At 41.8% G+C, this 60,027-nt stretch overlaps 4 protein-coding genes across 4 annotated transcripts; 2 read left to right on the top strand and 2 right to left on the bottom strand.

Annotated features, from left to right (window-relative positions):
- The first annotated feature begins 560 nt into the window (after nt 1–560).
- Nucleotides 561–8,884, top strand: txlna (taxilin alpha). Its single transcript, XM_084380373.1, has 11 exons — nt 561–1,114; nt 1,923–2,117; nt 2,721–2,969; nt 3,238–3,329; nt 4,886–5,056; nt 5,388–5,582; nt 5,697–5,816; nt 5,929–6,003; nt 6,108–6,200; nt 6,305–6,400; nt 6,508–8,884. The coding sequence occupies exons 2-11, from the start codon at nt 1,934–1,936 to the stop codon at nt 6,835–6,837; spliced, it is 1,605 nt and encodes a 534-aa protein (XP_084236499.1). The 5' UTR covers nt 561–1,114; nt 1,923–1,933; the 3' UTR covers nt 6,838–8,884.
- A 499-nt stretch (nt 8,885–9,383) lies between these two features.
- Nucleotides 9,384–13,156, top strand: eif3i (eukaryotic translation initiation factor 3, subunit I). The gene is made up of 11 exons (XM_084379276.1): nt 9,384–9,510; nt 9,929–10,021; nt 10,139–10,226; nt 10,365–10,430; nt 10,546–10,695; nt 11,148–11,275; nt 11,560–11,670; nt 11,868–11,957; nt 12,102–12,175; nt 12,395–12,487; nt 12,602–13,156. Exons 1-11 carry the CDS (start codon nt 9,508–9,510, stop codon nt 12,681–12,683), a joined length of 978 nt encoding a protein of 325 aa, XP_084235402.1. The 5' UTR covers nt 9,384–9,507; the 3' UTR covers nt 12,684–13,156.
- Nucleotides 13,157–13,438: 282 nt separating this feature from the next.
- LOC311272279 (putative histone deacetylase 1-B) lies at nt 13,439–20,076 on the bottom strand. The gene is made up of 12 exons (XM_084378609.1): nt 19,933–20,076; nt 18,829–18,941; nt 18,149–18,266; nt 17,982–18,056; nt 17,446–17,584; nt 16,194–16,335; nt 16,008–16,100; nt 15,811–15,919; nt 15,343–15,723; nt 15,077–15,232; nt 14,949–14,994; nt 13,439–14,344 (listed from the first exon to the last, which is right to left on the bottom strand). The coding sequence occupies exons 1-12, from the start codon at nt 19,979–19,981 to the stop codon at nt 14,317–14,319; spliced, it is 1,449 nt and encodes a 482-aa protein (XP_084234735.1). The 5' UTR covers nt 19,982–20,076; the 3' UTR covers nt 13,439–14,316.
- Nucleotides 20,077–23,324: 3,248 nt separating this feature from the next.
- Nucleotides 23,325–26,066, bottom strand: marcksl1b (MARCKS-like 1b). The gene is made up of 2 exons (XM_084379767.1): nt 25,755–26,066; nt 23,325–24,774 (listed from the first exon to the last, which is right to left on the bottom strand). The coding sequence occupies exons 1-2, from the start codon at nt 25,839–25,841 to the stop codon at nt 24,199–24,201; spliced, it is 663 nt and encodes a 220-aa protein (XP_084235893.1). The 5' UTR covers nt 25,842–26,066; the 3' UTR covers nt 23,325–24,198.
- Between the last annotated feature and the right edge of the window lie 33,961 nt (nt 26,067–60,027).

Raw genomic sequence — 60,027 nt, 5'->3', positions numbered from 1 at the left:
AGTGAGCTGTCAATTATAAAGAATACGTATGTAATGTTGCAAGTTTGAGGAGGATTTTTGAGGCACAATGTAGAAAATGTTTCCATTTAATAAGCAATTCCTCATTACTTTTATGCAACTTTATGTAAAAACTACTACTAATACTACTCTGTGTGTTCCATTACTTTCTGGAGGCATTTCTTCATCAGAAATCATACGATGTAGATTCTGCTTTAAAATAAACAATTTCTTAATAAATGGTTTGTGAAGCCTTTTACTGTTTGTTATTGACAGCGAAATAACTATTAACTAAAGTTTGATTAACTATAAATAACCCATTTCCTAATGAAGGTTATATTAGTGTCAGCATGGTTTGTTACTACAGAGCAGCTCTACTGTAATGACAGGAAAACAAACAGCTGCAAAGAAATCACTAAGAAAAAAACATTTAAATTTAAATATATGAAACAAAAAAATATTAAATATAATGTCTCACTCACGTACATCACCAGCTGTCATGGAAACAGAATGATGGTCTGTATATAAAGGGCTGCAGACCTGTATTCTTCCCCTTTTACACTTGGACTTTGGCACGAGTTGACCTGCTGCAAACCCAAACTGTGGAAGGATTACTCTCTTGAGAACTGAACCGCTTGAAATAAATCTGCCGGATAACTGCTGGATCATTGGATTTACTGTGAGAAACTACTGAGAGGTTCAAGGTGACCATTGGTGGACCGGAGATCAACGAGAGACTCCTGCTGTTGAGAGGCGAAGATCTTTCACTTCTCATGAAACATTTTCCCCCAAAACTACATAGAGCACCTTTAACTGCTTTAATTTATCCAATCTGAGACAGTGGCTTTTAGTAGATTAGTTTTGTTTTCAAATTGAATCATGAATTTTTCATTTAGTTTACTGAGTTTGGATTTTCAGTTTCTGAAAAACACAGGTAGTAATTTATGAATCCTGTAGATGGCGGCAAAGCCTCAACCTGGGAAGCAAACCACCGATTAATAAATAATGAAGAAGAAGAATCCAAAGTTATGACCGGAAGTCGTTTTTTTCTGCTTCACGCTGTTGAGGAAACCTGCAGTTCTCAGTCACATCAGCTATTTCCTCATTGAGTCTGAAGGTAAACAACTCCCTAATATCTGATAAGGCGGGATAGCATTTAGAAACGAGTACGTGTGTAGTCTGTCAAGGTTTTTAGATGTTTGTGTCCTTTATACACGAGCTAAAATGGGCTAACTGTTAGTCGTGCAAGCTAATTTAGCTGCATCTGGCTGCTAGCAGGTGTTAGCATGTGCTAGCAAACGCAATGTAAATGCTCGATAGCAAGTGGTGAAACGAAAGCTAGTGGGGACAGGGCACACTTGATAGAAAATGGTGCTAAAATTTTCTGTGTTTTTGTCAGTCGACGTGCCACATATCATCTGGTATCATTAACATGTAGGTTAGTGCTTTTGTAACAAGTAGCTGCTGGTTAACTAACTTACAGGAGGGTGTCAGTTTCTCCTGTCAGTTAGCTGCTCTTCTGGCGGTTAAAAGTTTCCATACGCATTATCAAAAACACATAGTTATGACCAGAAGTAATATATATTTTGAATATATATAACTTTCAGCTTTCACCAAACGAAAAAAGCAGCATTAGCTCTGACTGTAACGTTAACATTTCAGCCTTTCAAAACTGTCTCGTCATAAGCTAATGCGACGTTATGCGACGTCACTTCAGCTAGAAACATAAATTTAAGATTTTCTTTTTAAGAGTCGGTTAAAGGTCTTATTTAGGTCTTTTTTGCTGTTTTAAGTGAGAGTCTGTCTCCTTACAGTTGAGTCTGTGTTGGGCTCAGAACATTAAAAAAACATGCTCATGATCTTTAATGGTACCCGTGTGTCATTGCCAGTGAGCCAAGTCTTACAGGTTTTTCTCCTCTTTTAAGAGATACCAGAGATGAAAAAACAAGACACAGAAGAGTCCCCGACCCAGGTCAGTGAGGATGCTCCACCTACAGCAGGAGGGACGGAGTCACCTGCAGCTGCTAAGGACAGCTTGGACAGCAACAGCCCCAAAGAGTCTGAACCACAGACGCCACAGACAGACACACCTCCACAGAGCGATGAGGCAGGAAGCGAAGGTAGAGTTTGAATTATTTACAAGGTTAATAATATGTTGATGACATGACTGTCTCTGTGTCTTTGAAACACGAGAACCATTTTATAACAAGGTCAGGTTGGAGCAGACTTTGTTGTCCGCCTGTCACTGTTGTTGCAATATTCTGAAGGAATATACTGATGAGATGTTTTGTAGTAGATCACTATGTAACAACAGCAATGACATATGTATATCGTGTCTTGCAATCTTATATATTGAAAATTGTACACCAAATCCCACTTAAAAACCTGCCATTTTAGTGTGATACTTATTAGCGACCACTGGCTCTACAAAGACACTGGTACATAATGCCTGTGCTTCTGCTTTCAAACAATTTCAATAGTTTGCCAGAGTTGGGTTCTTAAATTATTTAATAGCTTACTGTGTCTTAATCATTTCAAGATTGTTACAGAAATATTAATAAATGATTTCACTACTGTTTCAGGGTTAGGGTTTAATTGTTTGTTTGGAGAAAAAAAAAATCCACTAAATTATGTCTTGTAGGTTATGTTTCTAGAGTTCAACAAGTCACAAAAAATGATTTCCCTCTTCTTAATATTGTCTTTTTTCCCTCTGTTGTGTTTAGTTGCAGAGGCAGCACGGTCTCAGTGTGACATGGCTGAGGAGCTGAGCCGACAGCTGGAGGACATCCTCAGCACCTACTGCCGGGAGAGCATTTCAGACGATGCCAGCACCCTGCCCAACGGCCAGTCACACAGCCTAGAGCTTAATGGTCTGACCAGGGAGGATGACAAGCCAGAGGAGGGCAAAGTAAGCGACGGAGTGGCGAAGGAGCAGAAGAAGACTCAGGATAAGAAGAAAGTGAAGGGTCTGGGTGAGGAGTGATTTACTCTTTTTGTAAGAATCTCTGGAGAGTCATTGTTTCCAGTTTGCTGACAAGAACAAAATGCTTCACATTACACACTGCTCACCTGAGAGACTACCTGTACTTTTATAGATTGGTGACACTTTATACAGATGCCAAAAGAATGGCATCATTTACATATTAAAGTTTAGTTTGCTAAAGAAACTAATCCGCAGTGTGATAGTGTTTTCCAACAGCCTCTCTGATCCTCTGCTGTCTGTTTTCATTGTTTATGCAGGCAAAGAGATCACTCTTCTCATGCAGACTCTGAACACATTGAGCACCCCAGAGGAAAAGCTTGCAGGCCTCTGTAAGAAGTATGCTGAACTGGTGAGTGTTTCCCACAGAATGGGATTCTATTCTAAAGTCTGGCGTGTGGACTACACATGATCTTGATCTATTTTAATTTAAATATAAAAACATTAAGGAAAAGGGCTGGGCAATAAATTATATTATTTATATCACTGGGATATGAGACTATATTATGTCTTAGATTTTGAATATCGTGATATCATTATATGATATAGCTGTTGTCTTTTCCTGGTTTTAAAGGCTGCATTACAGTAAAGTGATGTCTGTTCTGTTTGTTCTAATACTTGTCTTTACCCACTTTCATTATATTCACATTACTGATGATTATTTGTTAAAACAAATAAATTGTGTTGATATTTTGTCAAAGTAGAAATAGTCATCCCGACAATATTGTTGTAATAAAATATTGTAATATATGAGTTTTTTCACCCAGACCTAGCATTTGTGAAGTGCTTTTAACACGATTTAAAAACATTGAAATATATATATGTAGTCTAAATGATTGATCATGATTTTATCTTAAGGTTATATCGCCCACACCTATTTCATTCCCCTCAGATCTATTTTGTTTATTAAGGAATTTTTTTCTCTGGAATAATCTTTACAAAATAACAGATCTTATGTATACTCACAGACATTACTGTGGAAGAATGACCACATGGTGAGGGACTAAGCTCATCAGACTTCACAAGTGAAATATGGTGGTTTCTGCAAAGGGTTGAATTAAACCAGAAAAACAGCCCAGGGAACCTGCAGTCTATGCTGCCAAATGTTTTACAGGTGTATGAATAACCCTTGAAATTACCAAGACACCATTTTGTTAATTGACATACATTCTGTAAATATTCTCATATATTCTAAAATGGGTGCCCTGAAGACACAGAGTGTCTCGGGTACGTGGATGGATGTGCCTGGTTTGTTTACTGGCTTAATTTCTGGGCTAAAAAGGGTTCATGTTTTTCTAGATGTGACACCAGAAGCAAACATTAAGTGTTCTTCAAGGTGATGCAGCGATCGCGATGTCAAACAGACACAGACTGGTGCAATGCAGAGCTCTGTCCTATGACCTCAATACAAGCCAGGGTATTTTGTTGCATTTTGCAGCACTAATGATGGACTTGGATGACCTACTGGGGCTGTATACGCTATAGGAAATTTCTATGTGCACTGTGTGAACTGGAGAGAGCTGATGTGTGTCATTTGGCAGTGTGTCAGAACTGATAGAGGAAGATTGTTCTGCAGTGTTGTTATTGACTGAAGGAAGAAGCAAAGTCTCTGAAATATCATGGCAGCTGAAAGAAGTTATTACAGTGTCATATCTGCGTGAGCTATTGTCACATTGCACAACAATTTTTAACAGATTAACAAAGCAGTTTATTACATACAATATTAATATTGTTTTAATTGAATAATAGCCTGGATTGACAGTTATTTCTGACCCCCAAAAGATCAGTAAACTTCAACCTTAACACAAACATGTAATCAACAGATCAGTTATCGGCTGCTGCTGTAAGTCTGATCCATCTCACTTCTAAGTCTGAACCCCTCAAACAGTATGTGTGTGTTTGTGACAGCTGGAGGAGCACCGTAACACCCAGAAGCAGATGCGAGTGCTGCAGAAAAAGCAGAACCAGCTGGTCCAGGAGAAAGACAACCTGAGGAATGAACACAGCAAGGCCATCCTGGCTCGCAGCAAGCTGGAGAGTCTCTGCAGGGAGCTGCAGAGGCACAACCGCACACTCAAGGTACAAAACACGCTCCAATGTCATCAATATAAACACCTCACTTCTGCATTGATTTGATAAATGACGTCCTGTAACCATAGCTTCTCTGAGGTCCAGCTTCTTCATATTTCTGATTTTATTTAAATGTGGTCTTGACTCTCTGACTCTTCGGATTAGCTGCCCTCATCTCTTCTTTAGAGAGCACTGTAATTTTTGTCAGGATCAATTATAACACAATATGCGTAGAGCATTTGCTGTGAATTACTGGCCAGATTGTGGAAGCAAGCAACATCAATAAGAACGCTCCTTTGGTACACGTTACATTATTATGTTCCTTTCTTTCCCTCTGCAGGAAGAAGGGATGCAAAGAACACGTCTGGAGGAGGAGAAAAGGAAGGAAGTGACCTCCCATTTCCAGGTGACACTGAACGACATCCAGGCTCAGATGGAGCAGCACAACGAGAGGAATGCCAGTCTGCGACAAGAGAACACAGAGCTGGCTGAGAAACTGAAGAAGCTCTATGAACAGTACAAACTACGTGAAGAGGTATGAGGGCAGTTTTTTCTTTCCATAAGTCACAATCATGTCAATTTACCAGATTTTTTTTACAGGATGTCTAACAGGTGTTTTATTTCTCTATCCTCTGTGAACCCCCACCAGCACATAGACAAAGTGGTAAAGCACAAAGACCTGCAGCAGCAGCTGGTGGACGCCAAGCTTCACCAGGCTCAGGAGCTGCTGAAGGAGTCAGAGGAGCGCCACGACAGAGAGAAAGAATTTGTAATTATACACTGAAGAGGCACTTGTACATGTACGGAATACAAGCATTGTGTTTGGTTCTGTTGTTCTGCATAAATGTTTAGTTATTTTTCCTTTTCCTTCATCTCCTCAGCTGCTGAAAGAAGCAGTGGAGTCTCAGAGGATGTGTGAGCTGATGAAGCAGCAGGAAGTTCACCTCAAACAGCAGGTCTCCCATCACTCTTTACTCTTCATCTTTTATAACGCAGCTGTGAAAATGTTGTTGCAACAAACACCTTTATATGATCCAACTTGTGTTGTGCTGTTTTCCAGCTGTCACTGTACACAGAGAAGTTTGAAGAGTTTCAGACTACTTTGTCCAAGAGCAACGAGGTCTTCACCACGTTCAAACAGGAGATGGAGAAGGTGAAGTGTCTATTACTGTGAGGCTGTAAGATAAAGAGAAGGAAGGAGGAGGAATAGATTTACCTTGTGATGGATGTGACAGTCTTGTGTCCTTTGTGTTACAGATGACTAAAAAGATCAAAAAGCTTGAGAAGGAGACGGCCATGTATCGGTCCAGGTGGGAGAGCAGCAACAAGGCCCTTCTGGAGATGGCAGAGGAGGTGAAGCAGATTCATGTTTTTATTGTGGACTGTCCTTACTAACATTAAATTATCTCTGATCTCTCATTAAAACTAACATTTGTATCGTGTGTGCGTTTTGTCTCCAGAAATCTGTGCGTGACCGTGACTTTGAGGCACTTCAGGGTAAAGTTCAGCGGCTGGAGAAGCTGCGGCGGGCACTTAAAGTCGAGCGCAACGAGCTCAACAAGAAAGTTCAGAACCTCAGTGATCCCCACAGTGGCACCACAGGAGCCCCCACCTCTGACCCAGGGACTGACTCCCCCTCTCCACCACCTACAGACTCTGTGCTGGAGCCCAGCAGCCACCCTGTCCCAGACCCCACCCCCTGCTCCCAGTCCTGCCACTGTGACCCTGAACTGGACACAGACCCCATACTAGAAGGGGCACCGGCTCAGCCCATCGCTGCACAGGAATGAAGCAATGCTGCTCACCACCTCCTCTCTCCCCTCCAGTATCAAGCCACCAAACAATAAGCCACCAGCCTGCAAGCCACTACTCCTCTGCTGGATGAAGCTGATGTTAAACACTGGTCCAGATAGCAAGTTCACTCGTGTCCTCCCAGCAAGCTCTTTAAAAGGAAGATTGTGCCCCGCCTGTCAGTACATTTACTAGCACACAATAACTCAGTTACTGTGAATAACCTGATTGAGCGAAAAGTTTAATTAAATGGTTTGTTATAACCTAATTTCCCCAGTAATCACATTTTCACGATTCATCTATTAGCCTGGGTAATTTCCACAGGCAGCCTGCAGAAAACATCTGTCGGCATCACTTAGTAGAGAAGGACAATTATGAGTTTCTGTAGGGATGTTAAATTTCCAAGTTTATATATAATTACATGTATAATTCTTAGTCAGTAGTCAATTAGTCAGTTTGTGGTGACACTCCAGAAATCATGCTACACATGCTGCTTTCAGTCCACAATCTCACCGGCATGTGCCCGGAATTAAAATCCAGCTGTTACGCTTGCTTTAACTTAACAGTAACGACCTTTAATAATGTCGTCATGTGTGCGTGTAAATGTGCAGACTGCCTCTGTGTTGTTTTACTACACATCCAACACAGAACTGCACGGCAGGATAAATAACAGTGCTGCTTGGGACGACACAAGACAAACAGGTGTATGGCAAGAGGAGTCATCAGAGATTGAATGATGTGTGTGCGTGTGTGTGTGTCTCCACTCAGTCCGTCTAACGTGCGTCTTCGATTCATAGCTCGCAGTATCCAGAAGGCCACTTCCAGTAATTTAATGTTTTCTTCAGGTGTCTTTACAGAAATATCAAACATATTTTTTTTAGCTCTTAATAACATAAAAATAATATAGAATTCAGCATAATTATTGAAGGAAATGTTACGATTTGACATTTTTTTTCTTGTTTTTGTACACTGCTATAATGTTCCAAACACTTTCCAATATTTGTTTGACCAGTTTTCAGTTCTTGTAGACCAAATGTTTCTGTTTTCTTGTTTCATTTGTGCAGTGTTTGGTTGTTGTGGTCTGTATTTATTGTTTGAAGCATAATCTCTGACAATGAAATGTATGTATCTTACAGAGCACCACTATAAAAGTAAATCAGATTATTTTTTATTCATTTAGAAAATGTATAAAGGTGTAACATTTATGACCAACGTTTCATTCCTAATCTTTCTGAGTTGAGTTACTCTATTTTTGTTTTATGTTTTTCAGTCTGCTTATATTTTTTTAATGATCACCACTTTACACTTGTTTAACTCCATCTTCGTGCATTGGTGTGTGTCTGTGTGTGTGAGTGATGCTTACATGGCTATGATTGTCTCCTCCCAGCCCTGGTAATTGCAGTAGCTTGTAATCAGGTTTTAACTAGAGAATGTTCAAGGACCTCTATGCAACGCTTGCCTCTTGGTTTTATTCTGTGGCAGTCTGAACTGACAAGCACTTAGCTGAGAATGTATATTCATTATATCCACTGTCCCGCATGGAAGTATTGTATTAACAGACAACATATCTCACAGCAGAACTCTATTTTTGCCTAGGTTTCAACCCTGTTAATTGCCTCACAACTGTTGTTTGACATTGAACGTAATATTGTGCATCTCCCCGATGCTTTTTAAAGGTGCAGTGACTGAGCCGAGTGGGAATAAGGAGGGAAAAATAGAGAAAATGTTAATGGACTTCTGAATTGTAGTTTCACTCCCAAACATGTCATTTCCCCCTTCAGACATCCTAACGTACTACTTGATATGTAGCATTGGTAACAATGTGTCAACTTACAGAATCAGTCATTTTCAACTTAAATAGAAATGGCAAACCTAATTTCTTCCATTGTCTCACAGGACAGACTCTTTGTACCTCCGGTCCAGTGGTGGATGTGGAGGTTCATTGACCATGAGAAGGAACCAAAGATGTTTCCTTTTATGTCTTTTGCAGTACTTTTATCTGGCCCTGTATATTTTGTTTCTTGTTAAATAAAAGATGTAACAGTGTATCTTTGAGTTGATTGTTCATTGACCTTCTTTTATTTAGAAAGAACTAAAGATTTGAAGCATGTTTTGGTATTTAAAAGAATTAATGCAATATTTATTCTACTCAAGTTAAATGTTTTATTTTTTTCACATTTGAAAGAAACCAAAGAATTTGATTATTGTTGGTATATTTTCATGTCAGTGTACAAGTGTTACTGTTTTGTTTACGTTTTGCAGTGCTTATATGTATTTATTTGTGCACTTGACAGGGACAGTTCACAGCATCTTAGCGGTGCCAGAGTTAGCTAGCTATAAGCTAATGTACGTCTGTAAAGTTTCTTTTTGCAGATAATAACCATCCTTCTCAATCCATTAAAACTCCTTAATTACAACATTATACATTTGAAAATATATGGTACTTTAATAAGAACTTATGGGTGGGTTATCATTATCACTACACTCACTTCGTGCTACAGTGGGACATTACCGTCAGAGGGCGCCATCTCGCCGTTTGACACCGGAAGTACGCCACCTTCCTCTTCCGCCGCGGCTCCGGCGCCTCAAACACGAGTGTTCATCTTTTCTGTCTTTACGGGAGACACACTGAGTACACTGGACCGAGTGGCGACACTTAACTGAGAAAAATGGTTCGTATATTCCTCAGTGACAGTCTGCTGCGAGTTATATATTATTCAGAACAATGCTCCTCCTCTTGCCGAGACTGTGAGCTCCAGTGTAGCTAGCATATTTAGCTATAAAGCTAACGTTAGCTTAGCTTCCCAATTAGCCAACGTTAGGCTACTGTTAGCTGCTTTATGTGGGTGATGCAAGATACCGGTCCTGACAGCTGGTAGAGCTTAATTCAATGATAAATAAGTAAACCTCACATTAACAGTGTGTTTGTCATCACAGACCTCTGCACCGATATGTTTCCTTATTTTTAAAAAAACGCCATAACACCCAAGTGAGTGGCCTGCTCAGTAGAAAGGATATCTGATGTCACGTCTAGTTGACCAGATCGGTAAGACCGTCCAGATGTTGATGTGCACTGCCTCCTCTCCACAGAAACCTATCCTGCTCCAGGGCCATGAGAGGTCCATCACCCAAATCAAGTACAACAGAGAGGGAGACCTGCTCTTCTCTGTGGCTAAAGACACGGTCAGTTTATAGTTCATAAGATATGTTTTGACGCCATTATAATATTTATTATTCCACATTTAAGATCGTTTGGTATTAACTAATTAGACCTGTATGTTGTAATCTCTCCCACTGTAGGTAGCCAATGTGTGGTACTCTGTCAATGGCGAGAGACTCGGCACCTACAATGGACACACAGGAGCCGTGTGGTGTGTCGACTGTGACTGTATCCTTTTTCAAGAAATGCTGTGTTAATGTTGTTTTATCTTAGACAAATAAAATGGCTGAGCTTGTATTCAGTTGTCTGTGCTGTGTTTTTTGCCGGTGTCATACGTGTTGGACTCCTTAACGTATGCTCTCTCAGGGGACACTAAAAACGTACTGACAGGATCAGCAGACAACAGCTGTCGACTGTGGGACTGTGAGACAGGTAGGTAAAAACCAGATGAACTGAGTGTGTTGAGACTTCTAATGTCAATTCTCTAACTGGAGTAGTAGGTTGGGGTTGATCCTACATCTACTAACGTGTGCCTCTGTGACCACAGGTAAACAGCTGGCCCTGCTCCACACCAACTCTGCTGTCAGAACGTGCGGCTTCGACTTCAGCGGCAACATCATCATGTTCTCCACAGACAAACAGATGGGTTACCAGTGTTTCCTGAACTTCTTTGACCTGAGGGACCCACAGCAGATTGGTACATACCACACAGACTACTTTAGTCAGCTGCCGCTTTCATTAGTTGAACAGGAAGTTGTTGATCAGACTGAAGAAACATGCCAGCCACATCCGGCTTTTAGCAGCATTTGCCTGGAGTTAATCGTTTGTTTGTTTAACTTGTCAGATCAAGTGCTATAAAAAAACTTAGTTAGTTGCAGTTAAGTAGTAACTTATTTGTGGCTATGTTTTGGAACAAGAAATACTTATTTACTGATCCAAATTCATACAAGGTGATAAAAATCATACTTGCAAATTTGAAATGAATCTTTTTTTTCTAATAACAAAGTAAAAACTGCAATATTTCAGTTTTTACTCAGAAAACTGAGCCGAATGTATTTACCTTTGCACAGTTCAGCTGTCAGAGAGTATACTGATCAGCAGTCTCCTCTCAGTGTTGTAATAAGTGAGTTTCTCCATTTCCCTCTACAGAGGACAACCAGCCCTACCTGTCGATACCCTGCAATGACCACAAGATTACCAGTGCTGTGTGGGGACCTCTGGGGGAGTTTGTCATCGCCGGCCACGAGAACGGAGAGATCAACCAGTTCAGCGCCAAGGTTGGACACACACTGTCTGTCTGGGAACATATGGGGATGGAATTAACTGAGTTAACTGGCTGCAGGGCTTAATATTGATTATGAAGCCAAAAACATTACATCAGCTAGAATGAGAAACATTATTAGTTTTGTAGCAAATATGAATCAATATATTAGAGTGACTGAATATATTAAAGCATTCAAATGTGAGATTTAGGACAAATATATTCATTAGCCTGGCTTCAAGAGGAGACTGTCTTTTTTTCTTCAAAGCTGAATGTTGTGCCTGTGTGATTTTTGGACAGTCTGGAGACATCATGAAGAAGATCAAGGAGCACACCAAGCAGATCAATGACATCCAGACATCAGTGGATCTCACTATGTTCATCACTGCCTCCAAGGACAACAGTGCCAAGGTAAGACTGTCTACTCTGCTGGCCCTTTGACACAGTCAGAACCTGACAACGTGTCAGTAGATTGCTATATTAGTTGTATAAAACACTTGTAATAATTTGGCGTGTATTTATAATCCATGTATTGTTAATCAGATTTGTATTGTGATTTACTCTGTTTTAATATCCTACTGTGTTCTGTGTCTTCTGTTTCCCCTCAGCTGTTTGACTCCGCTTCTCTGGATCACATCAAGAGTTTCAAGACAGAGAGACCTGTCAACTCAGCTGCCATCTCCCCCATTATGGATCATGTAAGTGAAGACTTGCACAGTAATGCCAAATAAAACCAGTTGGTGCTAAGCAGCTTTAAAATGTACACATTTATTTGCAGCTAAATGTTTCACAAAGGCAAATTGCATCCCCTCATTAACTTGTGAACACTTTGTGTGATTCAGGTGGTGATGGGAGGCGGTCAGGAGGCCATGGAGGTCACAACCACGTCCACCAGGATTGGAAAGTTTGAGGCCAGGTGAGGAAAAGTGTGTCTTAGGTTGATTGGACGCCAAGAAAGAACCTCTTTCCCACATTAAGTTAAACTTCATGCCTTGATGCAATTATTTTGTGTTATTTTCCATTATGCTTTGCACAGGTTAGATTTAAGTGTATACTATGTACACAATTCTTTATGTGAAGAGTCAACATTTTTTAGGTTTTAAAGTGGTAACCTGACTTTAATCTCTATGCTCAGGTTCTTCCACGCTGCCTATGAAGAGGAGTTCGGAAGAGTCAAAGGTCATTTCGGCCCCATCAATTGTGTGGCATTCCACCCTGATGGCAAGAGGTAAGAGATGAGCATACTTGGAAATACACTGCCCTAAAATGTAAGTAGTCTCATCAAAAAAATGACTTATTGTACATCACTGTTAACGTTTTGTTCTGTGGTTATTGTTTACAGTTACAGCAGTGGAGGAGAGGACGGATACACTAGGATTCATTACTTTGACCCACAGTACTTTGACTTTGAACTGGAGGCGTAAACAGTCCGGCTCCTCAACCTCACAGCTTCAACTAACATCACACTCAGCCCAGTCAGGAAGAAGGAATAACGGACTAAAGTGTTTTTCCAGTCTACTGACCCTTCATCAGATCTGATCTCAAGTCAGCATACAGGTCAAACTTAAAGTTTCCTGCTGCCAGTGATTAAATTTGCCCTGTATACTGTCAAACATTTCTTTAAATAAAAGGAAAAGTGGTCAGAAGAGGTGACTACATCTCAGTAACAAGTGTGTTGTTTTTAAGTCATTTTTCTAAACACTTGGAAACTGTTGGTGGGATCAGAAGCAGTTTTTTGTACCCTGGATCTTCAAAGCTGTCTGACTGGACTCAAACACCCACACTTCCTGAATCCTGAAGTTTATTTAATCTAATTCTACAAATCGGTAGAGTTTGACCTGATATTTTCTGTTGTAAGCCATTCCACCACAACTTACAATAAAATTACTTAATACAAGTTGTGTCTGTGTGATCTATGCAACTCTCATTCAACAATTGATAATTCAGTGTGAAAAAAATTATAGCTAGCATAAAATCTTAGGTTATTGATGGTAGGATTGTCACTTAGCCATAGTTTGTCGTGGTGTAAATTGATACTCTGCTCAGTTTGTATAGAAGAGTACCCAGTTTGAAACACTTGGGTGCAAGTCGATACCAAACATCCCAAACTATCACTGAAAATACAATTTCAGAGAAGTACAGTTGAACAATATTGTATAAATGACCTCAGGAGAAAAAATGTGGATCACTTTTTTATTTTTTATATCAAAGTTATGATAATGCACATTTCACAAGGAAAGAACTTCAAACAACCACATACAGAGGGCCATTTAACCAGCTCACTCCATCTTTATGTATAATGGTACAAAATATCTAAAACAAGTCATTCACTTCCCAACAGAAGCTCACACCATTCATTCATACTTCATACAAACAATAGAGGAAGAAAACACTGACCAGATATCCATAGGAGGGGCGGGTTAAAGGGACAGACTGTGTTCATGATTTAAAATAACTTACTGAGCTGAGATCAGGGACTGGAATATGTACATGCTAAAGGCGAGATCGTTCTAAACATGCATTCACTGATAAATTAACACAGCGAGCTGAACAGCAGTTTGCTGGTTATTCTAACAGTATCATAAATAGAAAAGCCTTTTTTACATGTGAGCACTAGACTTTAGAAGTCATCTACGTCTCTGCAGGTTTTGTAACACGTGCCCCACAAACTTGTTTAAAAGTGAAACGCCATGATAGGAACAGTAACAACTTGGGTGGTTTTCTTCACATTGAAGCAGACCTGGTTCACACAGCAGCTGAGGAGGAGTCATGGCATTTGTTTTTAATACTACATGGAGCTCCAGTTGGGTGGAGTTTAATCTCAGCACACAGAACAGAAACAGGATTAGATCCACGTCTGTGCAACAACCACTCAACTGGTGCTTCACTGAGCTTGGAAGCAAATGCAAATAATACAGTGTAAGCCAGGTTTGCTGATAGGAACACATAATAAAACAGGAATACAAAAAAGGTCCCATCGTCGCAGCAGGACAGTTAGAGGAATCAGTGGGGCTCGAGGACAACAGTACAACCATCCAGTTCTCCATGTGCAAGACTTCAAGTTGTCTTCACCTCTTCTTTTGGTCTGAAACACAAACAGTTAAAGTCAATCTTCAACAGCTTCAACCATGAGGGCTTTACAGGACCCACACTGATGCATTGAACAATCCTCATGTACAAATATATCAATGTTAACCATCTTATCATTGTTCTTCATTTATAAAATCGCCTCTAGTAGCATAACGTCTATTTTATACCCACCACACTAGAACAGCCATGAGTTCTAATCAATTAAGTTGATTAATGGATTAGTTAAAGAAAAATTAGTTGGCAATTACATTAATTATCAATTAATCTTTTAAGTCAAGCAAAAATGCCAAACATTTGCTGGTTGCAGCTCCTTGAACGAAAGGACTGAAGAGTCTTTGGGTTTTGGACTGTTGCTTGGACCAAAGAAGCAATTTGAAGACGTCACTCAGGGCTCCCTTACTAACTGTTAAGAGCATTTTTCACATTTTTTGGAACATTTTATAGACTAAATGATTCAATTAATCATGAGAATAATCAACAGATTAATTAATAGTAAAAAATAATTGTTAGCTGCAGCCCTACACCACACAGATAAGAAGAACAGCCAGCAGAGAGGGACATGGGTCATGACAAAGGATTACTGAATGCAATTCTCTTACCCTGATGTGTCCATCTTCTCTTCCTCCTTCTCCTCCTCTTTCACTTCTAGGAGGCAAAAACAACAGGAGCGATTATGAAGATGTTTGTTCTTATACAAATAATAACTCCACTTGTGAACAAGTCTTGCCTTTCTTTTCCTCTCCTTCCTTCTCATCCTCCTTCTTCACTCGTTTTGCCTTCTTGTGGTTGGCTGCGTTCCTGCGGCCTCCTCCCTGCCCCTCCGCCTCGTCCTCAGAGTCAGAGAACTCCTCCTCACAGGCTATCCTCTTGTCGTGGGCCCGGACTGAAACACACAACACGCATCGTTAACAAAAGGCATAGTTCATTAACATCCCTGGTCTCTTAGCGTGACCATTTCCTTGGATTCAGTCTTAATCTGCACAAGTCTCTTACTTGAAACACGTTTGTCGGGGTCCTCCTCATCCTCGTCTCCGCTGTCGGGGTGGGGAGCGTCCTCTGGGATCGCCTGCATCTGGACACCAGGGGCGTGAGGCAGCATACGGAGGTTTTCAAAGAGACGCTGCTTGATCTTCTCCAGGTATTCGTTGGTGTTCTGGTTGGTCATGTTGGACGGGCTGATGTGAAGCTTGAAGTCGGGTCCAAAGTACTCAAAGTAATCATTGTAGGGCAGCTCGTTGGGGATGGAGCAGTCCAAGGCTACTGCAGTTTCGTAGGTCCAGCAGCGTGCCACGTTGCGGATGGTGTAGCCTCCACCGCCCAGCATCAGCAGGGGTAGGTTGAAACTTTTGATGTACTCGACACATTTGGCGTGACCTTGAAGAACAGACACACACACATTAAACTCTCTAAAGATGAAAAGCACTTTTAGGATTGTCTTGGGAGAGTGAAATGTGTTTTTACCTTTGATGGTGAGGTTGAAGCAGCCCAGTCTGTCTCCAGAAAGAGAATCAGCTCCACACTGGAGCACAACAGCACTCGGCTGGTACATCTCCATGACTTTAGCCATGATCTAACACACACAAACACACACATTAACAACACTGCTCAGAAACAGTCTGATTGTGATGATTAGACAGTTCTTAAATAAAAGCACTTACAGGTTTGAAGATAGCTTCATAGGACTCATCATCAATACCGTCTCTCAGTGGGTAGTTTACTGCATAGTATTTGCCCTTTCCAGCTCCGATATCCTACACACATCCCAGAGATCAATGAATAACAGCCCAAACACACACAAGATACTCCAAAGATCTTTAAAGGAAAAGGAGAACAAACTAACGAACCCTCAGATCTCCAGTGCCAGGGAAGTACTCCCCATACTTGTGGAAAGAGACGGTCATGACTCTGTCTGTGGTGTAGAAGGCCTCCTCCACTCCATCACCATGGTGGATGTCAATGTCTATGTATAACACCCTCTGGTGGTACCTAAGAGGAGAGAGATTCAGTTGATGCTAACTTAATATTGATTAAATTAACATGACAGGAAAATGGACTGATGCTGATGTTTAGCTATTTTATTTGGCAAATGCAGATACTGATGTCCTTTTGTTGTTTATTTTGTTTTTATTGTGATTTATTCCACCTTTTGTGTCAGAGAAACAAAGATCTTCGTAAAAAAAACAACAAAAAACAATTGTTTAAAATTCATTCAGCACTTGATTACATGACCTTTCAAAGTTTACGAATTTGTTTATACAAATTCATGAAACAACCTTTAATTTCACCTTTCAGACGAAGATGATTTTATTTTACACTGATTCAAAAGCCCATTTAGTCTGCTGTATAACCACCCACTCAATGGGATTTCAGTACCTACATTTGCATGAATGTCAGGAGCCAATAGTTCATGAATGTGCCAGCGCAAAATGGATTTGACCCATCAGACAGACATCGGAAACTGTTATTGGTGAATGTCATCTTAATTGCCAGTAGGCTCATAGCAGGTAATAAGGCGAGTATTGGCTGATACTGACATTCAGCAGATAGATCGGTGCATCCCTACCAGATATCTATCAGGGCAGGAAACAGTCAGCTGCCACAAGATGATATGGCTTTAAGGTTAATTAGCTGAAGTAAGCACTTTCACAAAGCAATTCAGTCTGTTTTTTTTCTTCATGCATTAAAATGGATAAGACAATTAATTCCTGGTATATAAGAATCTCTAATGCATTTAATATCTACTGATCCAAACAACAGCAAAGTGAAAATGTGTGTCCATCTAAACCAAATCAATGTCCATGCAAAACAAATGGGCCAAAGGCTCAAACATCAACCGACCATTTTGTTTTGCTAAGATATAATTGATTGATAAAAAGTGAGCATAACAAGGCTCTAATTAGCATCTTCAAAAGACATCAACACAGCCAGAATATTAAAAAGGCGGCAATACAGAATTTGGCATGATTTAAATAGAATCCAATTAATCCATATGTTAAACGTACGTGTTAAATTTCTCTCGGGGGCCCAAAAGTACTAAAACCCAACAGATGGGTAAAAGGCAGGATGGTTGAATACAAAAAGAAGTCAGCAGCTTACTTGAGCAGCTCGAGGATGGCCAGGACGATGTCATTGACGTAGCAGAAACCAGAGGCCTCAGACTTCTTGGCGTGGTGGAGTCCGCCGGCCCAGTTGATGGCGATGTCTGTCTGCTGCTTGTTTAGCTTCAGTGCACCAGCTGGAGGACGGAAAGAGCAGAGTACAATTACAATGTTGATACAACTGTAGTTATTTACCATTAATTAATGTGTAGTGGAGATAACTTGTTCATTTGTATGCTTTAAACATTATGTTATTATAATGGGCTTCTTGTAATCCAATACAGATTTTCTGAGCATCTTCTGACATATTCTCCGCAGTGAGGACCATCACAGGGCAGGAAATTATTCTAGTTTGACTACCATGAGTCCATAATCAAAAACAAGCTCATCCAAATTAAAGACACTTTTCAAAACCACTTTTTAGGCTTATACTTCAGATTTGTTTCCAGTTCCCTTGCTTGTATCATAAATGTCACTGCTGTATGAAAGTGGTGCAGCTGGAGCATTATGGGAGGCATGGCTGGAATAACATACCTACAGATCCACCTGTTGAGAGCTGGCAAAACTCAAACAGACCATCAAACACTGGACAGTCCTCTCCAACATTAACTGTGAGCATAAGAACAAGAGGAGAAGATTTAATATTTGTGGACAGTGAGAATACTTCAATCTACATTAAAAGAAACCCAGACGACACTCACATCTCTGCATCTGTTTGCTGTACTCAGACATGTTGTCTGGTCGAATGGACCTCAGGAACTTAATGTAGTCATCACTGTGGTATTTTGTCATCTCTTCACCACTGGCTTTGTGTGGTCTCTGGAAACAGAAGGAAAGATATTTAGGGAGAAAGTGACAGCTGACGCTTCACTACTTATCAGTGATCATCACTATTCGAAAACAACTAATTTAAAAGTCTGTCTTATTAGTCAGGTCCAGGACAGCCAAACAAATATGAAAAACTCCTACGTGACAGTCAGCAGCTAACAAACTGTCAGCACTTTCTGGGTGGAAATCACACTTCTAAATTTATGTTTCTCAAATGCCGCATGCAAAATGTAGACTATATTTAAACTGCGCTTCTAATAAGACTTGTACTTCGTAGACCTCTGGGCTGCATCAAACTGAAATACGCTGCATACAGACCTCCACAGCCTGTACCAAATGGGTCATGATGAAAATGTGTAACATTACATACCTAATCACAATAAATAAAATGCTGCACAATTCCTACATACCACCCTTTCCATTGCATTTGTCAATCAGGCAACTTTTTAGGTGATCCCAGACCAGTGAAATGTTTTTTTCTCTTGTGGCAGCATAATGACACATACAATGTCTGTATAGATCTGAGTGTTGGGGATTTGTGTGCAGAACTCACATAGATCTCCATTTTCCTGTAAAGTCCATAGTTGAGAAGGAGGTTGTGTGTCATGCGGATCCTGTGGGGTTTCATGGGATGGCCCTGGCCGTAGTAGTAGTTCCCCACATCCCCTAGGAAATAAAAGATTACCCAGACAACATTACATTTGCTCAAAAAACCTTCAGCCATGATGCATTTTGGTTCTCGTGTGTGAAGACAACTTCATACCAAACTCTATTCAATTTTCACAATTTTCTGAAAGTTTTCAATTTGCCCCACAATCTCCAACTGTATATTACACAGTGTTACTAACATGACCTGATATTAAAAAAAGTGAAAAACACAAGAGAGATGTAGAGATGAGATGTAGCTTTAACTACTCAGAAGACACCTGAGCCACATATTCAACAGCATACAGTTTGACATACAGGAGTCAATGAGCAGACGTCTCATTGGATTTACTTAATTTTTACACTCAATGACAGAAATAAAGTAAATACATTAAAGCCTGACAATAACCACGTTTAAAAAGAGCGTTTACGCAAATAATTTGATCATTTCATTTGTCATTTCTACACTTACATGTAGCATTTTCTTTAAAGTGCTTGTGCACAACAGAAAGGGGGAGAGCAATATAATCTAATGTTTTTACTCATTTGCACGAAGACATCGCTAAATAATCAGCCTGTCAAACGATGCAGCGGTCCCCACTTCTCGGAAGTTGATATGAAGTTGGGGGGACAGTGATGTGCTTAGCACCGGTTAGCTTCATGGCTCCTCAGTACCCAGAATGACCGAATTACCTCGTGTGCACAAATCACAATATGTTTTAATGAAAAACGGGCCGGTTTTTGCATACACTGAAACTGAGATGAACGCCGGCCGATGTAACACTACGTGCAAGTCCAACCTGACATCTGGTTAGCTAAGCACCGTGTAGCTAAAACAGGCTAGTTAGCCGATCGAGCAAGCTAACGTTAGCACGCTAACACCGGCTAGCTAGCTAGCTTGGTCGCACGGCACACTTATAGAAAAAAGACATGTCAATTTTCTCAAACACGTTCACGCACTCGAGACTACATCTATCACTGATAAAACGAGCAGCACATGTTGGATATTTACCGTCATAGTAATAGCAAACTTTTTTCTTTGTTCCTTGAGACAGCGCCATTTTACACCAATTACCCCACTGCTCCGTGCCCACCGGTTCCTCTCTTGCACCACCAAGGAGCTCGCGTTGAGCTCTTCTCAGCCAATCACAGATGCTCTCCCCGCCCGACTGGGATGTGCCGGTGTTACAAACCAGCGACCGCCGAGGCTGCAGCTTCAACCAGACAGTGTCTAGACTGGTGCAGCTGCACGAGTGTGCTGTGTTTCATTCAGTGGTGTAGAGGCGAGGTAAACAGGTTTAGGTCATTTGTAATGTCCACAATTGAAAATGAGTTTATTAGAGAATCAGTTGATGACATATTAACAACTTGTTCTGTGTTGTCCCTCTCTGCAGGGAGGTCATGAGTCAATAGAGTCCAGTGTCAAGTCAATTTGACTGTGATCAAGGATGACACACATACACACTCACACTCACACACATGTTGTATAAAAGCAAAGTTATTCAGAAGAGAAGACTCCACTTCCACAGGCTGTGGCTTCATCCTGCACCACACCTCACCAGTAACACCATTATCTATTGATTTTTTATTTTATTTTAATTGTTTTAAGGGGCACTATCTAGTTTTGGAGAAGATGTGTTCAAACTCAGAACTTTAATATGTACAATAAGGTAATAATACAAACTCAGAAATATATTTTTTTTCCATAAGTGAATAAACAAGTTGTTCTCAGAGGAAAATAAGGTCCCAGAACACCGTTTGAAGCTAGAAAGGTGGCAGGGTCCGCCACATATAAACAAAGTGAAACAGTACGAAATGGTGTTGTCCTTTAGGGTCAGTTTGTTTATTCAGCCATGAAAACAAAGAGTTTGTTTATTGAATTTATTTAGGCATTAAAAAAACAGTCAATGAAGATCTTTCTCTTCTGATTAACATGTATTTCCCAAAACTACATAGTGCACCTTTAAATTTTATTTTATTATTGCTTTGCTGATTACTTAAAATAACTAGCCCGCCTCAGTTTGATACTGCCTGCCATGCCTTAAATGCATAATTTGTACAAAGTCAGCCATAAAAGGTTAATATAGTGGGTTTAGTTTTTAAGTATATTTTTATCAAAGTTCGGATCACATCATCACATCAGATCCTACCGACATATGTTGCTTATTGTTTCATCTTAACGTGTCACCACAATGGGACAAGAAGGTTCCAGATGTAGATCTTTAAAAACAAATACAAAAAATACAGCATTTTATGTCTTTATCTCTTTTAACTCAATTTTTTCAACTGTGAATGATTTCAAGGCCAGTATTCATAGGTTGTCCTGGCCAGATTTGATCAAGGCACCGAAAAATAGAATATAATGACATTAACAAGCAGATGTATCTAATATAGGCAAAAATAAAAAAATAAAAAAGTAAGACAGGACCATGTACAAATGCATTTTCTAGCCTATCTTTCTGTACATTTAAAAACACACTTAAAAACATCATTTGAATGATGCATGAGATGTAAAAGTGGGTCAAGTCGGTGCTCATTGTCCTGCTTGACACTGTTGTGTACAATGAGACTGATTATGCATATTGATGCAGCAGGCTTAGCAATCACCCCAGCCTCTTCAAAATGACTGGAGCAGATTGGGAAGCCAAACAAAAGGTGATGAGCCTTGTGTCATTCCACACGATGGCCACCAGGTGTCAGTGTATGCTCACTGGTGTCTGGCTGTAACTTCCAAATCTCTGCAGACCCTGTTGCTGCTGAATGAGAAGTGCTGCACCCCTGAGCAGATCACTCACAGGATCTCATGTATAGTATGTCGTGCAAACAAAACAACGGTAAGGATAGTAAATATACTCTGGAAAGGTTAACTCCTTGTGGTGCAGACATTAATAATTCACAGCTTACTGTACCTGCTGCTGCCAGCGTACAGTGTAAAGATGTGGAAGATTTACACCGTTCAGGCTTCTTATGATTTTGCTTGTTATTTAAAGACACTTGTTATAAAATAAATCTGTTTGAGGTTTAATATTCATCTTGCTGGAGAGGAGAGAGCTGTATCAATGTGGAGCTACAGCTTTCTTTCAATAATTCATAATTGTTTGAAGGCTGGGTCCAAATGTAGCTCAGATCTCAACTCATCAAATCACCATGTGAACTAGGTCAGTTCACCCAGAGAAGGACCGCTCCTCTAAATGGAGGGAATACTGTAGATGTGAAGGCTGAGAGATTGGTGGTGGTGGTGGAGGAGGAGGAGGAGGAGGAGGGCGGAGGTAATGGTGCTGATCTCAGACTAATAGAGGGCCAGGGGTCACTGGAGCTAACACGGTAGTGTTGGTGTGTTCAATTACCTCCAAGCCAATCAGCTAGAAACATGTGGCCGTTTATTGTCACAGAGTGACCCATGTGACGTGTGGAGGGAGCGTCACCGGATCTCATATGGATTGAAATTCTGGTCTTACGCTTTCATTTGTGGCGTTTCATTAGTGTCCTTTCATTTGTTCGTTTGCAGCTCAGCCAGTGTGAGTGGCAGTCCAATAATGGCTAATAATTACATGAATGAGTGGAATAAAACTTTATTGATGTCAAAGTTTGGCCTATTTAGATTTTCCTGGTTGCAACTGATGCAAATACAGCACTAATAAAATATATTACCCCCACTGTAGTGTGCAGGTGTCTTACTATTTACTGTAACCACGTGAAATTCAAAAACTTCTTTATTACTCGTGTTGAATAAGGATGATTCCTTTTGATTATGATGTCATATTGAAGCAAAACTATGTAACTTGTGCTGAATGACAGTCACTGTAACCACAGGTGACCATCATGTTATAATTGTAGTGTCAAGTTGAAAACTGAGTTAAGAAATTAGTTATATGGCAAAATCTAGCTAAAGTTTGCTAACGTTAGCACAGCTCATACCACACTAAGAGGGCTGTAGCAGTAAAACCCCCGTGTGTGTTGAACTGATAAAGGCTGCACTTTATTGCTTATGAATTAAACCATTCAGTTGTAAAACTAATGTATTATTACTTCTTTCAAAAGTTCATTGTGACGCTTGAAGTTGTATTTTCAGGTCAAATATTGAAGGATATGCCGTAACTGCTCCAATTTTTATTCTTTCTTCATGGTTTCATTTGTTTAATAAGTGCAGACTTTAAAAGGATGTAAAATGTCAGGGTCAATGGAGCATCAGCTTTTAAAGTGTCTCTTCAGTTTCTATTACAATATTTAGATGAATATAAACTGTGTATCTCTAATGTAATATAACTCTGCTGCTCCTGGACCGCTGCCAACGGGTGTTAGTTGACACTACAGTGCTATAAACACTTGGAAACAGGCTCATTACAGTACACTATGTAACACAATGTAATGCATGATGTGAATAACCATAAAGACACATAAACGGGCAGGTAACCAACATTTATTTACCATTATCAACTTTACAATAAAACCAGTAACATCTGTCAACATTAGCAAAATAAAGAACAGAAATCAGTCCAATGTATTTACAGAGACAAAGCAGATTCAGGCTCACACACGACAGATAAACAACTCTGCTTCATATCAAACCGCAACAGTGAACATAGCAAGCTTAAGTGTTCTTTTTTTCATAGTAAGGTAAAAATCAAAGTTGTCTATTTTTTTTTTCTTTAAACAAACAAGTAATAGCTTCTCTGAATCTTTAAGATGGTTCTCTATAATACACCACAAAATACTTCAAATTTGGGTTAAAATATAGGAATGTAAAAAGTTGGCGAGTCTCTTTAATTTTCTGATTTCATTTTTTTTTTCTTTTTTTCTATTCAACAGTCATTTCAAGTGGTGGTGGTGTCCTAGTATCTCATCTAGCTTCATTCCTTCAGCAAGGAGGCATCTTGATCTGCAGATTTTTAGGGAAAAGATGCTTTGACTCCCTCCTTCTCCATCCATCCTTCATCTGTCTATACTTCATGGTGTCATTAGCTCGCACTCTAGCCATTAAAAATCCATTTTCCACATGGCGACCAGCCCACAGCCTAAAACTCAGTCCAGGTCCAGATGTCGAGCAGTAACCAGGGAAGTGATCTAGTGAATCTAGTCTGTCGTCTTGTTATCATGACGAAAAGTGGCACGTCAAAGGAGTCTCTCACATACATGTGTATATATTTACATATACATATATCCATATACATATGTATACATATACACATATATATATAAATATATATATATACTCTTAAATTTTCTCTCTCTCTCTTGAAAAACAGTTCACCCAGTTCATTGTGAGCTAAAGGTACAATCACTCTTTCTTTTCAGAGGGAGCGGGGGTCGAGCTGCTCTCCTCTGTTGGTTTCGTGGCCTCAGGGGCCGGAGCAGCTGCCTCCTTGGCCTCCTCTTTGGGGGCCTCCTCTTTAGCTGGCGCCTCCTCTACCTTTGGGGCCTCGGCTGCAGCAGCAGCAGCGGCAGCAGCGGGGGCCTCCTCCTTCACCTCCTCCTTTTTCTCCTCCTCTGCAGGAGCAGCAGCTCCGTTCTCGGCGGGCTTCTCCTCAGCGGGGGTGGCGGCGGCAGCGGAGGGGGTGGTGGCAGCCGCTTCCTCCTTGACAGCCTCGCTCTTCTTGCTCTTCTTCAGATTCAGTTTGAAGTTGAAGGACTTCTTCAGGGAGAACTTCTTCTTCTTCTTCTTGGGGGTCTCCTTAGCGGCGGCTTCGCCCTCAGGTTTGGCCGCCTCTCCATCTGCAGCGGGCGCCGGCTCGATAGCGTCGCCTCCTGCGCCCGCTTCAGGCTCCTTGGCTGCCTCAGCTGAGCCATTGGTGGCAGCAGCGTCCCCATCAGGCTTTGTAGAGACATCACCATTGGTTTTCACATGTCCATTCTCCTGGAAAAAAACAGGTTTTCACAGAATGAGACATGGGTTTGTAAAGCTTCACTTTCTCACACAGAAAATCAAGTTTACGGTCAAAAACCTCTCTGCACATGCATGAACTACACAGAGGACCGATTTTAGACGTGTATTGCTCGTTTCTTCGCAGAGCATCGTCGTGCTCATCAATTAACCACCGTGTCGCCCGGCTCGGAGGCGACGCCTTGCAGTACCCTAATCAGGCGATAGGCGGCGGTAGCGCCTCACGGACCGCCTAAGGTACCAGACAGACATCGGCTCAACAAAGACGAGACTGGAGCCCATCGATGGAAGAATGAAAACACTTGCAATTGACGGTTTTCACTCAAATAATCAGCCTAAAAATGTTTAATACCACAATTTATACGAAAGTGAAGCCTATTTTCTGTCACTTGATGTGTGTAATTAACATATTATATCAATTTACATTTATAATGATACATTAAGGGACTAAAGTACCAAATATATGAGTAAGTGCGACTCATCCCATCAAATGTATTATCTGTAAAGTGGGTGACAGTCGACAGGCTCGGGTTTTAAACAGGGAGGAGTAGACTGGGTGCCTACGTGCGCTCCAGCAGCCCCCCTCCCCCTTTAAGCCTGCCGCTGTCAAACACGTTGTGCGGATTTTGGGTGAGACCTCAGTCACAAAAACACACTCTTGCTTTCTAAACTTAAACTCAAGTCGTCAACCGAGATAAATAACAACAGCATGCTAGCTCATTTTAGTAGTTTTTTCTGAGGGGGGGCTTGTTCAGTGAGCAGCAGGAGGCAGCGATGCTGAGAGCCCCACCTGACCTGCCCCAAACGTCCTCACATTCAAGTTTCATCGATTCAGCGTCGACTGAATTTAGTTTAAACAAATGTTTTCGTGTGAGAAATTAAACTTCCATCGTTTTAAACTCATCCCCTTTCGTTTGGAAAAGAGTAAAAGAGACGTTGCCGGGTGTAATTACCTGTCCGTTGGTTTTCACAGCTGCAGCATCAGCGGCAGCAGCGTTTCCCTCCGCGGCCACATCTCCCTTGGATGCCTGGGATCCCATTGTCTTCGGTGAGTTTACGTGTCTTCTAAAGCAAATTAAAAAGAAAAACTAAAAAAGAGTGGTTTCAAGTTAATCCAACCCCAGGTCGAGTTAGTATCCAGCGGTGAAACGACGAAAAGTGTGGCTTTTTTTCTTCTAACGGCTGCTACGTCCCCTCGGTGGCTCCTGTGCTCGGACTTGTCACCCCGGTAGAGAGAGACCCTCTAAACTCAACACTGGTTGAACGCAACCCTTCAACATACAGCAGGTTCAAGGCGCCACCCGTGGGCGGGACCTGTAGAATTCTGACCAATCAGCGCGCAGTCTAAGGGCAAGTCTAGCCAGCTCTGGCCAATCACCCCTGACTCCCTAATTGTCCCCGCCCCTCCAGAGGACCCCCAGCAATGAAACCAATTTAGCTCCATTGAATTCACTGTTTTACAGGCATGTAAGTAAAAAACAACACTGACATGGCATCAGGATAAAAAGTGAACATGTTTTACATCAGATTATCTTCTCTCCTATATTCTTCTTCTTCTATCTCCTTCAGTCTGCATGTGTCCATTTCATTCTGTTCTGTGTTCAGTCAAAGACGAGGAAACGTCTTGCTGACAATAAGGAAAGAAATAGGACTAATAAATAGTTAATTATTACAGTATCTGTATGGGTGGTTATGCAAGTGCGTGTAGACAAGGACCTGGGTTTCCCCACTACACTCTATATGAGTAATATTATTAATCATAGAAGTTGGTGTAAACATCTAAATCTGTAAAAGGAATTAATGAATCAGTTTTAAAGCTTGGTCTATTTACTCTAACAACTCTATTCACTGTAGCAATTACTGAGACAGCATCCAGAGTGACTGATACCTTGTGAAAAATGACACGAGTTTCCACTATATGGTTGCAACTAATGGTTATTATCACTATCAGTTCATCCGTGGATTGTTTTTTCCATTGACTGATCGGTTGTTTCATCTGAAAAATGTCAGAAAATTGTGAAAATGCACGTTGAGCATTTATTCAGAGCCCTACCAAAAGTCCCAAACTCAGATTTCAGGAAAATCCTCAACCAGCAAGCCTTTATCTTCTCTTTTCTTTCTTCCTTGGTTTAAAAACTCCCTGGAACTGAAGGTAAATTATGAGAAAAGGCTACCTGATTTCCTGTTGATTGACTAATCCATTAGTCAGCTGATCGTTTCGGTTCTAGTTCCCTGTTACTGTCTCAGTTCACTGCATGAAGTAATGCCCTCCATTGCAACGGTTTCACTTTTGGGTATTTTTCAAAGCAAGCATGGACATTTCAGAGCGAGACTCTTTTGGTTTCAGTATCACGTAGATGCCAACAGATGCACATTTTAAATCACAGTCTGATTCAGCACTTGCTCAGAGTTTCAGTAAAATCTATTGCTACAGCCATGACTCATCCTCATATGACAATGTGTCGTCAATGACATTAACAACCGGTAACATGTATGTGACCTTTTCAGATAAAATGTTGAATTTTTTATGCTCTACCATGCTGGTTTATCAGTGGTAGCTTGCCAGTTACCATGGCAATAATTCCTAATAGTAAATTATGATGATAAGCAATTTCTTGCATCTACAGGCAAATCTTCCCCTCACTGTCCATCCGTCCCCGCCAGTAGGAGCAGCTGAACAGTAAAATGGACCTTCATTTGTCACACAATGGTGAATGACGGTTTAAATCTATTGTTCAATGTTGTGCTCTCGTTGTGGACGCGGGGACAAATTTTTGTGGTGGTCCGAATGGAGAACAGGATCAGCGTTGGGACTAATAGTGTGTCACGCTGTCTCCTCATGGCCTCCATGACTAGATCTGTTGTTCACTTCCGCTTGTCAACAACATACCAGGAGCAAAATATGTCAATGTGATGAGCATGCACATTCCACCTGATCATCTTCTCCCACACACATTCCTCGCAACAGCTGTTTACGCTACGCAAAATCAGTTATGGAAGGAAAAGACTTCAGTGTTCAATGCCACAAATGATCTTTACTGCGACCAATCAGCAGTAATTGATTTTGCAAGACTTGGGAACATTGGAATGCGTGTCAGCAGCCCATCTTGATGTTAAATCCATCAGCTCTCCACATGTAAGTTAATCAAGTTCATCTAAATCAGTGCAGCTGAACAGAAGTCACTCTTACATCGGAGCCACATTATATAATCGTAAGAAATGTGTTTATAATGCAGTTCCAACTTTCATGAGTATTACACAACCCATGTGAAGGTTTTCTTTCTATATGGTAGAGACTATATAGTAAATACTACTTTATATAAAACTGTGAATGCCTTATTCTTGTGGCTTATTAATGGGATTATGTACTATAAGCACAAAATAAGTATTTCACTGTAACATAGACAGTAGGACATTACACCCATGTGTCGTTGTTGAACATCTCATACCAAAAACATTCATATTAAAGGAACAATCTGCTGGAGTTTGAAGTTTTTGCTCATCAGCTTTCTTAGATGAGAAGATAGACTTGTCTTGCGTCTGCGCGCTAAATTTGAAGCTACAGCCAGCAGCTGTTGGTTACCTTAGCTTAGCATAAGGACTGGAAGCAGGAGGAGACAGCCAGTCTGGCTCAGTTAATACAAAGTTCTACCCACCTGAACCTTTTACTTATTTACATATTTACACATCCTGTTTCTTTTGTTAATCACAAGTTATGGGGGGATTTCGTAAGGGACTATTTTCTGGCCGGGGGTGGTGACTTTTGGTATTTTCAGCTGGTTGCTTAGCAGCGTCACGGCGATGTAGGAGTCACTACTCACTGCTGGAAGGCAGACTTTGTTGTCTTCAACAGAGCTAGGCTAACTCTTGTTTTATGCTAACCTAAGCTAATCTTGTCTTGGCTGTAGCTTTATATATAAAAGACAGACCTGAAAGTGGGATCTGTATTCTCATCTAACTCTTGGCAAGGAGTTACTAAAGTAACCCAGTGCTAAGTAAAAATATCAAACCATTAATATATTGCAAGGACAGCATCCACTCTTCTGAGAAGTCAAACTTTAAGAATCATTTCTTCATGGACGTTGCTATGACGAGCATTGTCAGGGTTGAGGGCCAGACAACACAAATTATTCATATATTATTCACAAAATTCTGTTATTATTACACATCTCCTACAATATAACTAAGTAGCAGCTCGTCACTGATGCAAACAGGATTATTATGGTAGGTTGGAAGTGATTTTATTGCTGTTTTTCCGGACTGAATTGTTTTAATATGCATCCAAATGCGTTTAACATCAGTGCGGTGTGTTTAAACGTGTTGTTCAGTTTGAATGTATTTCAGTGCATCACAGTCTGTTTTTTAGTTCCCTTGTTACTTTGTGGTTTGCCCTGGCTGTGCTCGATTCATAGCAGTCACACTGGGAGGACAACCTTTTCTCACACACGTATCACGCTGTATCTATCTAGCTGGCCTTGTAAATGTCATAATAATGTGTCCACTGTGTACTGTGGAATGCCTGGCACGCAGGCCCTCCCGTCTCCTCAAGCCATCTTCCACTGTGAATGGGCTTCTTCAGCCTGCCTGAGGTAACTCAGCCCCGGGGGGAGAGGCGGTGAGAGAGACGCCATCATGGTTAACTTTTACAGATGGTGCTACATCAAGTGCTCCTTTCTCCTTCTTCCGTTAAACCCAGACCCTGTGCGATGGTACTGACGACAGCGTTTGAGGGCAATGACGAGGTGCAGGGCTCATCATCTCCTCATCACTGCACTTGACACTTTGCTCTGTGTAATGTGTGTCTGTGTGTGTTTGCACATGTGCATCTGTGTGATATGTGCATATAAGGGAAGCATTGTCATGGGACCAGTGAGCGTCAGGGGGTGAAAGGCACAGAGAAGCGATCCTTCATACATAGACACACATTATGCACCCTCAGACACACACACAAAGCAAGGAGGGCATCAGCTGTGACAGAGTTCATATAGATGCGCCGAGGGTTGGAATGCAGAGAGGAGGAGAAGAGAAGAGGAGGGGGGTTACAGATCTGTGTGATACAGCCGAGGCCTTAGATGGAGAGAAAAGGACGGTGGGGGAGAAAGAAGACAGGCAGAGGAAGAGGCTGTGACAGGCAACGGAATGACGTGCTGATAGCTGAGTGATAGCATTAGGTGTGGCTAGGTGATGTGATAAGATGTCATCAAACAACTGTTAAACCCCCCAACGACAAATACAAAGCTCCACCAGAGAGATGGAGAACACATGGTGCAAGACGATGCAGTGACGAGAACTGGGAATGGAAGAGTCATATTTAAGGATGGAGGGACTACCAGCTCGACTCAACTAGTGATTTACTAAAGCAGGTTGCAATGTTAAAACTTAAAGGGGCTTACCAACAAAAAAACAAACTTAAAGGGGCCCTATGTAAAAAATCATAGCAATTAACATGCATTCATCAATAATGTATTGGCCATATGTGAGCTGATTGTAACATGAAAAAAAATTAGGACTTCCCCGTCTTTCGGTCATTGTTTAAAGGTCCTATTTATAAGAAAAGTCGATTTTTTTATCTCATTCCCAACTCGTCAAATACTGGTGCATTCGGATTGGCAGCTGACCCGTCCTACAATCCCAAAGCGTCAGTATTTGACGAGTTGGGAATGAGACTCAAAAATCAAATGTTCTTAACGCTGCTGGACTGTGGATTTCTTTGTGAAGGACCCAGGTCGGATTTTCCGCGACAGTCCAAAGGATGCGACTTTATGCAAGTTCTCGAGTGCCTCGTCCCAGTGCCTCTTTCCGCTCCCCTAACAGAGAGCAACAGCAGCTAACGTTAGTTTAGAAATGGAGTCGGCGAACATAATCAAACGACTGGCTTCCAAGCACAAAACAAAAGTTCAGCAGAGCCAATTTAAGGCATATTTTTTGCCAGTAATGTGTAAATTTTGTCAAAAGCATTCATTCATATTAACAAGGAGTTACTGTATGAGCCTAGCGATATATTAAACTTAACTGCTAGCTTAATTCTTTATAAATGTAGGTGTTTCATTTATATAAGGAACATGTGCGTTTAAGAGTTCGTAGGGGTTCATCTAGGTCAGCATGAGAGGGAAATACCTGATTATGCTAACGTAACTGACACTAGCCTGTTTAATCATTCAGTCGACCTTTATCAGCATAACATGTTATCATCTGAGGTATTTTTTATTATGATCTGTTTTATTGTGTCATTAAACAGCATGTATGTCATAGTCCAAAGGGGTAATATATTAGCAAGCTAACATTAGCTTCTTCAGTTGTGTTCATTTTAATCTACAATATGTGCAATATCAGTGTAATATGCAAGGTATAATGCAAAGAGAAACAAGATATCATCAGACATAGTTACCCATCATATTTTTGTTATTATGAATTCATCATTGTGTGATTTATGATATGACTGTTGAGGACTACTGCATGAATCATAAACACATTTGTCAGTGGCACGCTGTAAACAATCGATGACATTTAACTTGCCTCTGAGGAAGTCACCTAACTCTCTCGTGGCTGTGTGTTTTTTTCACTGAGTCAGGGCGTGCTGGTGCTTTCCCAATCAGGTAGTCGTGTCATGGTGATCACGAAGGTGGGGAAACTTGAAAGTATGAAGTCATATTCACTGAACCAGTATGTATTTATGGGTGTGACACTGCATAATATGATCTGTAATTGATGGTCCAGGCCTAAATGATGAGCAAATTGTTCGCCTGAGTGCTCGTGCTTTGCAAAACTAAACACATTAACTCCATTAAAGCTTCAAAGAGCAGATAGCAGATTAGTTTCTCAGCCTGAGCCAGTCATTCAACACCACCTCAAACTGCCGGAAAAGCATTATTAGGAACTTGTTACCTCTTGAGCCAAGTCTAATTGAGCCAATCATAGCCTTTAACTGTCTCCATTGCTTGCTGTCACACCATGTTAAACTGTTCAGCCTCAGGGGGACATCCAAGTTGTCTCCACCCTTTGACCCGACCTACTACTACTCTTTGATCGCATGACTAGAGGTCGTCACCCGAGGTTCGTCGTACAGCTTTGGCCTGATCGGCGCAGGAATGCTGACTTCGTCTCTGGGGCAATGCTACCTGTCCTGTATCTTTTATCCCGTGGCAATTCATTTTCATGTCAGCCAACCACACAGCTACTCCTTTTAAGCTATGTATGATCCCAGACCCCACCCCCTCACTCTCTTTTTGTCTGGCTGCAGTCAATGAAGCTTTGTGTATGTATTCCTGGATGTTGGGCTGTGGGTGAGCTCGATCTCCCAAAGGCGCCATTGTTTTGCGCTTCATCACCCTATGGATGAGCAACTGGAGGGGGAGAGAAGATGTAGCAAAGGGTTTATGGGTAATAAATCAAGAGAAACTGAGCTGGGCACTGAAGAGAGAGTGCTGAAAGTACTATTTCTGGGTGCTGTCGTCATAAACAAAACATTTAAAGGGGCAATATGTAAGAATTTAAATTGAATTGAAAACATTGAGTGAAGAGCAGTTGTGACATTAAGATGTCTATGTGTCGTGCTGCAGAGACATCTACTAAGGCTGGCATGCTAACCAGCTAGTCCAAAGCTTCTGTGCTAGCGGTGTAAACAACTCTCCTGGTCGGAACCACTAGCTGCGCGGCTAACTGAGCTAACTGACTAGGGGCAGCTACAGTCCACAGCAGTTAGCAGTTACGCCGGTGATATACTGCCCCCTATTTGTTTTGAGTATGATTTTGACAAGTCAATTCTTACATATTGCACCTTTAAAGGACAACATAATTGCATTCTGTTTTACTTTGTTTATATGTGGCGGACCCTGCCACCTTTGTAGCTCCAAACAGTGTTCTGAGGACCTTATTTTCCTCTGAGAACAGCTTGTTTATTCACTTATGGAAAAAATAAATATGTCTGAGTTTGTGTTATTACGTCATTAATATTGTAAATATTACAATTCTGTGTTTGAATTTCTTCTAGTGCAGCTTTAAGTCAATTTTTCTGAGAAGCATACAGTCCCTGCCCTGGATTCTAACCAGCCATTTTAATCAAAGTCAGCCTCGCTGTGGTCAATATCTCTTAAGTGCTCGCTCAGTCGTATAAGCACTGATTGCCAGACCTCGTGGAGGGACAATAGATAGCATATGGCTTAGCGTTTGAGCTGACAGCTGTCCACGCTGGACAAATACAGAGCCGAAACAAAATAATCATGACTTTAGCTTTGAGCTGACCGAGCGGCCCTGGGGGTCAAGGGGGGTCAGAGTCGGGGGGCATACAACAATGGCACAAGGAAATGGGGAGGTGGGGTGTTGTGGTACACCAGTGCTGTTAAATATCAGCTAAGTAGGTCACATGTTGAATGGGGTGATAAAGAAGAAGCTTGACTTTACTGAGAAGGACTTTGGTTTACTGAGTGGTAATCTGAAACCAAAAAGTTAATAAGCAGTTCCAGGGAAGTGTTAGGGACTTTCCATTTACAACCAAATACTATCACTGGCCCATTTAGACCAATGGATCACGCTTCCAAGCATAGACACAACATTTTACTTTCACTTTCTGTCCACTTCTTCTTTCTCCATCTCTCATTGATTTATGGTCAGAGAGGGGGAATCCCTGTGGGGAATTCCCTAGAGAAAGTGTGTATGTATCACAGTGTAAATGCTGTAATAGAGAGGAGGCGTGCTTGGCTTTGCTTGAATGATGTTAAAGGTATTTTTTTTTAAGCCATACGAAAATTTCCAGTATTTTCCAGAGTATTGCTATAAGGTTAGATTTTAAAATATGCCCACGTTTTCAGGAAATAAAGCGTAGTTTGTCTCAAATGTGGAATTTCACCCATGCGAAGAAATTACCAGACTCAGCCTCCCAGTCTGTCTTTGTGTAACGTACTGTATACACACACACACGCGCGCAGGCATACATACACACACACACACACACACACACACACGCCTGGCACATGCAGCAATGGAAATGGTGTCAGCCCAGTATAAATCCCTTTTGACATATGAGCATGCCAGTGACCTTATTACCATGACAACAGTTTCTACAGGATAATAACGTTGTGGCAATGCTGACACAATATGACACAACAGCACGGACACTTATTGTGCGATGTGTTGCTGAGAGGTGAACCATTCACTTTTTATTTGCCTTTTTCTTCTTTTTCCTCCTGCCTCTTGAGATTCATGTGTTTTTTTCTTTATTTGCCCTGAATTTGGTGTTTGTGTGTGTGTGTGTCAGTGTGTGTGCGTGGGTGTGTGTGTGTGTGTGTGTGTGTGTTGGGTAACGTGTAATGGATTTGGAGAATTCAGGTATATGGAAAAGTCTTTGAGCTTGAGAGGAAAGCATCCTTCCAGCAGCTTTCAAAAACAAGATTGATATAAAGGTAGGTCAGGCCTATCTCTGGGCTTGTGAGCTCTCACTTCCCCAATGTGTGTGTGTGTGTGTGCGTGTGTGTGTTTCAAATTTGTGTACACCCACGCGAGAGTCCTAAAATAAATGCTTCTTCTTTCATACATGTGAGCACATTCAGCAGAACTGAACAACACATCCACCCCCTCCCTTTTCCTCTCCCGCCTCCTCCCCTCTCCTTCGCTTTCCTCCATCCATCCTCAGAGAGACATGAGAGAATGTCAGAGGAAAGTAGGGGAATGGGAAGACCAGGAATGTGAGAGAAAAAATTGGGGTTGTGCATTCTCCTTTGACCAAAAATATGAGAGTCTTAGGCTCGGTTTGTTGTGTTTTCTCTTGTGTTTATCTCATGAATGCATGGGCAGGCAGCTTCGAGGAAAGGAAGGAGAAAACAGGAGTAAGAAGGAGACACTGCACTTGTGAACATTTGTAAAGAATGAGGAACATGAGCTAATGCAATGTGGGAGGTTAGCTTAGTTCATATATTTATATATATATTAAAGCGGCACTCAATCCATTTCACGCATGAAGTTCAGTTTGTTCATCATAAGTAGTACTACTACTATCATAATATTAAAAGACAGTATTTAGTTGCATTATGAGAATTGTAGGATCACCCATACAATGGACTAAAATTAAGGATGTCTTGGTCTCTGCTGCTTCGATTTTGACCATCCTTGTTTAAAACTTGTTTTAAATGGGTCAACTCACTTTGTGAAATATGTATTAAGGTCTGTTTGCTAAATAAACAAACTTTCTTTGTTTTCATGACTGAATAAACAGACCTTCAAGGATGACTAAATTTCATACTGTTCTACTTTGTTTATATGTGGCGGACCCTGCCACCTTTCTAGCTTCACACAGTATTCTGGGGTTCAGTTTGTATTATTACCTCATTAATATTGTATTTATCAAAATTCTGAGATTGAATTTCTCCAAAACTACACAGTGCCCCTTTGAAGAGCACTCCACCACTTTAGCCATGTAATTGTATGTCTGCGTTGTGTGAATAATACTGGAAAGTTATTTCATTATATAAAAATCAAAATCGAGGCAGCACAGCCAGAGATATTGTCATTTTTATTCCAAGTGTTCTTGGAACACAATACGACTCACCCACTGACAGTTCTGTCAGAGATTCAGCCATGTTATCCCACTAGCAGCTAATAGTAGCCTCAAGCTGCTAGCCTCATGGAGAGATGAGGAACAAGCTTCAGGTCCGGTAAGTTCACTGACTCTGACTCAAGTGACATCACTCGAGGCAGTTTACCAGAGTTCACGCAGCTCCCTCTGTAGCCACAAGAAGAAGCCCAAGATCTGAGAGCAGACGATGTGTAAAACTTGTTGGAGTTCCCCTTTAAGAGGATGATATTGGTAGCCGACACCATAAAACAGTTTCAGCCTACTACTTTCCTATCGACTACCTACTTTCACTTTATTTGGTTGAATTACATAACAAGTTTCCTGCGCCTACACTTCAATTGACCTTATTGATTTTCAAGAGAGAGTCAAAATCATCCAGATCTCAGCAAATATTGAAAACATGTTGAATGCTGCATGTTGAAACACCGTTGACATGCTTGTAGCATCAAAATGATGGTTTGGGTGACCTCCTTTGTCCTCTTGAGCTGCTACGTGCATCTCTCCAGGAAGTCAGACCCCTTTACATCTATATTTACATGATAGTTAAAAAGTGTTCAATGCTGTTTTGACATGACAAGATCTTTTTAGATGCTGAGCTTTACCGCCACCTGCGCATTTCTATCTGTCAAATCCTTGCTGGGGATCCATTAACACTCACGCTGATTGCATGCATGCACCTCGTTAGCTGACTTCATTTACACACCTCATTTGGTGTCGTCAATCTGAGGGAATTCATTCAGAACAAAGAAATAATCTGCTTGTGGAAACCGTGAACTTCATTGAGCAGGAGAAGGGAGTGAGAGGTAGGTAGCGGGGGATGGATGGGTGGCTGGATGGATGGATGGATGGGTGGGCGGTGAGTCAGAGGGGAGATGGAGGCAGAGAGAGGAGAGGGAGAAGTGCTGATGAACGGGTTGATGGCACACTGACCCACTAATGTTGCAGCTGCATTGCCAGTGGCTCCGCCTGGCCTGGTAAAACACACACACACACACACATACTCGCAGTGATACATGCACATTCACATGCACATTAATAAGCCTTTCTGACTGGACTTTTCCCTTACACCACACCGAGGGCTTCTTTTGGACAAAGGATAGAAGCCGGGGTTACTTGTGTGTCATGTGCACGTCCATTGTTACATTCCTGCGAATTGAGAAGGGAAATGGCACACTGGCACACTTCTGCTAATATCTCCGCCTGTCTGTTGGTAAAGGTCATGAAATGGAGGAAGTAGTACAGAGCCCGCACAGGAAACGTACACGTTTCACAGCTTTTGCCCCCACTGGGTTTCTAAATCTGTCAAATGTTTTTTTTTGGGTTAGAACGCTTAATGAGTTTCAGAGTGCTGCCTTTTGTGTCAATACTGTGGGCAGGGACTACAGTTCAAGTGTTAAACATGTCCGGTCCTCTCAGGATAACCCTAATGTGATGTGTGTAAAGTAAGATGACTAGTTGAAATGTGAAGAACTCTTGAAATTAAAGGTCCAATTTGTAAGAAAGTTGATTTCTGAGTCTCATTCCAAGCTAGTCAAACACTGATGCTTTGGGATTGCAGGTCTGGTTGGCCGCCATCCCAAAGCCTCAGTATTTGACGAGTTTGGAAACCAAAAGGGTCAGTATCCGACAAGTTTGGAATGAGACTCAGTAATCTACTTTCTTACAAATCGGACCTTTAAAGTTGGCCTGTTAGATTCACTAACTTCAAAGGTTGAACTGCAAAGCTGCTATAGAAGCCGGTATTTCTTTCATTCATCTCTCTTTCTTCTTCCACTTCTTCCTTTTCCTCTCAGACTCACTGTTCCTGTGTTTCCTCTCCAGCTCCATTTGGACAGGCTCAGGCTCCAGGTGTTTTCTCTTCCTTTTATGTCCAAGTACAACAGCGTGAGTGTCCTTGACTTCACCCTTTGATTTACTACTGGAGTTGAGGACTCCCTGCCTTCCCCTTTATCTTTGTCCAGTGTGGGAACTTCCACAGGTCCCACTCTGTAGAGAATCAGAAGCACCTGGCTGCATTGTGTTCCAGCAGCGTGTAGAGCTGGAGAGGCTCACTTTCTGATGGTGAAGGCAGCATCTCCAAAGAGCTGAAGACCACTTCAAGGTGCTTTGAAACTTTGTCTTCTTAAAGGTCCAGTGTGAAGGATTCAGGGGGGCAGGAATGGAATATAATATTTATAATAATGTTATTATTGGTGTATAATCACCTGAAACTAAGAATCATTGTGTTTTCATTACCTTAGAATGAGCCCTTCATATGGGAGGGATAGGGCCCTTATTCATGGAGGCCGCCATGTTTCTATTGTAGCCCAGAAGGGAAAAACCAAACACTGGTCACTGAGTCTTTTGCGTTTGTCACATCTTTAGCATCCAGTGTATGGGAGGGAGAGATGAGGGATATTTAGTTGGTTGCAATGTGCACCCTTGCCTCTAGGTACCACTAAAACCCACACACTGGACCTTTAAGATCATGATTCAACAGTTTGAGAAGAATGATACCACTTTCAGTTCTGTACAGCAATAATTTATCACAGCCAAGAAATGGGTAGCTTATTATGAGGACTTGAAACAGGCAAAACAGCTAGCCTGGCTCTGTCTGAAGGTTAAAAAAAAATGCAACAGTCAGCACTTCTAAAGCTCACTCATTAGTATTCATAACTTGTTTGTTTAATCTGTTCCAAAACCAAAATGTTGACTCAGGGACGTTGCTGCTCCTGGCCAGGAAATAGTCCAGCATAAAACTCATCAGCAAACCACAGCTTGTCTCACTATTGCGTTTTTTTGTACAGATTTAACAAACGAGATGTAATGTATCAATTAAAAGTGCTGGTTACTTAGACAGAGGCTGTTTCCCCCTCTTTTAGTCTTTATGCTGAGCTAAGAGACACGTCTTATGGCTCTAGCTTAATAGTTACCATACAAACGCAAGAGTGCTATCAATCTTCTCATATAACTCTCTGCAAGAAAGCAGACAAGCCTATGGTGATACTTCACACAAAGAAACTGGCGAGTGGCTAACTTGTAGCGACTTGCTTCCTCCAAACAAAGAAAGGGCGGGACAGTAGGGGCGATACATGATTTGATGGACACTTCTGACATCCACTGGAGATAGTCTTTCTGTACATGAAGTAATAAAAAGTATTTTCATTGGTCACTTGGATGCCCAGTTTGATGGCACACAGAGGAGAATGGCGCATTCACATGTATGGATGGAGTAATGGTGGTTCTCATCGGAGAGCGATGGTATTTTCAAAAATGTCCTTCAAGTCTCCCGAGCTTCAATTTTAATGAGACAAGGGAAGAACTGTAAACAAATCAGGATAACACAAAGAGAAGAAAGGACAGAATCTTTGTAGACTTAAACTGTCAAACATTTGCAAAATACCCTCAACCGCTGCTGCTCCAGTGGAAGAAAACAAATCAAAACCATTTATTCGTACATGCTTTTAACACCAATAGTAATAGTCTTTGGTTGGCACCGACACTTTGGACCAGATTTTCAGTCTTTATATCTAAATGTCCTGAACTCCAAACTTCAAAAAGCCTCTGAGCACCGTTTGAGTCTTTTTGATTTAAAAAAAAAAAAGTGCCAAGGGGCCATACTTTTACATTCCCTTTGTTTGACCTGTAATGCACTTTTTATGTTTTTTGTTTTATGTTTTGCACTTTCTGTTTCCACAATTGAAAAAGAAATATTAAATATGCAAAAGCGCAGGAAGAGAAATGTGCCTTTGTAGTCTTAGAAGTAGGTTGTCAGTTTGATTCTCTGCTTAAACAGCCTGGGTTTAAACTTCTTAAGGAAATGAGAGTACGTTTGTCCTTAACAACAGACACAGCTAATGAATGGACAAAATGATCAAAAGGCTGGGATGAATGAGCTGAATAGGTCTGATTTAGGCCATTTCGTAAGCGTGCGTTTTACACCCATCTCCATAATATCTGCATTTACCTTATTATTGCTATAAAGCAACCAAACAAGCCATCTTTCACGGCAGTGAGTTTCCTCTTACTGCAGAGAAAGCCTGTGTATAGTTTACTAATCAAGTCAATCTGAGCGGCTGTATGTTAAGGAGATAAAGATCTAATTAAAAGCTCAACACCTACCAAGGACTTCAGCGCTGCCAGTGATGGATGCCTCTCTGAAATTATGTTTTATACACAAACATACACCAAAGAAAAAAAAACATGATGACACATATCCCCAGGGAGAGGAATCACACACACACACACACACACACACACACACACAGACAGAGACAGTGCTCAGTATTAGGATGTGAGGTGACTAAAAGCTAGTGACAGGTCGCTGCGAGAAGGCTGGCTGGATGTGCACTCTTTCAGGGTGGCTAGACATCACCCCTTTAATATCACCATTAGAGACCTTCCAAAACACACACCACTGAGATGCCATCTCCTGTCTGAAAAACATAAAATAGGCCAGACAGAGTGTTGAGAATGCAGGGTCTTTGTTTGTATTTGGAGTTGTTAGCGCCATTTCATCATCTCATTTGGTGCGAATAAACAGAAGAGGAATGTGAATGTGTATGCCTGCGTAAGAAAAGGCAGTCAGCTGGTTCGGGGGGAATAAAGGTCCACTATGTAAGCCCAGGACACCAAACCACAACCGTCCCCAGACTAACCCAACTCGGGGCTGCGGAGACCGCTGGCAGGTCACGTCGTCTCCAAAGAATTTGAAGAATCTGTATCATTCTCAGAATGAGGTGAATTTGTTGAGCATGTGGTCTGCATGACAGTGAGGTAATGAGGTCAAGTATGGGTGATTGAGGAAGGCAGCGTTGGAGGGAAAATGTCGACCTGTAAGAAAAGGGCAGTGCCACTAACATACTGGCAGCATGAAACGCTACAGTAGCAAGGCTGCCCTTGGCATCAACACACACACACACACACACACACACACACACACACACACACACACACGACTTTGCCCTCCCAGCACACCCTCAGGGTTGGCACATGGAGCGGTGGGGGGAGGGAGGCTGCATGCCCGAGGATGAGACTGAAACGAGAGAGCGATCCGGGGATGGCAAGATGGCTGCGCGGCTCAGCCTGCCTCTCGCACTCCCGTTAAATTAGAGAACGTGCACGAGCCGGTCTGTTAAACTAGACGCACAGCGTGGAATAATTCATCTGCTGAGATCTGAACATCTGCAGCTTCGCCATCAGCAACCACAGACTGTGCGTTTGAAAAATCCATATCAAAGACACACACATCGCATATTGGGCAGATCCCAAAATGATTCCTGGTGGAATAATTTTTTACTGGAAACGCTTTCAAGTCTGAGCGCAGTTTGTGCACCTTTGAAATGGCGCCCAAAAGGCTTCTTCACCATAGGCACAATATGGGCACGGTATAGGATTTTGAGAGGCGGGGGGTTCTATAAATTACAGTAATGAGAATTGATAACCAGGAAGCTAGACGAGGCAAACGAGTTGGTAATCAGCAAAGACAGAGAAAGAGAGAAGGAGGGGTGTTGTGTGCAGAAGTGTTGACCTAATTCTGTGCAAATGGCTGCTCGTGTGATAGACAGAATTGTTGGTGCTACATACTGTAACGCATCAGACTGGAGTTGAGCCAGGCTTGTGTGTATGTGTGTGTTTAGGTTGTGCACACGTACATAATCCATGCACGTGTTCAAATACGATAGGATATATGTATTATTTTGCCATACTGCTTGGAGGGACAGCGTTGCAGAAAAGAGACAAAATCATGAATTTTGTTCCTCCGTCTTGAGGGTTTCGGGTTTAGTTTTTGAATTTCAGGAAGATAATAAATGTTTGAGAAAAGCTAGAACAAATGCCCGAAACAAATTGAGCTCAATTGGAGAAGTCAGGAAATAACAGAAAACATTGCAAATTGGATATTTTGCATAAATGTGGCAGACTATTTCTAATGATTGTCTGTGGGGGAAACCTTTTCTTCATTAGCAAAACAGGAGGGAGTCAAATTTTCAATCACAGTGGAAGAGAAAATGTGAAAAGAAAATTGAAAATTTTGTATTTTTCCACTGAAACCATCACAGACGCCCCTTGAAATAAATACCTGGCTGTCTTTCCTCCTTCTTTGTCTTTGTCTGTCCGTTGTTACCTGCAGTCCGAGCTGACAGACTCATACGTGGCGCCAATTACCCCGGTCTCAGGCTGTCAACTGGATGAGAGCAAAGCCAGGGGAAGTCAAAATGACAACAGAGCGCCTCCTTACCCTCCGCTGTGGGGTTAGAGGCTCTCGCAGCAGCAGGGATACACATCTCTGATCTGAGGTGTCAATCAGGAGTCCCACAACACTGCCTCAGCGAGGACTCGCCAGCTTTGCTTTTTTACACTGAACCAAACAATGGCGGTATAATGCTGCCCCAGTGTGTGACTTTAGATAACATGCCAGGGTTTCATAAGCAAAAAGAGGTGTGTCAGGCACAGGGCTGGATTTAATGGATAGATTACACTGGGCAGACCCACCCAACCCCCCTTCATGCACAGTTTGATATGTGGTAATGACTCACATCACTATTATTATTACTATGATTATGGTAATTTATTTAGCTAGGTATATATTTTATCTTATATATCTGTTTTTGCTTTCTCCTGATTTAAGATACTTTTAATATTGTTTGTATAAAAAAATCAATGAATAAATAAATATATGAACGTTGAAATAAAGTAGATTTTTATATTCTAAAAATTAAAAAAAAAAGTTAAAGATGCAATATATAGGAATTAGCCACCGCTAATTGCTTCTAAATGTAGATGCTGTTTGCTAGTTAGCTTAATTAGCTGTGCTAGCGGGTCTGGAATGGGAGCGCCTAGCACCAGGGGTGTGTTGGTGTTTACACCACTAGTTGGTTAGCATGCTAACCTCAGTAGATATCTCTGCAACATAATATAATGACATCATAACCTCAAAACTGTTATTTCTTCACATTCTGCTGATATTTTTAGTTAACAATTGTATGTTTTCAAATAGAATCTTACATATATCACCTTTAAACATAATTTAATGTTCCCCTCTGTCTCAGCCCCCTAGTGGCGAGGAGGCCCTTCGCATGTTGCAAGAATGCCTGTGAATTAAAACATATGTGTCGGACAGCGCTTATAACCTGAAGCTATCGTTAGTACCAAACTAGCCGTTAGTATGGTTCTTCTTCTTTGAGTCAGCTGCTAACTGCTGCTAGCTGCTTTTTAAATCCCCCGATGGTGGGTCGCCCATACAACACGATCATCAAAATGTCAGATTCCTGTCTCGATATGCTGACTCCCCTTTGCTGTGGTTTATGACCTGAGCATGCTAACTCACTAAACATAGATAGTAAACATGATAACTGCTTAACAGTAGCATGTTAGCATTGTTATTATGAGCATGTTTGCATGCCAGTGTTAGCTTTAAGCTCTGTTAGCATTTAGCTAGACCTTTTATGAATAATATGACAAAAATAATGCAGATTTGTAACATGTATAATATATATTATTGGCCACAGATTGCTTATGGAAAGGTCTTGACCTGAACTGAGTAGCACAGTGCGATATTTTAATTGGATTACACATAAGTATCCATAAACATGTTTTATAACCATTGTTAAACTGAGCTAGAGCGGCATTATGAAGCATGCTGCTGCAGAAGCTTTTTCCATCCTGCCAAGAATAAAACCTGATGAATTGTAATTGTGTTACACTGAAATTGTCACATTTAATGATGCTGAATATCAGCACAAAACATCTGCCATTGGCATTTTCATCAGTGGTAATAAAAAATCATTATCAGCATATCACCACTGTGTTTTTGTTTCTGCACATGTGTGAGCCTGCTCAAACGTCCCTACATCCTTCATTCAGATGAGTACAAAGCGCCAAAGTGAAACCAAACAAATGCTTTTCACTTTCCAAATGAGAGTCTATTTTTGAAATGCATCCACCAGAAGTGAAAGAAAACGACTCTGATCTGCTGTCGGCGATCAACAGATGGCTGATTAACATTTCCAAATCTGTAGTCAAACTCTGGAATGAAATGGGGAATGATTGGAATTCAGCGAGAGACTTTATCTGCTCACACACCATTGAACAGCCTCTTTCTCCCTCCTTCTCTTTGCCTTTTCTCCTTTTGATTAGCAAGTAAAACATTATTCTGATGGCTCATTGATCGCCCGGGACTTTTACACAGATAGACAGTATTTATGGCTGCGTGCCCGTGGAAAAACACACACGAGAGCAGCGCAATTTACTTCTCCTTTCACACTGCTACCTCCTTATCTGTAGCACACACACACACACACGCTCTCTATGCTGGCACTTTGCTCCCTCTCTCTCTCTTTCTCTTTCTATCTGACTATCTCGCTCGCCCTCTTCCATATCACTTTCCAATCAGCTAAATTCCCCTGGCACAGCTGAATAATGTGTCATCATTCTCTATAGCAAGTGCCACGCGCACACACACACACACACACACACACACACACACACACACACACTGGTCCCGGTCCTATAATGTCATTATGGCACCCACTGAGTCAAATTACACTGAATCAATAGGTCTTGTTTATCTGTTGGGGGCCTCCCTGCTCTCAATTACAGCCCAGGGGAACGTCTGGGGAGGGGAGCGCATGTGTGCGTGCACAAACTACGGCGTGCACGTCAGTGTGAGGTCTCTTTTAAAGTGACCCAGGTGTTATCAGGGCCCGGCGTGCCTGTACGTGACTCCATGTAAAGGAACTGTTGTGAGTTCACGTGGACAGTCGCTCTGCCGGCCCTGCGCCGGGACGACAACAACAACATCAATGCAGATATTGCCGATAGCAAGATAAGCTAATTGACTCCCTGACTGTCTCAATGAAAAACCCATTGAGATGCGGCCCGGCGTCTGAGAAGCAGCACACAACAATGAGGGGAATGTTAATGACTTGCTGTTTTGACTGCAAGGTAAACAGCACGGCAGCCCGAATGCCTCTTAGCATTCATTCTGCCACATTATCACACGGCACACAATGCAGCTGTTATAGGATTCAGTGATAAACATTCCTGGAATCACAGGCGGTGTTTGCAGAACACGGTTAACGCTCGGGTGACGCCAGCGGGAGGGGTTGTCCTGAATTAACACAAGGGAGGGGTCGACATGAAACAGTGTTATCGGTGTCATCTTCTCCCGTAGAAATTGACCGATTGAATCATCTGATTTTAACATGAGGGATCAGTTTAGACTCTGAGTAGTACAGTAGTGGAATGATTTATGACGTGCAAGATATTACTCGGTCAGTATGATGAATTATTACAGGTGACCTACTATTAGCATCAAAGAAAGTTCATGCCTGAGGCTTGGCGATATGGAAAAAAACTTAAGTATCAATATCAGTTATGACCTGAAATATTGTCAAAAGTCGTTTTGTCAAAAGTATCAGGTTTTGTTGCAATAAACACGGCTGGAAAATATCCTGACATCCTGCTAAAAATATCCAGTGGTTCCAGGCTAACATATGTTGAAACACCGCCTCAAACAGTGGTCTCTCATGTAAAGGCATGGAGGTGGCTGCCAAACTGTTATAAGACCTGGAATATTGCCAGGATTGTGTGAGACGGAGAGGGAATTAAAACACAGACTATGCAAAATTGAACAATAATCTTCAACCCTGCCACTCTAAATCCTCATAAATCTGCATGATGTGTGAAATATTTACAACAAAGGGGCTTAAAAATCTCTCATTTTCAACGATACCTATCGACACTTTGAAACCACTGAAACCAAGCACGCGTTGTGTTATAATGGGGACAAACCACAGACAAAATATACAATATGATGCTGTTTCTCGTTCCTTGGGCCGGGGCTAATAGCTGGTGAGAGTGAAAGAGTTTGCAGTCTGCCTAAATTATCAGATGATGGTGCTCTACGAGTTTATCCAGTTTATGGTCAACACATCCTCAAACCTTAACATCTGAATGACTCACAAGACGTCATATATCACGGTTCCCAAAACAATATGACCATTGTAGCGCACCATCGACAGGTCTTTGTCGTACAGTTGCAGTTTAGTTAGGTTGAGGCAACGAAACTACTACAGTCGACCTATACGGTCTTTGCTGTTTTCAGCTTACTTAACTGTATATACATCACCAAACTGTTTGGGGGCTTGGCTTTAATTATGCAAGTCGTTACTTTGTTTATCCATAATCCACTAATTGTTGTTGTGACTGTTGGTCTGTCACTTCCTGTTCCAACAGAAAGAGTTCGTGTCCACATTCTGATACCAAAACCATAACATATGTAAAGCCAACTCAACCAACCCCAACGCACCTGTTTTGGCTAATAAGGCATTTTGTTTATTTCACCCTGTCCTGTCCGTCACATTTCCAACAGATTCTGTCATACCAGTTCATTTATTTGGGGTTTTAACAAAGGTATTGCAGAAGCATTCTGGGTGGGCTGCAGTGATTGACAGCCAATGCGTTAAACCCCTCCCATCGGGGTCGCTCAACCCTTGTGTGGACACGTTCACAGACAAGTAATTAGCACAGTGAATACAGACCAGACAGCCAATTAGAGCCCCACTGTTAAGCCCCCCTGTATGTAAATCAGGGAAGGAATTTGCAGAAAAGCACTCAAGTGCTGCTGGAGATGGCTAAAGTATCGGCAGAAGAACTGAGAAATGAATGCAGATGTAATTAGGAGGCAGCAGAGAGCGGAACAAGACGAGGAATATATGTGTGTTTAAAAGAGAGGAATCCAAATTACGAGAGTGGGAAGAAAAGCAGAGTGATGAAGGGAGGGGAGGGAGATTAAGAAAGAAGAAGCAAGGCGAAGGACAAGAGGGTGAGGGGGTGGAAACAGAGCAGGAGAAGAAGAAGAGAGAGAGAGAGAGAGAGAGAGAGAGAGAGACTGGGATGAGACCAAATGCAGGCCCACATGAATGTTTCAGAGCCGTAGTGAAACAGGCCTCCAGTCACCCTACATACTAACACTGCTCGCTGTGTATTTATAGGGCACACGGGGCGTGTTTGAGTGTGGGACTGTATGCAGGTGCAGACTCAAGGCATTCCTTTTGATCATATAGAATGGATTGTGTGTGTGTGTGTGTGTGTGTGTGTGTGTGTGCATGGGAGGACGAATTTAGCTGCAGAGACTTGATGAAAAATCCTGCCATGTGGTGAATTTTGTATGGGATCACGCCCCCCGCACTCGATCACTTGAAAGACATGTCATGGCAAAGCGCGGCACATGCGACACCTCTAACACCTCTGTGATGTGCGCACACACACACACACACACACACACACACACACACACACACACACACACACCTCTGTCTTCTTCCCTCCCTTGGGTTTCAGCACGCTTCATTTCTTGCAGCGCCCTGCACATGTATTTGTTTTTTAAACAGGTAGTGTATTGTTTTACGGCTGTGTGAAGTTGTTTCCATCCGTGGCTGGCAAGTGACGCCTGTCACGTCATTAGATCATGCTTTTAACCCCTCATCACACATACTCACGTTCAGTAATCTCAGCATGCCACACTCAGCGGCGAGCCGTGGCTTAGCGGAGACTGAGTATATCTGTGGTAATGGGATTGAGCTCATGATGGTAAATCCAGTCACATTAATGTTATTTCCTCCTTTTAATTTTCTATCAACATGTCTCTCCTCTCTCTGTTCGATTAGACCGTCACTGGCAAAAATACCATTTGGTTGTAAAAGTTTTTCCAGTGGATAACATCTGCCACTGAAGGCTGGACTCCAAAATGTGTCTCTTCTTTGTAAGTCTAATTTAGAAAGTCAACTGATTACCTCAGTAAAAATACATTTTGTTTTTAGAAATAGGATTACGTCCTTAACTAGATGAGAAGACTGATACCAATCTTAAATCTTTCCATTCAGTGCACAGCTAGCATGGCTTAGTCCAAAGATAGTCCAAAATCCACCTCCCAGATCCTCTAAAGCTCGTTGTTTAACACATTAAATTGTATTTATTTAACCCACTCCTGTCCAAAATTTCCTGTAAAACCACAACTTGTCAGTTTTTTTTAAAAACTAATTTTGTAGAGATTAAAGGTCCGGTCCATAGGATTTAGGGGGATTCAGGGGTAGACTGTCATATAATACTTATTGGGGACACAATGTTACAATTATTTATCATTTAACAATGCCAGGGTTGCAAAATGTAATTGAGTTTGAGTCCTTTTGAGATACATCACAGAAAAAGACAAAAAAGAGACCATTTTGTTTTTTGACTTGATGTCTGGGAGTGCCGTCATGGGTGTACAGTGTTGAGCACTAACATAGAGGAAGTGTGACTGCCAGTCTGAACTCTCTGGGGTCTGCTTGTGAGGAAGTCTGACATCCACTTGAAGAGTGTGATACTGAAGCCCAGATTGTTAAGTTTTCCAATCAGCTTCATGGGTTATTTCAAACGCTGAGCTGAAGTCAACAAACAGCATCCTAATGTAGCTGTTACTATTATCAAGGTGTGTGAGGACTGAGTGGAGGGCAGTGTATGATCGACTGAAACTAAGAATTGCTATGTAACATGAGTGAGCTTTAGAGGGGCTAGTACAGTACGTGATTTTTGTTACCTTTGGACAGCGCCAGGCTTCCTTTTTCACCTTGTTTCCTATCTTTATGCTAAGGAATGCTAAGCCAAAGTCCTTTCAGGCAAGTCTCACCACTCAGTGGCCATCTTGGCAGCACCCATGGGCTGTTATTTTGGGCTGACAAGAGCAGGCCTCATATCTAAATGAATGGGAAAGGAACCATAATGTTAGTTTCAATGCATGTATAGAATCACTGGTCAAATACGACAAAAAACGCTTAAAAAGTTTGGCTTTATAAAGCACAATATTGGTTATTAGGGAGAAGGTATGTGAACAATGCCCATCTTTGGCGTTAAAGACTCTTCTATTCAAAGTGGTTTGTCTCCACTCTTACAACGTGTCAGGCTAAGCTAACCATTTCATATTGAATGGACGGATATGAGACTGAGACAATCTTCTTATCTAAATCTTGGAAAATACAACCCGATAAGTGTATTTCGCCCCAAATGTAATCATTACAGCAAATCATTAAAGAGGTTGTTGGTTTGCAGCTGGATCTAGGACACTGATCCCATTCCCCCATTCCTAAAAGCATTTCTTCAAAATGTTGAGACTTTCAAGACACATATTGTTGAGGATTCCCTTTCTCTGTCTAATCCTCTGTTTACATCTGGTCTCTCTCTCCCCTGCTTCATATCTCCCCCTCCATCCTTCATCCATCCTGTGTATTGACTCCCTGTATAGTCTGTCTGTTTACCAGGAAAGTAAACAGTGGAATGAATGTTCGGGTCACTGTCAGGGTCACTTTCCCTGCATCCTTTTCTCTCCTCCCACCATCCATCCTGCGCTCCCTCTGGCCCCATCGCCCCGTCCTTCCCCTGCCCCCTGATTATGTGCTGGTAATGAGAGGTCTAGACATGCTTGATCAGGATTAAGGCCCGGGAAGGCAGGCAGGGAGAGCCAGGTCAAGCAGGAGAGGCGGCTTTAGCTTGGACACACACACCCCTGTGGGCCTGGGATGGGCACCAAAAGGCCCAGCCAGAGGTTTTTCAGGAACGTTTAAGGGTCATGGAGAGGGAGAGGCATTAGGAGATAGAGGGGATAAACAAATGTAGCCGTCATGGAAGTCCTACTTTCTGCAGGCTCGCTGTTTACTGATGCTTCACTGGTGCACAAATATTAGGAAACACAGACTTGTAGTACTTGTAGTGGGAGAAATTGAAAGACGAAACACTTTTTATTGCACTTCCAGTCAACAGACATGGATGCAATACCTGTGTTTAGACCCTCACCAACTACTGTATCTCATTGCCTTTTTTTATTTTCTATTTATTTCTCTCTTTCTTTACTCAGTACCATTTTTTACCATTTTTGAAATTGTTCTCAACTCTTCTGTGTGTTGTAAATTGGTGTCATCTGACATATGCTCTTTATTATTATTATGTTTTATACTTTTAATAGCCTCTCATCTGGAAAGTTGTGTTTTACAAGTTTTTAGTTGTTAAAAGCACAATAACAAAGTGTTTGAAGGTCATTTTCTGAAATTCCACAATAAACTGTGGTTCAGTTCCCATCAGTGTAATTAATGCGAATCTGTTTTAACTTGGCAAGATTACATAACTGCTTGAACACCAGTAACTCTAAAACATGATGGCATTTTCTTCCAGCCCAGTTGGCAGAATAAAATGTTCTCTTCTGCAACCCTGGATCCATTTAAATTGCTACGTGTCCTATGTATCATCAACATTTCTACAATAGGTGTCATTTCACATTCACATTACACGTACAGTATATGAGCTGACTTTCATGTCAGGAGGTGGAGGGGACAGTTGCATGACAGCTAAGCCAGAGACCAGTGTTCGAGGCGGCCTTTACACATGTGTAAGTGTGAAACCCCTGGACATCAGGACATTATACAGCTGTTTGTGACAACAGAACCAGGTAAGCCAACATATGATGTTCCCCTAACCATGTGTTTTTGTGCCTTAACCTAACCAGATCATAAGCACAGTGCTGTCACAACTTAAAACAGAAACAGAAACTGAAGAAATGTAAAGTTGCAACACAAAAACATGTAATGTTTTACCATATCTTTGTAGAAATGTACATTGCCAACATTTATTCTGGTGATTAGGTTGTTCCTTCCTGCTTCCCACCTAAGACAGAGGCGGGTGACATGCAGCAAGGGCGCTTGTCTCGACCATTTAAGTATACCATTATTCTTTGACCTCTCAGTACTGTTAGTTTGCACTCCTTACAGGTTCCAGGCTGATGTTGCAAGAGAAACAACTTGATTAGCCACTGTGAAAATGTCTTTATGTGGATCAGCATGACTGTGAGTGAGCTGGTCATGTGAACTGGACAGGTGCAGGTCTCTCTTGCAGGATGCCAAGAAGTAAGCATGACCGTAATTCTGAGAAATTTTAATGTCATTTTTTTAATGTTACTTTATCGCTTTGTAAGACAGCTCAGACAGTTTTAATAACCGCTCATTATCTAATTCCACGATATTACTTTAAGTGCTTCCCTCACACACAATGCATCCGGTTTTAACTTCCCCACCTGTTTCGTTTTCGAATGACTGATGGGACCCACTCAAATCAAGCCTACATGGGGATGTCGCGGTTATGTAGAAGCATGTTTTTGTTCTTTAATATTTGGGCTTTCTGTAGGAGGAGAGGCATGTAACAGTGAGTGGCAGCAGGGTGCGAGTGCTTTCTTCTGTAGCAGCAGATGCTGACGCAGGTGCCTAAATGTCAAGATGAATTTAAAGGTCCAGTTTGTAAGAAAGTTGATTTTTGAGTCTCATTCCCAACGCTTGGGGTTGGTGGACAAGCCGGCCTACCAACCCAAAGCCTCAGCATTTGACGAGTCTTTCTTAGAGATTGAACCTTTAAAGGCTGTCATTCCATCTACCTTTACTACATGATCTTCTTTTCAATATGCAGTCAGGTGTTGATTTGTAATTGAATATGTGCAGTGGTTATCAGAGTCCCTTCACAGCACTAGGTTGTAGGTTTGACTCAAGGACCTGCTTTCTAGGGCCTTAGAGTGGTACTTGCATGTTCTCCCAGTGTCTTCACATTTCTCCCACAGTCTTGCTTCAGTTGCATCATTAAACTGCCTGTAGCTGCAGACGGTTATCTGTTTATATGTCAGCCCTGTGACCTATCCAGGCTGTACCCACTGTGTGTGGACAGATGAAAATGTAGGTAAAACTAGGTAAATGGAAATGTAACTAAGAAGCAGGATGAGCCGTGCCCTCCAGCAAGTGATCATGTTGAAAAAAACATTAAAATACACAATTACATTTCGACCAAATTATTAATTCCTGCTTTTTTTCTGGAATGAAATAAATTAAGCTTTGGTGGCTTCTAGGACACCTTCATCTGCTTTTCATTTGCATTGTATTTGAACCACGGCCTTGACATTTTAACCATTCCATCTGTGTTTATTGACTCTCCCCTTCTCAGGTGCATGCTAATGCACACGAGTGTGTCTGAGGTGCAGGACACCAGCTGTTGACATAGGTGGCTGTCAGTCCACTGGGAGTTCTCCCCTTCAGAGGAGATGACACACAGCCAGCATCCAGTTCCTATCCCTCAGAGCTCCCAGATGGATCTGATTTATGGTCAGTCCTAAACATCCAGGAGAGGACAGGGATCCTGACACTGGGGAGGTCTGAGCCGTGACAGGATCCCTCAGTGAAAATATATGGACTGACTGTGAAAATAGCTCCCAGCAAGAGGATAATTCTGAATTTGACCTTCATCAACTTTTTCTCGGACCGGTATGGTCCAGAGAGAGATCAACCCCGCTTCTATTGGATGATGCCATGGATAGTGTAGGTGACTTTGAGCAAGCACTGAGGGTCCAACCCATTTTTGGAAAAGTTAACTGCTTTAGAGTGAGATCTCTGAGGCACGTTGGATACAGAGCAAGAAGTGAAGGTCAACTGAACGGATTTCTGACATTTTACTTTTACTAAGACACATAAATTACACACAAAACCACAAGTTTTGGAAATACTTTTTTGCATTACTTATAGGAAAAAGGAGTTCAAAAGTAGTTATTTTTGTTGTGATCTGGGCTTTGGGTTTTAATAAGGTGTAGATAGTTTTGCACAGATACTGCTGTGGTGGAAATGTCTGCTTAAAGGTAAGACAGCTCACACATTCGCTGCATTTTTAGTTTAGTTTTAGTTGACATGTGAGTAGAGTTTCAGTGTTAACCCTGATGGTGCAGCTGATAGCGGGGCAGATTGATGGTTTTGGATAGAAAATGGATTAAGTTGTTATATTTCAGAGAAAAAAACCACAAAAGCCATCGCTTCACCACAAGAATTTTCCTCAGGGACACTATGAACGTTTGAAGTGACTCAGGGTTTTTTCCACCGCGAGGACCAGAGTCTAAATTAAGTTTTACCCCCAAAAGTCCCTGCTCGAGGGTTAGTTCTGTCCAAAAAGTACAGGAACATTTGAAGCGGGGATTTCAGTGCTGAACCTTTCTGATTGGCCGTAGTACTCGCAGGATTTTATTTTAGCACATGCTTTTAATAATCTGACACCGCAAACCAATTTAGAGTTCATTGTTAGTCAACTAATTGCATCTTTCTCTGTAATTACATGTTGATATGTGGAGACAATCAACAAAAAATCTCAAGTCGTGAAAAAATGGGTAAAAACAGTTAAACATGTCAGCGGACTAATGTGCATAATCTTTGCGGGTCTCCAGACTGCGGTTTAAACTTCCTTGAAAAGTGGTTCTGACACTAAAAGTTCCAGATTCTTTGGGTTGAAATGTGGCTAAAGTCTTGCCTGTATGTCGCCTTCCAACAAGTTGCTTCAAAGGACTAAAAATGTCTAACTACGTTATATCATGACAACATGGCATCATGTTTGAGTGCGGCTCGGGCCACATTTTTCTGTCTGAACGCGACCGAGTCTGAGAGAACAGTCACCGAGCTGGACCCAAACTCAACAGGTGTCTTGTTTTTTTTTTTATGTCCGAACCCAACTCGAGCCCAGCGTAGTGTAAGCTGAAGCACTGAGTTTGTGTTTCCCTGTCATGCTGTCATCACCATGGTTACATTTTGCCTCTTTACCCTGATTGAACATGTACAGATGTGTAGATGACCGTGACCCGGGTTTGGCGGGGTGGCTATCCATGTTCTAGCGTGCGTGTTGTGTTGGTTTCATCCCTTCCTTGTATTTTTTTAACTGCAGAAAATTAAATCCTCACATTATATAAGTGATTTGGTCCAAAAACAGATTTACAAACCTGTGGGACGTTTGTTTCTAGGCCTTGGTTATGTGGGTGGGTGGGTAATGTGAGTCAAAAATCACTGAAACAAAAATAAAACCAAATCAACTTTTCACAACATTTCGGATTTTTTTGTCATACATTACCTGCAGCACTAATGTAACTCCAGCTGTCACACCACAGCAGAAAGCTTGTATCAGACATCCAGATAATGAGCGTAATTAGCGAGTAGTTTTTGCAGCTGAATATCTTGGCTGATGTGTAAATGGATGTGTTGGCTCACACACACACGCACCCCTGTGACAGACTCAAATTGTTGAAAAACCCATATTCACGCTCCATTCCCATTCACAGCTCTTTTCACACACACACACACACACATGGGCGCAGAGTAGGCACACACACAGGGACACTGGGACTCTGAGGGAATGATAACAAAGACATGTTAATGTGTGCTAATGATGTCGTTATCTCCTGACGAGTGCAAATGGAGCGAGAGATTAACACTGACGCAACGGGGAGTGAGGTGTGGGTTCACTGACACGTGTGTGTGTATGTGTTGGAGGAGGTCGATGTTTCTACTGTACTGTTGAGACAGTTGTGTGCATGTGTGTGTCACTCCCGCCTTTTACCAAACCCTGCTTCCCCTCGAACTTTGACCTCCTCCGCCTGCCGAGCATCCCACAGGAAGACGCGCTGACCCCGGAGAGCGGGTGAGTGCGCGTGTGTTTGCGTGTCCCGCTTCCCAAATGAGCAGAACCCAGTTTTGTGTTTTCCTCTGGACAGCACTGTGCTCCATCTGAATTTCAGCTGAGTAAAAACATGTGCGCATCACAAGTTGTCCTGCTCATGTCACAAGCTCACTTACATCCATTTGACTCCACGCCGTGTCATTTAATTGCCACTACAGCTGTGCACGCTGAAGAGCCTGCTCGCTTTTATCATTTGGCCGTACAGCCACATGCTTTCACAGGCTTGCATCATGAACACCCACACATGCAGGCCTACACTCACTCCTCTTCAAATGAAATTTCTCTCTCGCCGATGCTGAGTGTCTTAAAGGAACACAACAGGATTTAGGAAATTGCGTCATGAGTCAATTTACCTTTTAAAGGGTTGAAGCAGAGTCCAACATGAGTTCCTTGTAGAGTATACCTGGGGCCACCAATGCCCCAAGTGTCTCATACTGTATTTTAACCAGAATTAGTACAGGCAGAGCTTCTTCTCTGGTGTGTCAGGTCAGACTACATGGTTTCAATTGAGCTCTACTTCAGATTTAGTGTCCAAGACAGTATTTGTCTGTTTTGGGCTTTTTCTCTGTGAGCTAAGCACTGTTTTGCACCTCAAAGTAGATTTTGCTGTATTTCAGTGAAAGACACAGTTCACTGGCAAGAAAAGTGTAAATAAGGATAAATATAATGGCATTTTTTCAATTGAGTCACAAAAGGGAACAGTAAAAGTCAGCCGATCATGTACCTCGTCTGACTACACTCAGAAGATCATTACAATTGTTTTAAAACTAGAATTACTGCCTCGCGTGGATATAAAATTATCACTTTCCCCATGTTATAAGTAAAATCTTAGTCATTATTATCACAGAAATTGTTGAGAAATTGCCTAAAATGTATTTCGAGATGTCATAGTAACTTTGACCTTTGACCTCCAAAATCTAATCAGTTCATCCTTAAGTTCAAGTCGACATTTGTGCCAAATTTGAAGGAATTCTTTTGATATGTTTCTGAGATTTCCCCCTCGAGAGACTGGGATGTCATGAGGTCACAGTGACTTTGACTTTTGACCATCAAAATCTAATCAGTTCATCCTTGAGTCAAAGTGGACATTTATGCCAAATTTGAAGAAATTCACTTAAGGCATTTCTGAGATATCACAGACCACCTGAAAGCCACGGCTATCGCTGGCTTGGAGGCACAAAGAGTCTTTATCAACGACATACTGAATTAGACACATGAGCTGATGATGGAAATAGCAATGGAGTGAGACTTCTTCCTTTTTCTTTCTCATCTCTGTTAAGACTTGCAAATGCGCATGGATCGGGCAGCCAGCATGGACCAGGTACTGATATCAAGGCTGATGACAATGTTACAGTGGTTACACTTTCATATTTTTAACCTCAGTCTCTTTCAAATTCAACGCAGACTGAATGATGTTCGTTTGGGTGTGAAAGAGTTTTGTAAAAGTGTTATTTTCAAAGATAATAATATCTCTGTGTCCCAGTAGGACACTTTAATGCTTCAGTGCCACCTCCCGAGTAGCCAGCTGCATTAGGCACTACACTGTTTTCATAGCAGACAATTTGGCATGTCATCAATCAAGGAATCATTAATTTGTGATTTCACCACACAGGGTAGAAAAAGCACAGGTGTTATGAACAACATTCACAACAACTGCAGTCAATTTAGGTGAGCCAGTTCCAGCGTCCTTGTTTTGTGCACACTGGCTCACTGGCACACAGCTCACTGGGACCATTAATGGAACCAAGCCATTGTTAATGAAATGCTCTGCTATGACAGGCCTGCTGTGAAAAAGGCCTATTGTGGCTGAATGTTGTCAGACATGACTGTGCTCTGGCACTGGAGGAACCGCCACATTTAGCTAGTTCGGGGTAAATTTTGTGTGAAGTGCCGGCTTTGTAAATGTTTTGTTGAAGGTTACAAATAAATCTTGTTTTAATGGGGATCAAATGGTTACTTTTCAAAGTGAATTACGTCCTAACTTTCACTTTTCATCAACATTTAGCCCTTTTCTAGATTCCTTTTGACCCATAAAACAAATCAGTGCTTATTGGGAGTGTACTGATTCTGTTATCATTCATCATAAGTATGGCAACCAGGTGTTCCAGACTGAGCACACCACTGGGTCAGGCTATTTAGGCTGCAGAAATGCACCTCTGGTTCGGTCAAGTGCTGCTCTGGGAAACCTGGTAGGGGTTCCATTTGGACCTGGCCCACAAATCCCAGTTTATTACAATTTTGGCGTTAATTTCATAGGTATGGTCATCATGGCGACCAGTAATAATAACAAAAGTTCATTTATGAGGCTTGGGTTTGTGGCAAGATCACAGTAAACATGTCTAATGGGGCAACCCACATATAGTCACATGATTATACTGATTTTAAATAAACCCCAAGGTTTAGCCCAGATCTGGCCCACACCATATACATTAATCCGACCCACACACTGCATGGAATGTTCTGTTCTGATCTGAGCCACAAGCAGGCTATAGCATGGCCAAGTGTCAGCCAAGAGTGGACCGCATTGAACCAGAACTGGCCCAAATCTGGGCCACAGTTCGTTCTATACTTGTTGGGCTGGATCTGCCCAAACGTGGGCCAGTTAATAAATCAGAACTGGTTTATTTGGTACGCGCTTAGCTGACTAATTTGGCCAGGCTATGGCCTGCTTGTGTCAAACAGGACCGGACTGCCCAAGTGCCATATGTGGGCCAAATGAGGGTCTCTGGTGCAATGTTAGCTATCTGGGAAGAGAAAACAACAGCAGATGAAAAAGTAATTACCTGACCTTAACTGTCACCTGTAAACATCCATAACAGTTTACACACCAACTGACCTATTGTAATGCATGATTATATCAGCGTGTTATTTGTATCAGCCAACATATCCTCATACCTAAAAGATTGCAAAGATTGATTGCAAGTGACTCCCCAAAATGTCATATGTACAGTTCCCAGAAAAACATGACCTCTGCAGCCTCCAGCGTCAGACACCTTCATGGTTCACTTACAGTGGTCAGGTTCAGGCAAGAAAACGTCTTGGTTGGGTTTAGGAAAACATTGCGGTTAGGGTTGAAATACCTATGTTACTTATATAACTATATAAGTTTTCTGTGTTCATAAGTTCATGAAACTCAGAGTTAGAGGGGAGGGTTAGAACTCACCAGTGACTTTTGGTTTCACACTGGGCATGGACTGCAGTCTCCTGGGTGAATGTCCTGTTCATGTTTAACCCAACCATCCATCCCTGACCTCCTCATACATGGGCTTTGTCACTCTTCTTCACCTGACTTCCCCCTTTGCTGCTGTAATAATTACTACGGCCACGAGAGGTCGCCACCTAACAGGAGGCATAAATATAGGTCGTAATAAGCTGCTTTCACGGTCGATCTTTATGGTCGTTTTCAGATGAGGATGGCCTGGGATTGGCCGATGAAAAAGTAAATACCAATATTAGCTCGAAATGAACATTTTAATTACGCACACGCAACATAAAACAATGAATGAGTAGTTTTTTTTAATTTGCCCAGTGAATGTGTAAATTAAAGTATTGTATGTCTGTATCATCATGATAAAAAGGGGGCATACTTATGTTATGTATATGTTAATTCCAATACATGAGAGACTTAATGTCCTCTGCAAAAAGATGGGAAAAAATATGTGCATACATCGGTATCGGCATTTGCAAACGGCGAAAATGAGAAGAAATATATCAGATATTGGCAAAAATCCAGTATTGTGGATGCTGTAGTTATGCACACACACCATTTTTGGTGAAATTAGGGGCGGTTATTGACATTTCAGGTGTGCTTACTTCACTTCTAGTCAATCAAAAGTAAAATCACTGTTGGCTTCTGTGCAACCTGGTTTTTTCTCACCTTTTCTGACTCCCCAGATATTTGAAATGACCTTGCTAGATAGGATATTGTCACAACTGTTAGAAATTATTTCCAAACTATTAAAATAAGACCCCAATTGTAGAAACAATTGTATGTGTGTCATTGCAAGCAGACCCAAATAATGGACTGTGGCAGGAGTTCACTCATGTTTCCACAGGAGGTGACTGCTGTTGGCTGCTTGTTCATACGGGAACAGCTGAATCACGGTACAATGGATGAACACATCGTCGCTCACCTGAAAACTGTTCCAAAAATAAACCCTCAGGACATCAGCTGTTTTGACTTGTTATCATTTAACAGCTCAGTTGACCAGCAAGACAACCCCACCATCAAAAAAAGGGGTTGTATTTCACCACTGATGAGGCAGCAGAATGTAAATCATGGTTGCTCATTTTCCCCCCACTACTCTCCGAGAGCTGTCAGTGCTGTCACTCCACCCTGATGTCTATATTTTCCTCCACGTTCTTCTCCCACCCTCTTCGCTTCATTCCGCCTGATGAATTTCCAGTCTGTCAGAGCCACTATCTCCACTCTCCTTCTCTTCTTCCTCCCTCGCTCCTGCTCTTTCTCTATCATTTATGGCCTATTCCTGTGCTGCTACCCAGGCTTTGGCTGAGGGTGGGTTGGTTGGTTGGTTGGTTGGTTGGTTGGGAGTGGGGGATGGGCGATGGTTGGTTTGCACGTTTTCAAGCAAACTGAAATATTCATGTATGTGTGCCCGTGTCGCTGTGTGAGAGCGCCTTCACGTGTACCCCTCCTTGGTCTTTGTATACGTATGTGGGTCTCTTCATGTCAGTAGTATGAAGTGGACAGCTGCTTGTAAAGAGCCCTGCATGTTGATACGTGTGCTTTTGCGTGCGCTTGCGTTTTTTTTTTTTTTTTTGCCAGGTGATGCGTGAAGCCCTGTCGTTTGATTTAGCTCCCAAAATAAGACTCTGCACATCAATTACCCATGAACCGCTCTGCAGGCGCTCACACGAGCGACCGAGGAGGAGGAATTAGCAGAACATGCTTCTCCAATTCGCCGTAATCATATTCAGTGCACTCAGGTTAAAAATATCCACTTTTTTGGCTCCGTGTTCGGTCTTAAAAGCTGAATTTAAAAGCAGCAATTGAATTATTTTCTTGAGGCATGCGTCTGTATGTTCAAACAAGGCGAGCTTCAATCCTTTTTGTGACTTTTCCCTCAAGAAAAACGCAGTTTTCAGAGTCCAGACTAGATAGAATGTCCTTTAAGATGATTATTTTTGCATTCAATCAGTGCTTTTTATATCCGAACACAATCACATTCACTCAGTCATTCCAGTCTATTGTTGTCTGTAGAAAACCGAGCATTTACAGTCATCAGCGCACTTGTCTTTTATTGTGTCTCTCCGTGACCCACATGGCTTTCCAGAGAGCTGTCAACCGTGAGTTCACTCTCTTCTCCTCTATCTTCACCCTCAAAGGTTCACACACCAGCTGATCCCCCTTTTCTTCATCTGTCTCTGTCTTTTTTTCCTGCTCCCCAGCCTCTCTTCCTCTCCAACCCACACCAACATGCGCACAAACACACACAAAAAAAAACACAAATTGACACGCACGCCCCCCAATTTCCCAGCCCTCTCTCTCCTCTCTGTTTCCCTCGACCTCCCACCACTCTACTCTCTGCCCTTCCAACCCCCTCTCTCATCCCCTTCCCCATTCCCCTCCCTCCCTCCTTCCCTCCCTCTCCCCCCCGTCGTTGAGTCGACCGGAGGCAGCAGCCGGTACATGTATAGCCGGTTGCTATGTGGGCGCCATGACAACCGTCATGAATTCGACATGGCGCTCACGTATCCAGGCGGATGTGAGCCTGTGTGGATGCAGCGCTTCAAATGGCGCTCACGTATCTAGGGAATGAAACTCTCAGGGGGGTTTGGTATAGATTTAGACTTTGCTTTCTCTTTTTAGTCACCATGTGTAAATGTGTGTGTGTGTGTGTGTGTGAGTGTATTCATGTATCATAAGATTAGAGTAAACGTGTCATGTGTTTTCAGTCCGTCACAATCCCAGACAGGGGAAGACCCTCATTGCCACGCATGGATGTGAATGATGAATGTAACTGTCCACCAGACCGAATGTATTGATCACTGATTTATAAACACATGAGTAGATTTCACACACCCATCTACATGACGCAGTAACACAGTAATGTGCAGAATTCAACCCTTATAATGAAAAACATTCAATAAGATATGATCCAAAAACA

Source organism: Pagrus pagrus (assembly GCF_965226575.1).
Source record: "Pagrus pagrus genome assembly, chromosome: 17".
NCBI lineage: Eukaryota > Metazoa > Chordata > Actinopteri > Spariformes > Sparidae > Pagrus > Pagrus pagrus.
Note: the sequence above shows the minus strand (reverse complement) of the source record. Positions and strands in the feature narration are given on the sequence as shown.

Coding starts and splice junctions, on each gene's coding strand:
- eif3i (XM_084379276.1), top strand. Junction 12,176..12,394: donor ATTGGAAAGTTTGAGGCCAG/GTGAGGAAAAGT, acceptor CTCTATGCTCAG/GTTCTTCCACGCTGCCTATG. Junction 12,488..12,601: donor TTCCACCCTGATGGCAAGAG/GTAAGAGATGAG, acceptor TATTGTTTACAG/TTACAGCAGTGGAGGAGAGG.
- marcksl1b (XM_084379767.1), bottom strand. CDS start 25,841: ATGGGATCCCAGGCATCCAAGGGAGATGTGGCCGCGGAGGGAAACGCT. Junction 24,775..25,754: donor CTGTGAAAACCAACGGACAG/GTAATTACACCC, acceptor GTTTTTTTCCAG/GAGAATGGACATGTGAAAAC.
- txlna (XM_084380373.1), top strand. CDS start 1,934: ATGAAAAAACAAGACACAGAAGAGTCCCCGACCCAGGTCAGTGAGGAT. Junction 5,817..5,928: donor ACGACAGAGAGAAAGAATTT/GTAATTATACAC, acceptor TCATCTCCTCAG/CTGCTGAAAGAAGCAGTGGA. Junction 6,004..6,107: donor AAGTTCACCTCAAACAGCAG/GTCTCCCATCAC, acceptor GCTGTTTTCCAG/CTGTCACTGTACACAGAGAA.
- LOC311272279 (XM_084378609.1), bottom strand. CDS start 19,981: ATGGCGCTGTCTCAAGGAACAAAGAAAAAAGTTTGCTATTACTATGAC. Junction 17,585..17,981: donor CTCAACAGGTGGATCTGTAG/GTATGTTATTCC, acceptor TCCGTCCTCCAG/CTGGTGCACTGAAGCTAAAC. Junction 14,345..14,948: donor GAGAAGATGGACACATCAGG/GTAAGAGAATTG, acceptor TTTGTGTTTCAG/ACCAAAAGAAGAGGTGAAGA.